The sequence below is a fragment of the Megascapheus bottae genome, chromosome 13, assembly GCF_031878675.1.
Source record: "Megascapheus bottae isolate mThoBot1 chromosome 13, mThoBot2.hap1, whole genome shotgun sequence".
Classification (NCBI taxonomy): Eukaryota; Metazoa; Chordata; class Mammalia; order Rodentia; family Geomyidae; genus Megascapheus; species Megascapheus bottae.
The window spans coordinates 46,561,081-46,622,028 of record NC_143521.1 but is presented as its reverse complement, the minus strand read 5'-3'; the positions used below and the strand labels follow the sequence as shown (position 1 = coordinate 46,622,028).

Here is a 60,948-nt window from a genome sequence, read left to right as displayed (position 1 = left end):
TCAAGTGGTAGAGTGCTAGCCTTGACCAAAAAATTGAAAGTACCACACACACAAAACAATAACAATCAAAGGCTGCTTCCCTGTGCCAAAAAATCACAAATGAGCATTTTGATAAAGCAATATTCCCACAAAGAGAACAAAGACACCATGAAGGCAAAACCCTCTTTTGGGGGCAGAGGGGAAAAGAAAGGAAAGGTTGGCAACACTGCTAAAAGCTCTTGTCTTATGACTACTTTGATCATCTCCAGTAACAGCCCTTGCCCTGCTCCCTAACACATGCAGGCACCTAAGACTGCTGTTTCCTGCTCATATCTGGCCCTCCACATCTGTGCTGTTTCCTATCCTGTACTGCCCCCTAGACATTCTTTCCCTCTACAGTTATCTCATCCTAGATAGCACCGTGTTAACTGGAAGCTACAGGAAGTCATTTTCCTGAGTTGTATGGAGGTTCCTATTTTTTTTAGGCTAAGGTCCAGGAAAAATGGTACTTTTATTAGAAAGCCAGGTGTGATGAACAGCTGTTAGCCCAGCACTCAGGAGGCTGAAGCAGAAACATGGAGAATTCCAGGTGTGGCTGGGCTACAAGCCAAGATTGTCACCAGATAGCCTGAGAAAGGATGGAATGTGTTGTCTGTAAAGGAGCGTCACGAGAATTCTGATGTATATGTCATCTGGCAGGCTGGAAGCCCGCGTCCATGGCACTCCTCCTTGCACAACGCACATCCTTTAACCCAGCTATAGGATTAATCCTGTGTGTCCACAGCCTACCTTCATTGTGGTTGTGAGGCACACGTTTGAATGGATGAGGAATCCAAGTATTATTTACCTATGTCAGGGAGCTTTCAAGCAACAACCTTCTCACCTCCTTGCTTTGGCTGGCAAACGAATTATTTAAATATTGTGTCCCATTCGGTGTTATTTCTCTAAATCTGCGATGCCACCACGAAGACAGAGGGGCTTTCAAAAAGTTCTATGCAACCAAGGCTGTTGAGGGGGGTTCAAGTTCACACTGAAGCCTCCCCCCTACCCTGACGGCCTCCTTCCCCACCGCACGATAAGGACCTGCAAGTACAGTCACCCGTAAGCACAGACGAGCATCTCCCCTAAAGGGCCGTACTGCCCACCCTGGTGCAGGGGTCAGCAGCTCCCTCCATCATCCCTCCCGCTCGGGGCTCCAGCTCTGCACACCTCACCTTCCCCACATCAATCAATTCTAGGCCTTGCCCCGCCCACCAACCTCAGCGCACGCCCCGCCCTCCCAGACCTCCCCGAACCTGCGTGCCGTCCCGCGCTCTCGCGAGGACACCGCGGCGCAGGCGCCACAAGTTCCCGGAGCGCGCGGCGCGGCGCGGCGGAGCTGGGCGGGGCCGAGGAGGGTGGGGTTGGGGCCGCGTCGCCTGCCTAGCGGTGCTCCCGTGGTTCCCGCCGCGGGCCGGGCTTTCCGTGGAAGGCCGGTGACCTGGGACGCGGGTGGCCTCCGGCAGAGTCTCCGCAGGGCCGCCCCCATGTTGCGTCTCCCGACCTGTTTCCCGTCCTTCCGGGTGGTGGGCGAGAAGCAGCTGCCGCAGGAGATCATCTTCCTGGCCTGGTCGCCCAAGCGGGACCTCATTGCATTGGCCAACACCGCGGGCGAGGTAAGTGAGCCGCGCGGCGGGGGCCACCCGGGCCTCAGTGTCCCCGCGTGCAGGCCTGGCCGACCGCCGTCCTCGTCCAGGGAGAATGCAGAGGGCCGCATCTGCAGAGGCGGCTTCGGTGCCTGTCCCCGGAATCACACGGTTCAACACGGTCCCACGGCCCCGCGGCGGGCAGGCGGGCATCCGGGCATCCGGGCAGGCGGGCAGGCGTCGCCCCAGCCAAGTAAACAAGAGTTCTTGTCAAGCCTGACTGGAATCGTGCAGGCCCAGAGCTTCCTAAGGGGAGGCCTGCCTGAGGGGTTCTGTGCAGGGATCCCACGTTGACATGCCCGGGTTGAAGTTAGCCAGCTGGGAGTGTAGCCTAGCCGCAGAGGGCTCGCCTGTCATGCTCGAAGCCCCGGGTTCGGTTCCTTGGTACCACACACTTAACGCACGGAAAAAGGCCACAGGTGGTGCTGTGGCGCAAGTGGTTGAGCCTTGAGAAAGCGCAAGGACAGTGCCCAGGTCCTGAGCGCAAGCCCTAGGACTGGGCATGACGTTCACCTGGAAGGAAAGAAAGAGGATCCTTCCCTGGATTCCTGAGAGAGTCTATGAATGTTGTCAATAAGCATTTTCAATTTACATGAGCCATGTGGAGATGATGCTTCACCGAGTTCAAGCTGCTAGTACTCAACCTTCAGCTGAGAGGTAATTCTACCTAGCAACCATCTTGTAAGGAAACCTTCATCAGTGCAGGTTTTCTGTTTAACACATTCGGGAAGTTTTCCAGTAGCGACCAGGTATCATGCGGGGGGCAGAGGTGGGGGGAAGCAAGCTGTGGAAAACGAGGTGATAAGGAAATATTAGCCTCCTGCAATACTTCATCACCATGTTGATAGCCTTGTCTGTCCCTGAACTCTTCAACTCAAAGCTACCACCACTTGAGCCACAGCGCCACTTCCTTAATGAGACTTTTATCTTGATAGTACTAAAATTCTTAGTGGAATTATTATAAATTTACTATATGAGTATATTTCCGTATTAGATCTAGAAAAGGTAATCAATAAAAAGATGCCATTTACAGTAGGAAACTTTTTTTTTTTGGCTAGTCCTGGGCCTTGAACTCAGGGCCCTACAGTAGGAAACTTTTTTTATTGTAATTAATAGAAGAGTTACATTATATTCACCAGATAGAAGGTGAATTAATTCACAAACATTGATACCCTTTCTCATGACATGGTCCCAATTTCCCCCTCCCCTTCTCCCCTCATCTTGATTTCTCCCCTTCCTTATCCAATTTCAAATAACCAAGTAAGCACATATAAAATATATCAGATAACAAGGTGAAATATTGTAACAATATGAGATAACCAAGGGATGGCAAAAGAGATGAGAGATAACATAGTACATTAAGGACAACAATCACTCATTATATGGCTTTTGTTTCCTTATCCTGGAAGGCCTTACATTTAGTGTCATACTATATGGCCTTATGTCTCTACATTTTGTTCTTATTGTAAATCTCTGCTAGGAGAGCCCAAGGTTCTTACAGTAGGAAACATTTAATAACCAGACCAAACTTCTGACCAAACCAAGCAACGTAAATATGTAAATTATACCCTCTCCAAAATATCTAGACAAGCAATAAAAGAACACAGAAGACATACATTTATAGATAAATATTATAAAATTGTACTATATACTCTTCAAGATAACTTTAAATAAAAAAGCAAGATGTTTTTAAATAAAAAGGAATTGTACTGAACATAGTATTAGGAGGTCTGCATTTTTCTTTTTTTGCCAGTCCTGGAGCCTAAACTCAAGGCCTGAGTACTGAGTAAGCAAGCGCTCTTACAAATTCCCAGCCCCAGGAAGTCTGCATTTTTATACGGAGAACATTGAAACTTTTTCCAAATCAAAGAATGATGTACTTTTTTGGGGAGCGGTGCGGAGGAGGGGGGGCGCAGATCATGGCTTGAGCTCTGGGCCTGGAAGCTGACCCTAAGCTCTGCAGTCAAGGTTAGTGCTCTACCACTTGAGCCACAGTGCAACTTCCTGTTGTCTGGTTTTTATCTGAGATAAGAGTCTCAAGGACTTCCCTGCCTGGGCTGGCTTTGAACTGAGATCTTTTGATCTCAGCCTGATGAGTAGCTAGGATTACAGGCATGAGCCACCAGCGCCCCGCTAGAATGATGGACTTTTGATTCTAACCTGATCAAGGTGGAAAATGAGGGAATGTATAGAGTAAGGGACAATGAATCCTGGTGTGGTGGCGACATACATAGGAGCAGGACATAGGAGCACTGGATGGAAAGTGGGAATCGAAGTTTGAAATGATTTTCTTTTTTTTTTTTTTTGCTAGTCACCAGGCTTAAACTCAGTGCCTGAGCACTGGCCTTGGGCTTTCTCAGGGCTAGAGCTCTACCACTTGAGCCACAGCACCACTTCCAGCTTTTTCTATGTATGTGGTTCCAAGGAATGGAACCCAGGTCTTTGTGCATGCTAGGCAAGCACTCTACCACTAGACCAAACTCCTAGCCCTTAAGCCTTGTAGTCTTGGATAGTTATCCGACCAAGGGGGGATGACTCTAGCTGGGCTGAGGATTAGAGAAGACATAATTGAGAACTGTCACCTTGAATAAACAAGAGTTGGGAAGTATGAGTGAGTCGAGAGTCCATATCTTCAAGGAGTGGGAGAATGGCCCAGATGACTGGGATTAAGAGAGGGTAGTATATTTGGAGAAGAGACGTCATCAGAAATATCAGGGAACATTAAAGAGGACATCTGCTTTATCTTTAGCTCAGTAGTAATAGTGCAGGGGGCTGTGGATTGCAAAATGGCCTCATTTCTCTCATCTTGGGGAAGTAGTGTTAAGTGAGAGACTCATTTCAGAGGAAACAATAAAGAAATAGGGCGTGATGGTGATCACCGGACTGAATTTCAGTGGCACAGAAGAAGGTTTCAGAAGTAATGAATGGTTCATTCTAGTGACTGATACCACCAGGAGTGTAGGATGTTCTGCACTGTAAAATAAGACAGAGGGTATGAGGCTGTGTTTGTAGGATTTGAGTTGAGTTAGTAGGGCAAGAAGTCTTTCAGGAACTTTTGCCTGCCTGCCTGCCTGCTTTCCTTCCTTCCTTCCTTCTTTCCTTCCTTCCTTCCTTCCTTCCTTCCTTCCTTCCTTCCTTCCTTCCTTCCTTTCCTCCTCCTCCTCCTCCTCCTCCTCCTCCTCCTCCTCCTCCTTCTTCTTCTTCTTCTTCTTCTTCTTCCTCTCTCTCTCTCTCTCTCTCTCTCTCTCTCTCTCTCTCTCTCTCTCTCTCTCTCTCTCTCCCTCTCTCTCTCTCTCCTCTCTCTCCTCTCTCTCTCTCTCTCTCTCTCTCTCTCTCTCTCTCTCTCTCTCTCTCTCTCTCTCTCTCTCTCTCTCTCTCCTCTCTCTCTCTTTGTGGGTCAAGGAGCTTGAACTCCACCTGGGTATAGAGAGTTTGACATTTAAGATATTTGATACATGAAAAGTAATAGATTGCTTATATCCTTTTGGGCACTTAAAAATAAGGTTATATGATAGCATAATTATGCAGAGATCTTTTTTGTTCATGAAATACAAAGGATCTTTAATTTTTATTTTATTTTATTTTTTGGTGGGTCATGGGGCTTGAGCTTAGCCTGAGTGCTGTCCCTGAGCTCTTCAGCTCAAGGCTACCTCCCTACCCTTGATTCAAGTCCCACTTCCTGTTTTCTAGAGGTTAATTGGAGATAAGAGTCTCAGGTCCTTTTGTGCCCGGGCTAGCTTTGAACCTTGATCCTCAGATCTCAGCCTCCTGAGTAGCTAGAATTATAGGCATGAGCCACTGGGCCCTGAAAGCTTTTTCCTTTCTGAGACTTTTTTTTCTTCCTTGACTAATTGCATAAAGGCTAGAAGTCAGGGCAGTCTTAGTTTTGTAGTACTAAGCGCCTGGGGCATCATTTTAACCTTCTAGTTTGGGCATTTACTACTGTGATAATGGAAGTTTGTGATCTGTGTAAGATCCTAAGAACTCAGGTGACATTAAATTGTCAGATGTCTCCTTGCAGATGATTTACAATTATTTGACTACATTACAGCTATACTTTTTGCTTTTTGATTTTTCAGTAAATTATGTGAACCTGGAGGATTTCTTTCAACTTAATAATTTCTTTGCTTGGGATGGTGAAGCCCTCCTTCCCCTGGGGACTCTGAGCTTTCCTTGATCCCTCCTTGTTCCTCTCATATTGGGGAAGTGAGCGTGATTGGGTTTGTGCCAGAAGGAAAGTTGCTGGCCTAAGGCTAAAGGACCCCTGAGGCACGATGAAAAATAGCACCTCTAACTCTGACACCTCTGTATGATAACCTTTATGATAACATGTTTATGATAACAGTTTTAGAGAACTGAAAAGCAAACAAATGAGGGCCCAATGCCCTCAGAACCTAGAATCTGAAAGGCATGTACTTTTTTTTAGTACTAAGGCTTGAACTCAGGGCATTGTGCTTTCACTCCAATTCTTTTTTCCTTTTTTTTTTTGGTCACAGCTGACACTCTACCACTTGAGCCATGCCTTCAGTTCAAACTCTTTGTGCAACTATACTTTTAATGTTGTATGTGTTCTCTTTTGTTGTCTCCTTCTTCTCTGAAAGGTAAGTCTCCCTTTGAAATGAAAGAGGAAAATGTTTAGAGTACAGAGTAAAAGTGGGCCCTTTCATTTTACCTATCTCATTGAAAATACCTATGTTCATTACTTTTCTGATAGGTAAATATTGTATCTAAGAGATGATTTTAAAATTTTTGACCAGAGATATAGGTTTGTTTGGTTTTTTAATTCTGAGGATGTGTTTTTAATATTCTGCTATTGTTACTTGTTTTATCCTAGGTTTTGCTTCATAGACTTGCAAGTTTTCATCGAGTTTGGAGTTTTCCACCAAATGAAAATACAGGAAAGGAAGTGACCTGTTTGGCTTGGAGACCAGATGGCAAACGTAATAATAATAATGATAATGATTTATAAATGTTTTCATTTTTTAAGGAGTATGCTGAATATAAAGCTTGTAATTATCCTTAGTATATATTAGAATTACAGATGGCATTTAGAGTTTTTAAAAATAATTGTTAGACAGAGGGGCTACCATTACATAAATCAGATGATTACATTTCTTTTATTGTTTTTAATGTTGGGGTGATGTATAGAGGGATTACAGTTAACATTCATCAGATAGTGGGTACATTACTTTTTTTTTTTTTGCCAGTCCTGAGACTTGAACTCAGGGCCTGAGCACTATCCTTGGGCTTTCTCAAAGCTAGAGCTCTACCACTTGAGCTGCTGTACCACTTTGGCTTTTTTTCTATGTGTGTGATACTGAGGAATTGAACCCAGGCCTTCATGAGTGCTAGGTGAGCACTCTACTACTAGGCTAAACTCCCAGCCCCACTACATGACTTCTTAAACATTGGTACCCCTTCCTATGTTTTTCTCCCACTTTCTTTCCCCCACCCCTCCCAATTGAGTACATTTCTTTTATTAAACAATGTCAGTCCTTTCTTTGGAGTTTTTTTTTTTAATGCTTTAACATTTTTCCATAGAACTCTAATTCTGACTATTGGAGATATCTCTTTGAAAAAATCTGGCTTCTTGGCAAAGATAACTGCAGTAAAATAAGTAGGACTGTATTTCTTTCATTTCTGAATGGTCTTTCCTCTTGCTCCCTCTTCTATTACAGCCCGTAGGACCATAGTGACTGAACTTCTCTGCTTGGTGTTTTCCAGTAACAGTTCTTTTCTGAACTGTTATACACATACAGTCAGCACTGTAAAGTATTGTAAATCCTAGTAGCAGCTTTTATTTGCATCATTAGCACTTGAAGAAAAAAGCAAATTGCATTTGTAAAATGAATGTATATTCTTCATTGCTTAGTTTTTTTTTTTCTAGGTAAATATAAGGACTTGAAATTCTTCGATGCCAGGCGTGGTGGCTGATGCCTGTAATACTAGCTACTCAGGAGGCCGAGATCTGAGGATCACGGTTCAAAGCCAGCCCGGGCCCTAAAGACTGTGAGACTCTTACATCCATTAATCACTAGAAAATGGGAAGTGGAGCTGTGGCTCAAGGGGTAGGGAGCTGTAGAGCTCAGGGACAGTGCTCAGGCCCAGAGTTCAAGTCCCATGACCTACAAAAAAAAAGAAAGAAATTTTTTGATACCTTGACAGCTTATCACTGAAAAGTAACAACTATCTTGGTGAACATTTTTCCAATATTGCCTGATAAGATATGTGCACATAAGATCTATGTGTGTACTTTTTTTTTTTAATAATTCCTCTATACATCATTTTTATAGTAACAAAAAAATTATTTAAGTCAATGGTGCTTGCTATTTTCCAACATGTTTTTTTTTTCCTTTTTGGCTCAATATGAATAGATTTATCACATTAATGTTAAATGACTACGTAGTGATTCACTATTTTCATATATTATAATTTACTTAATCTAACTCCTGTGGTGGTTTGAGATAATTGTCAGTTTGGGGCTTTTATGAGCAATGTTGTATAAACATCCTGATCACTTGAAATAACTGTGTAATTAGCTCCTTAGATTAATTCCTGGAAGTAAAATTTCAAAAAATGCTTTCAAAATACTATAGTCATTCTGTACTCATTTTGCTTAGAAAATGTATAGAATATATATAAAGCTAGAGGATGTTTGAAACTTCTTTCTTTCTTCCTGTGTTTGTGGATTGAACTCAGGGATTCCTGTATGGTAGTTGTGTTTTCTATTGATGATCTATAGCCTTAAAAACCTATGTCTCGTGGGCCTGGAGTTTAGCCTAGTGGGAGAGCGCTTGCCTAGCATGCACGAGGACCCTGGTTCAATTCCTTGGTACCACATACACAGAAAAAAGCCAGAAGTGGTACTGTGGCTCAAGTGGTAGAGCTCTAGCCTTGAGAAAGTCCAAGGACAGTGCTCAGGCCCTGAGTTCATGGCCCAGGACTGGCAAAAAAACAAAACAAAACAAAACAAAAAAAACCCTGTCTCATATTTTTTGACAGTAACATGTTTTTTGTTAGGTAATGATTATTTTAAAATTACTTTAACCTCTTAAGAAAGGAGATAGGGCTCCTACATCCAGAAAAGTTGCTTATAAGTTGTATGCAATGAAACTCCTTTCTCTATTTTGAAATCCGCAAGCTGGGGCTTTGTTAAAAAGATATTTGTGTTGGGCTCTGGTGGTTCACATCTGTAATCCTAGCTAGTTAGGAAACTGAGATCTGAGGATTGTAGTTTGAAGCCAGCCTGAGCAGGAAAGCCCATAAGACCTTTGACTCCAATAAACTACTCATAAAAATCCAGTAGTAGCACTTTGGCTCAAATGATGAAGCATTAGCCTTGAGTACAGAGAAGCACAGAAACAGCACACAGGGCCAGGGTTCAAGCCCCATGACTGGCAAAAAAAGAAGGTACTCATGACTGATGTAGAGAAACCATACTAAGTAATTCATCCCTAGTCAGATGAAGAGAATGCATGAATGTTTGCTGGTCTGATTTCTCATTGCAGGATAGAAACAGAAAAGAGGAATGAAAAACTTCCAAGAATACAAAAGATGGGATTGCTTCCTGTTTTTTTTTCTTTCTTTTTTTTTTTTTTTACTTTTTTTTATTAAAGAATTTATTAACATTGATTTTTATATCATATTTCAAATGAGGTGCTTAACAAACAAGTATTCAAGAAGGGAATCTCTATATACAATCACTGGCACTTAGTTTTTAGAACATAATCAAAATTAGGCTAAGGGTTTGTATATCATAGATACATATTAATCAATGTAATAAAATATTCTGTCTATAGAGTCATAAGTTTTTTGTTTTGTTTTGTTTTGTTTTTTTTGCCAGTCCTGGGCTTAAGCTCAGGGCCTGAGCACTGTCCTTGGATTTTTCTCAAGGCTAGAGCTCTACCACTGAGTCTCAGCACCACTTCTGGCTTTTTCTAAGTATGTGGTACCAAAGAATCGAACCCGGGTCTTCATGCATGCTAGGCAAGCACTCTACCACTAAGCCAAACTCCCGGCCCTGAGTCAGAAGTTTTTATGTCTATGTAGTTGTGTTTTATATATTTCCTGTACCATGGCCATATCATTGGGTATGCAAATATTGAGTCCTCTCTCCTGCACTGTTTGGATCTAATAGCCACATATTAAGGATACCATGTGCCTTTTCTTCCTTTGGTCTTGACTTGTCTCACTCAACATGATTCGCTCTAAATCCATCCACTTCCCTGCAAATTCTTTTTTTTTTTTTTTTGCATTTTTTATTGTAATTAGTAAAAGGGTTACATGATATTTGCCAGATAGAAGGTGCATTAATTCACGTACATTGACACCCTTTCACATGTCTTTGTACCCATTTCCCTCCCCCCCACACCCCCCACCCGTCTTGGTTTTCCCCCCTTCCCTATTTTTTTTTTTTAAACTAATGTTTGTAGAATAGTTTGATGATGCAGTAAATTGTGTGTTGAGACCTGGCTGTATTTTCTATTTGACAACAGGGTTCCAATATAGAGTTTGACATTTAAGTTATTTGATACATGAAAAGTAATAAATTGCTTATGTCCTTTTCGGTACTTAAAAATTAAGCTTATATGATAGCGTAACTATGCAGAGATCTTTTTTTTTGTTCATGAAATACAAAGGATCTTTAATTTTTATTTATTTATTTATTTATTTATTTATTTATTTATTTATTTTTTGGTGGGTCATGGGGCTTGAGCTCAGCCTGAGTGCTGTCGCTGAGCTCTTCAGCTCAAGGCTACCTACCCATGAGCCAAGCCCGACTTCCTGTTTTTCTAGAGGTTAATTGGAGATAAGAGTCTCTGGTCCTTTTGTGCCCAGGCTGGCTTTGAGTCTTGATCCTCAGATCTCAGCCTCCTGAGTAGCTAGGAGCCACCTCAGCCCTCGCCTGGCAAAGAAATCTTTAATTTTTATGTCAAGTAATTTTTATGATTAAAATGTTTCTAAAATAGCAAAACAATAAGTGAAATGGCTGTTTTTCCTAAATAGTACACTAATTTATTCTGACTATATGCTTATCTTGTTTTAGTTTTGGCCTTTGCTCTTGCTGACACCAAGAAAATCATCTTGTGTGATGTGGAAAAACCTGAAAGCTTGCATTCTTTTTCTGTGGAGACTCCAGTTTCCTGTATGCATTGGATGGAAGTGACTGTGGAAAGCAGGTAGCATGATCATAGAATCCCACTCATAAAATTGTCAGATCCTTGTTTGTATGTGTTTATGACCAGTCAGGCTAACTTGGAATATGTGATCCTCCTCCCTTAGCTGGAATTTCCATTTATTAGGGTGGAAATGAGTGTCTTAAATATTATGAGCATGTATACATTGCATTTCAATTTTGTTTTCTAAGTTTGATAAAATTTGATTTTAAATATGATTTTTATTGTGTTATATAGAGCAGTTGCCATTTTACAATTCATGTGTACATTTCTCTTCTGGAGAATGTTACCCCTTCCTTGGCTTATCCCAGTAGTCCCCTTTTGAATATAAAATGTTTTAATACTTTGTTTTTGTTGTTGTTTTTCCCCAAAAACATTGTTAGTGCGGTAATGATGCCTGAAAGGTCAAGATTTTTTTCCTCTTTTTAATTATTTTTAATTAGTTGATGTCAATGACATATACATTAAGTAAAATACCTAGCAGCGTGTGGTGGTGTACACCTGTAATCTCACCTATCAGGAGTTGTGAGTCCCAGGCCAGCCTGGCTACATAATGAGTGAGCAAGCATGAGACCCTGTTTTAAAAACAGAGCAGCAACAAATTTACTTAGTGGGAAACTGAAGTCTTTTCTGTTTTACGAGGTTATCTTAGTATTTGGTTTTCTGAGTCTTAGTAATTATTCTTAGAGTAAGAAAAGCACCAAATTGAGCATTCAGTTCTGATGCTAAATATATATCCAGTGTCCTAATCTTTTTGTTGTTTAATGAAAGCCCTTTGCCTTCATTTGTGTAACCACATACAGTAAAGAGAAACTGAGGTGCTAGTGAACCTGGATAATGTTGAAATTGTTTTTTTTGTTTTTCTTGTGGTTTTTTTTTTTGGGGGGGGGTGTTAAAAAAAAAAAAAGACTTAGCTGGTGGCTCATGATTGTAATACTAGCTACTCAGGAGGCTGAGATCCGAGGTTCTCAGTTCAAAGCCAGCCATTTGAGATTCATCTCCAATTAACCACCAGAAATGGTGTTGTGGCTCAATATGGTAGAATATTAAACTTGTGCTGAAGAGCTCAGGGACAGCACCAGGCCCAGAGTTCAAATCCCACAGCTGACCAAAAAAAAAAAAAGATACTTTCCATCTTTTCCTTACTGATTAAATTTCAATAACTTGATGTCAAATGAATTTATAAATCCTGAAAGTTAACTAACAGCTTGATAAAGAGCTTGAAAGAAATAGATAACAAAGGGGTATCTCGGCATTTGAAATTCAGTATAAATGAATCAACTGTAATCAATCAGTCCATCATCAGGTAATTGGTCTTCTAGAAGGGGAGGGAGAGAGAGCATGTGTGTACTTCCTATCCCCGCCCACTTATTTGCTAAATGTGTTCCTAACACTTTGTGCTAATGGTTTAGAAGTGTTTCATGTTAAGTCTAGGAACTCTCAGAACAGCTACTTTGTGTAAAAAATACTTCTACGTTCCTACTCTTTCATTTGCTAGCTCATCTGTGTCCAGTCTTAGTTGAGGCAGAATTGAAAGTGACAGGAGAAATAAACCTATTTATAAGCCAAGGGCAGTACTACATGCCTATAATCCCACATGTTGTAATCCCAGCTACTGAGACTGTTGCAAAGTTTATGATAGTCTCTTGTACCTGCTATGTTGTCAGTTGCAAATGTATGTAAGCCATAGAACCAGTAATTAAATAATGTAATTGCAGCGTTCATCACTCTTAGTAGTATAATTTCTTAGATCTGAGTTAAGAAATAACATATTTTCAGTATCTGAATATATACAAAAGGTGTTTTTGTTTGTTCATTTTTTTGTCTGTCATGGGGCTTGAACTCAGAGCCTGGGCTCTATTCCTGAGCTTTGAGCCACAGCTCCATTTCGTGTTTTCCAGTAGTTAATTGGAAACAAGAGTCTCAGACTTTCCTGCCTGTGCTGACTTTGAATCGTGGCTTTGAATCCTCGTCAGGAGGAACTAGGATTATAGGCACCTGGATAAAAGCGTTTTATATGCCAAGAAAACTGTTAAATTCTCAATCTTACTACAAAAGTAGGTTGAGGGCTGGGAGTTTGGCCTAGTGGTAGAGTGCTTGCCTAGCATGCACGAAGACCCGGGTTCGATTCCCTGGTACCACATACATAGAAAAAAGCCGGAAATGGTGCTGAGGCTCAAGTGGTAGAGCTCCAGCCTTGAGAAAGTCCAAGGACAGTGCTCAGGCCCTGAGCTCAAGCCAAGGACTGGCAAAAAAAAAAAAAAAAAGTAGGTTGATTTCTTTGTAGTAATATAAAAGAAATCTGTGTTTTATTCATTTCTTACTTGTAATTATTACAATGACTGTTTAAGACAGGAAAAAGATTTGTGGCCATCTCTTCATTTCTCAATGTTATGAAACGAGTCTTTAAAAATTGATTTTGGGCCTGGGAGTGTAGCTTAGTGGTAGAGTGCTTGCCTAGTATGCTTAAAGCCCTGGGTTAGATTGCTTAGTACCATATAAACAGAAAAAGTCAGAATTGCCGTGGCTCAAGTGGTAGGTAGAGTACTAACCTTGAACAAAAGAATTTGCTCAGGGGCAGTGCCTAGGCCCTGAGTTCAAGCCTCAGGTAGGACTGAAAAAAAAAAATTGACATTTTCTAATAGAAGAAAAAGTAACATGTTCTGTGTATAATACCTGGTTCTCCCTTTTAGTGTTCTAACATCCTTCTATAATGCTGAAGATGAGTCAAACCTTCTCTTACCTAAGCTGCCCACATTACCAAAAAAGTAAGTATCAAAGTTGTATGTCTTTGGAATTAATGTTGCAGGTTTATCTGCTTTAAATGCTGGTACGTACTTTTCTCATGAATATCATTCTACCTTTTCTCTTTTCTCTCAGTTACAACAACACCTCAAAAATATTTAGGTAAGAGATACCTTACTTTTTAGGTTGTTTTTAAATAAAATAATAAATTTTTTATTTGTAAGAACATGATTGAAAGATGACTCAATTTATTTTTATATTTTAGTGAAGAGAATTCTGATGAAATTATTAAACTCTTGGGAGATGTCAGGTAAATCAAATTTAAATAAGTATGATTTCTTTAAGTTGCTTTTCATATTGGTCAGGAACAAATCTTTTGTTCCATTATCTCATTGTGGACACTCAGTGTCTTTAAATAATAGATGTTACCATCTTGCTGTTTTATTGTATGCCCTTCTTTTTTTCATATGTTAGCAGTAATGTAGTGTACTTGTATTTAATAAGTAAAAGAAGATAGTACTAGGATTTCCAAATTTTTGGTTTTATGTTCATTATTGTGTCATTACCATGATAAAACTGTTTTGTTATTGGCTATATATGTAAATACGATTTTAGTATGTTAATTACTTACTGTATTATATAGTCTGTAAGGAATTTATATTGTTATTTCGAAACAAAAAAAATGGCGTGCTGTGATTGAATATTGAGGGTTGCTGTGTTTGCTTAGTGTATTGGTTCTCCCTGCAGAGGAATTTTAGCACTCAGATTAAATGAAAGCAGTAACAATTGATATTTTGGCTAAAAAACACAGTCATCTTAAAATAGGGACTTTTAGAGAAGGGGAATTAGCAGGAGGGAGAAAGGGAAAAGAGATGGTTTGGGAGGCTGAATATACATATGAAAATAGGATGAAATTCTCCAGAAACTGAAGGAGTAGATAGGAGAGAGGACAATTTAGAAAGAGTAGATCAGTGGTCAATTTGATCAAAGCATATTGTGTTCATGTTGTCACTATCACAGTGTAACATTTTTGTACTATTCGTTCATGCTAATTTGTATTAAGATAATGTAGAAATAAAAGCAACATATTAAAAACACCATTCATCTGTTTTGTTCACTGGTTCTCCGCTTGTCACATTATTTGTTTATTAGGTTAAATATTCTTGTCCTTGGAGGAAGTTCTGGATATATTGAGCTTTATGCTTACGGGATGTTCAAAATTGCTCGTGTTACAGGGGTAAGCTTTTCCTTTAAATTTCCTGGATTATATCTCTTAAAATAGAGTAGCTAATTTACTTATGAAATAAGAATAACATAGTAAGGTTTTTTATTTTCTCAGTTTGAATTTGTTCTTAAATATTTCGAGGATTGTTTTAAACTAAAACAATAGTGATATGTCTATAGAAATGAGGAGCTTTTGGTGGAATTAATTAAGCTTTTTCCTTAATGAAAAGATTGATCTGAGCCACTTGACCCTGATTTAACTGAATCAATCAGAAGCCACTGTATATTAAGTACTGAGTCTCCTCTACTGTTAAATCAGTTTTCTCCATAGCGTTTTCATCTTGTTTTCACAATTCCCCAAGGAGAAGACAATATAGCCTGTAGGGAATTTGTTCATCAACCCTTGATGTGTGACTGTTGATGGAATTGCAAGGGGTAGGGTGGTCCAGAAATTTTGTTGGTTATAGGTCTTTGTGAGTACCTGCTTTACCTACCTTTACCTGCTACATAGGTATGGCTGAAACCAGAAGTGTGTGTCACAGCTTTCTAAAGCTGTGCATAAAGTTTTGCTTCCAGTATTATAAGCAGATGCAACCTAGCAGAATGATAACTACATATATGAAGGTGTGTGATTATTTTGCAGATTGCTGGCACTTGTCTTGCATTGTGTCTCTCAAGTGATTTAAAGTCATTATCAGTGGTCACAGAAGTTTCTAATGGTGACGCTTCAGAGGTGTCATACTTTCAGGTGTGTATTGGAACTTCGTATTAGTAGAGAGTAAGAATGTGTTTTAGTTTTTCTGCTGTTTTTTTTTTTAAGGGGGAGGTAGGTATGGAGGATTGACAGGGCATACTAGCATACTGTCTGCTTCTGAGTGGGTCCCCACTGCCCTGGGTTTATCTCACTGTATTCTAATGATCAGCAAAATAAAACATCTACTTGGAGTTTCTAAATTGTGCATATTGAAGGCTGTTGAATAACTATTGTTTAATATGCTTAATTATAATATTTTTATAAAAACAAATGTTTTGACAATCATGGTTCTTATAACAGAATTGCTTGGTTTTTAGCATTTTCTTAGGACTTAAGGGCTGATATTTATTATGTGCCAAGTCCCAAGTGCCTTAAACACAGCAACACAGGTATAGGCACTGTTATTATTCCTGTAGAAAATAATGGACACATACAGAAACTGCAGCATTTGTTTGATATCATATAATTGAAAAGTGGTCCTAGGCAGTCTGCTTTTAGGTTCTATGCCTTTCTTCTCTGCTTTCTAATGAGACGAAGCCTTGCTCTGTAGTCCAGTCTGGCCTAGAACTTCAGGTCCTCATGCTTGAGTCTCCCAAGTGCTGGGATTATAGGTATGCAACAGTATACCGAGCTGCCTGCTAGAGTTAGCACATGCCTTTTGTGTAAAACATTTATGTACTGGTGAGGGCTCTTTTATTGTGTGTGGCATATATTATAAGATTAGGAAACTGACTGGACTTGTGTTACGTAGATTGTAGCTTTGCCTTGCCAAGAAAACTTCCCCACTTTTTCACCTGAAAATCCTACATGTTTATCATAGAATGTGTGAATTTTTCAAACAAAGTAGAGCAAAAGGATAGAAGATTTGAGAGCTACAGTGCCTTCAGTGGTGTACTATTTGAGAGTCCTAGACATGCAATTCATAAGCAATGGTAGTTCACTTTTGTGTCTTAAGGCTGATCACCAGACTGTATTTGTGCTTTCATATAGCAGTTTTTTTTCTGTGAAGTTAGTAATAGGTACTTTTAATGACCACTTCTGTGTGGTTATTAACCTTAACACGTATTGTTAGGGTTATTTTTCTTGTATTTGCTAGTAGGACTTAATGCCTTCTGGTGACCTCCCTTAATCTCCAACTTTGTTGTTGTTTTGTTTTTGTTGTTGTTTTTTTTGCCAGTTCTGGGCTTGAGCTCAGGGCAGGGCCTGAGTACTGTCCTTGGACTTTCTCAAGGCTAGAGCTCTACCAGTTGAGCCTCAGCACCACTTCTGTTTTTTTTCTATGTATGTAGTACTGAGGAACCCAATCCTTTGTGCATGCCAGGCAAGCCTTCTATCACTAGGCCAAACTCCCAGCCCACCTTTGTTATTCTTAAAAGAAGCAGAATTGGGAAGTAGGGCTGTGGCTCAGGGGTAGGGTGGTAGCCGTGAGCTGAAGAGCTCAGGGACAGCGCCCACGCCCAGTGTTCAAGCCTCAAGACTGACCAAAACAAAGAAAAAGAAAAACATCAACAAAAAAGCAGAATTCTGTTGAGTGAGACAAGTCAATACCTAAGGATCAAAAGGCGCATGGTATCCTTAATATGCGGCAATTAAATCCAAAGAGTACAAGAGCGAGGACTCAATAACTGCATACCCAAAGCTATGGACATGGTAATGGAAATATAAACATAACTATATAGACATAAAACCCTATGACTCTATAGACATAATGTTTTATTTCATAAATTAATGTTGCTATGACATAAAACCCTTAGCCTAATTGTGATTAAGTTCTAAATACTAAGTCCCAGTGATTGTAAATAGAGATTCCCTCCTTGAACACTTGTTTGTTAAACTTGTCATTTAAAATATGATGTAAAAATCAACGTTAATAAATTCTTCAATAAAAAAAAGCAGAATTCTGATGTGATCTTTCTGATACTTAGATTTTACTCCTTTTTAAGTTAGAGTATATACATGTGCATGCTCGTGTGTGTGTGTGTGCATGCGTGCATGTGCACATGTGTGTTTGTATTAAGGAACAATTTATCATGAAAAATAAACCCATCTGATTATGACTCTTTTTATTCTTTTTTTTTCAGCTTGAAACCAATCTGCTGTACTCCTTCTTACCTGAAGTAACTCGGATGGCCAGGAAGTTTACTCACATTTCAGCTCTGTTACAGGTATTAATTCATTGCTTGCTTTCTAGAAATATTTACTATAACCTTTGTACTTTTATTTTTTAAAAATCAAAATGCAATATGGGTGCCTGTTCTGCTAATTCTACAATATTTACTAACACAAGAAAAGGAAGTTTATTTGAAGATCTACTCAAACCAATCCTATTTATCACCTCCAAATGAAAGAAAAAAAGATAGTCTTAATCTTTTAAATTTTCCCATGAATAAAACACTACTTATTTTGCAAATAAGATAGTCTTTTTATGACTTAGCTTTTGCTCATAGGAAAGATACTCCAAATCAGTACATAGTTTTATAGGTCAGCAGTTTGGGCTAGACTCAGGAAGTTCTGATGATCTGTATCTGGTGTGACAGACTGATCATGCAAGTTGATATGTGTCCCTAAGCTGAAATGGCCCTGCATCTTTCCTTCATCCTGAGCCAGCCAGCCCTGGTTTGTTTCTGTGGTAGTGGCAACAAAGTTTTCAAGAGTCCAGGTTGAACTACGGTGGGTGGGACTCTTCTATAATCTAGCTATAGGAAGGCTCAGGTAAGAGCATTATAAGGTAGGAAGTTTGAGCTGTAACAAGATTCTGTCCCCCTTTGGCCTCAGCAGTGTTGTTTCTACTGCGTTCTGTTTGAGCAAGACATAGGGCAGCCAGATGCAATAGAATAGAATAGATCTGGATTGACGAATTGAGAAGAACGGTGGCCATTTTTATTATCCGTCTCCTACCATGACCATTAATTTACTTGATGATAAATATTACTAGGGGTTGGAATCTTTTAAGGGTCCCCTGACAGTTTGATAGCTGAACAAGCCAACATTTTGAAACTTAGTATAATAAAATACACCTTAAATAATAAAAGAAGATGTTTGTTTTACTAAATACAAAAGTGTTCTTTTGAAATGGGGGGTGGGGGTAACATTGTTCAAAAAGAAATGTACTTGAGCCAGGAGCGTAGCCTAGCGGTAAGAGTGCTTGCCTAGCATGCACGAATCCCTGAGTTCGATTCCTTGGTACCACATATACAGAAAAAAGCCAGAAGTGGTGCTATGGCTCAAGTGGTAGAGTGCTAGTCTTGAGAATGCCCAAGGAACAGTGCTCATGCCCTGAGTTCAAGTCTCAGAATGCACAAAAAAAAGGAAAGAAGAAAGAAATGTGCTCATTGCTCTACTTATGTAACTGTACAACACGTTTACAATAAAATTTAAATATAAAAAAATGTTCTTTTGGGCCGGGAATTTGGCCTAGTGGTAGAATGCTTGCTTAGCATGCATGAAGACCCAGGTTCGATTCCTCAGTACCATATACATAGAAAAAGCTGAAATGGGGCTGTGACTCAAGTGGTAGAGCTCTAGCCTTGAGAAAGTCCAAGAACAAGCCTCAGGTCCTGAGTTCACGCCCCAGGACTGGCCAGAAAAATAGTTCTTTTGTAAATGATTCTAAGAATCATTGATTCTTTGATAAAAATAGTTAAGAAGTTACCAAAGAGCTGGTGGCTCACACCTGTAATCCTAGCTAGTTAGTAGGCTAAGTTCTGAGATTTGTAATTAAGCCAGGCTGGACAAGAAAGTCTGTGAGACTCTTAGCCCCAGTTAACCATCAGAAAACTGGAAGTGGTGCTGTGGCTCAATGTGGTAGCTAGCCTTGAGCAAGAGAGCTTAGGGGCAGTCCTCAGGCCTCAAGTTCAAGCCCCACAACTGACAAAAAAAATAAAAAAATAAAAAACGTTACCAAAGGTTAGCTACAATCTTCTCTTTTTCTTGGGGTTAACTGAGTTAAATAGAGTGATTGACAGTAAGTTCTAGAATTCTTTGTGAACCAAAGAAGCACATATTAGATAGAATGTTGGTTTAAAACATTGTCATTTAAGCTGGCCCGGTGGCTCACGCCTGTAATCCTAGCTACTCAGGAAACTGAGATCTAAGGATCATGGTTCAAAGCCAGCTCATGCAGTACAAAGTCTACAATGCCAAGAGACTCTTATCTACAATTAATCGCTATAAAATGGGAAGTGGACCTGTGGCTCAAGGGTAGGGCGCAGTAGCTTTGAGCTGAAGAGCTCAGGGACAGCACCCATGACCCCACCCCACCCTCCAAAAAATAAATTGTCTTTTAAATTTTTTTTTTTTTTTTTTTTTTTTGGTGCCAGTCCTGGGCTTCAGCTCAGGGCCTGAGCACTGTCCTTGGACTTTCTCAAGGCTACAGTTCTACCACTTGAGCCTCAGCACCACTTCTGGCTTTTTTCTATGTATGTGGTACCGAGGAATCGAACCCGGGTCTTCATGCATGCTAGGCAAGTACTTTAACCACTAGGCCAAACTCCCAGCCCAATAAATTGTCTTTTAATATTTTCTTTTTTTTGCTAATAGTATATAAATTTGTCACTGACATGTATGTGTGAAGCATGGGAAGAAATACTGATGCAAATGGATTCTCGTCTCACTAAGTTTGTGCAGGTAATACAACTATCTCACACTTCCCATGGAAAGAGTTAAAAAGTCTGTATTTGCTTCATACAATATATGAGAAAAATCAGTTTAATTTATGAAAAGTTAAGATCATAATTTCTGCAGACAGCTTGGCCTAACCCCTATTTTCACAGTGTAAATATTTGCAGGAAGAGGGGTGGGGGTGGGAAATGGAGACAAAGACATGAGAAAGGGGTATCACTGTGTGAGAAGTAATGCACCTACTATCTGGCAAATGTAACTGTAACCCCTGTATACATTACAATAAAAAAAATTGTAGGAAGGACTCTCAATAAATTAGATCTTTTTACTATAGCAAAGTACCTGAGGTTGGGTAATACATAAAGAATAGAGGTTTATTTAACTTCCAATTTTCTAGACTAGAAATCTGAGATCATGTAGCTCTGTTATTTTCTTCTTCTGGGAGCAGGGCCTCATGACAGATGGCATCTTGGCAGAAGAATCACATCATGACCCAGGAACCAGAAAATAGAGATGGGCTGTCTTGCTTACTTTGCAGGATCTAACCAGGTTCCCTTGAGAACTACATTAGTTTCTTCACATCGCAGCACTACCAGTGGCCTAACCACCTCTCTCTATTCCCTGCCTCTTAAAGATTCCACTACTTCAACAGCATTACACAATGCATGAACTGTTAGACAAACCACATCAGATCCTTAGCTGACTCTTTTTTCCTTTGGAGCAACTTAGTGCAGCGGATGGGCTTTGGGAATGAGGAAGCTATTGAAACAGCTGACTGGTTTTCTCCCTGAGTTTCAGATGATCTCTTTACATAATATGGGAAGACAGAAGCAAAGAAGGGAATTGTGGTCCTGATATACTGAGTAGGTGTACTTTTATAAGCTATAAGACACATATACATTTCTTTTTATTTTTTTCTAGGAAAAGAACACAACTACATCAGTACAGGATGAATTTATGCACTTGCTGTTGTGGGGGAAGGCCAGGTAATAAACTCTTGCTTTTCACTTTCTTTTTGTTTTTAGTCAGTTGTGGTGCTTAAACTCAGGTCCTAGATGCTGTACCTGAGCTCTTTTTGCTTAAGGCTAATGCTTTGAGCCAGGGCTCTCCTTCCAGTTTTTTGAATAGTTAATTGAAGATAAGACTCTCACAGGGACTTTTCTGCCCCAGCTCTCTTCTGTCTTCAAACTGTAATTCTCAGATCTCAGCTACCTGAGTAACTTCCCTCTCCTGCCTTTCTTTTTTTAATGAATTATTTTATAAGTGAATAAAAATGAGTGTAATTCATTTGTACAAACAAAATAAAAAATTCCGGTACATAGAAGTTTCAAAAATATATATATCTCTAGGTTTTTAGATATACCCTTTTGGGTATGTGTGGTAGTTTTTATACTGAAGTTTGAGTTTTTACTTAGCCAAACAAAACCTTTTCTTTCTGGTACCTTAGAAAGAACTTTCCCATCTTAAGAACATTAAAAGATTGCTCTGTACTTATTTCTAGAGTTTATTTTATGGTTTACATTTATTGCTTTCTGTATTTCAGATGTGATTTCTGATTGTGCATTTTGTTAAGCTGTCACCCTTTTCCTGAATGTTTAGATAACTGCAGTGTGGCTTAGTGCACATTGCCCTTTGCCTTGCTAAGTCAAGTGCCTTTTTACTATGCATCGTGTGCACCTAAGAGTGCATGGGGTGTCTTATTTCCTGTTTTTGTCCTTTTTTTGTGTACAAAAAGAAAGTTGTATTTTTGTTAGGCTATTTGTAGTTTGTTCCAGAATCTTGTTTTTTCCTTGAAACCTAAGCTGTTAAGCAGATACGGATTTTGGATGGAGAAATGACTAAAACATCCTTTTTCATTGTAGTGCTGAACTTCAGACCCTTTTGATGAACCAGCTCACAGTAAAGGTGCTGTTAAAAATATTTGTGTATTCAAGTAGCTATGAATGCAGTCTTAAATTTTTTCTTTTAGAGTGATATATGTTCTCCTAGTTGAATGCTAATGTATTTTCTTCTTTTAATTAGGGGTTAAAAAAGCTTGGCCAATCTATAGAGTCATCATATTCCAGTATACAGAAATTGGTTATAAGTCATTTGCAGAGGTATGAAGGTGGCGGGCATGGCTTTGGTTTTTCTGTAAACCTACCTTCATTGTCTGGCATTTTCTTCTGGAATCTTGTCTAGCTGAAATTTTTGCATTGGCGTTTGAAGGGGAATCTTGGCACACCCAAGTGTAAAAATTAATTCTGCTTCATGAAATAATTTTCCACTATCTTTTCACCAGACTAGTCTCCTATCTGGATTTTTTCCCTCACTAAACTGACTGTAAAGTATATTTTGAAATAGGGTGTATATTCCCTTTTTTTTCCACAATGAAAATTGAATATCTTGTAAAGCATAATTTTTATTCAACATCCTAGAATTTTGTTCTGAGTCTCATTATACCAGGATGAAACTGAATTAGTTATAATATTGGCTGGCCCAGGGGCTGGGAGTTTGGCCTAGTGGTAGAGTTGCTTGCCTAGCATGCACGAAGACCCGGGTTCAATTCCTCAGTACTCCACATACATAGCAAAAAGCCAGAAGTGGTGCTGAGGCTCAAGTGGTAGAGCTCTAGCCTTAAGAAAGTCCAAGGACAGTGCTCAAGCCCTGAGCCCAAGCCCAGGACTGGCAAAAAAAAAAAAAAAAAAAAAATATTGGCTGGCCCAATGCTAGTATGTGGCAGAGCCAGAATTCCTTTTAGTCTTCTTCAGATCTCGTGCTGTTTCTATCATAGAAGCTTGGGTGACCATTTTATAAGTGGATGCTGAATATTCGGTTTAAGTTTGGATAAAGTCCATTATGTCATGCCTTCTGCACTGGTCTTTCTATATTTTGTCCCTCAAATGTCTATTCTTTCTACTCTTCTCTACTTTTCTTGCATTGTTCTGGGTCAAAACCAGGGCCTTACATATGCTGGGCAAGCACTGTACTGGTGAGCTATATTCTAGCCCTGCACAATGTATATTCCTCAATAAATCCACTGGACTGACTCTTACGGAAGCTCCCAGTGCCCTCTCTTTGATCTTAGAATCAACATGTTTCATAACCCTTACTATACTTGCCTCTCCGCGCTGCCTTTTGTTTTTAGAAGAGGTCTTGGACTTTTCCACACTTGACTTTTCCACGTTTGACATCTCGCACCCAGGGATTTGGTGGGGGGAGCTCCTTTTTGCTTCCTGAACACCTGGTCTACTCTTGTATCTTCAGCTCTCAGCTCAGTTTACTTCCTCTGAGCAGCTTTTGCCAGTCTCCATATTAACTCAAATTCTACTTAGACCCTTGCCCTATGCATTTCCCTCATGGCATTTATGGTCATCAGGAAGATACACTGTGTGATTGTGTAGTTGTGACCTGTCTCCCCCGCCCCCTTACACTGTAAGTTCCATGGTCACGAGGACCCGATTCTTGTCACCATTATTTCCCTAACATCTAGCCCAGTGCCTGACAGTCGGATCTTAAAAACTATTTGTTTAATGTTGGATAAATATAGATGCACAAAATGGCCTACTGGCTATCTTTAGAGTATCTTTAAAGTACCAAGATTGGGGCTAAGAGGTAGCTTAGTGGTCGAGCACTTGCTAGCATGTGCAAGGCCCTGGCTTTGTCCCTAGCACTTTCCCTCCCCGCAAATAGTGCCAAGACTGAAACATAATTTAATCTTGTGGTCATGTATGTTCCTCTCAGTAGGTGATAACTGGATGCTTTTGCTTGTTTTTCAAAAAGTTTAGAGATGTAATTCTTTTTGATACAGAAAGACAAAGTTACCTTCATATTTTATTTCTGAAAACTTCAAACTGTTCAGGAAAGGTAGTGATTGCCCACCACCTTGACAAAGTAATGACACTATTTTTTCTGTTTTGCTAGTGGTTCTGAGTCTTTACTGTATCATTTGAGTGAACTGAAAGGAATGGCTTCATGGAAGCAAAAATACAAACCTCTTGGACTAGATGCTGTAGGAATTGAAGGTAGTGATTTCTCAGTGGAATATGCTAAACATAGTTTACTTATTTAACCAGTACTGTTTGTTTGTTTGTTTATTTATTTATTTATTTATTTTCCTTTAGATGCGATTTCTGCGGTGGGTTCTTTTATACTCAAGGCAAATGAACTTCTTCAGTAAGTAATGGGTTACCCTAGAATCGCTGATTATGAATATTCACTTTTTTTTTCTTTTGTTGGTCATGAGGCTTGAATTCTGGGCCTGGTCATTGTCCCTGGTCTTTAGCTCAAGGCTAGCACTCTACCCATGAGCCACAGAGCCACTTATGGTTTTCTGGTGGTTAATTGGAGATAAGAGTGATAATAGTCTCATGGACTTTAGTGTCCCAGTGGCTTTGAACTGTGATCTTCAGATCTTAGCTTCCTGAGTAGCTAGGATTACAGGTGTGAGCCACTGGTATCTGGCTGAATATTCACTTTTGAAATTAAGTAAGAACCTCACACACATACTTGAATTCTAGTGCTTGAGATGCTATGGCAAAAGGATTCTAAGTTTATTTCCTTATATAATCATATAAGAGTTTCAAGTCTAACAAATTTAACTTTGACTTAGTTTTTAATCTCTACATCTATTAAAGTTTGGCTAGTTGTCCCATACGGTAAGATACAGTTCAGGAGCTCATGTTTTTGTTTCATTTTGTTTTGTTTTATAGTCAGCACATGTGTTTAGTTCTTTTGAACTTGGGGCCTGAGCTTTTTTTCTCAGGGCTAGTGCTTTACCATTTGCTTCATTTTTGGTGTTTTGGTGCTTAATTGGAGTTAATGAATCTCCTGGATTTTCCTGTCCAGGTTGTCTTTGAACTGCAGTCCTCAGATTCCAGCCTCCTGAGTAGCTAGGGAGAGGTGTGGACAACCAGCACTGAGTGTCTCAGGTTGTTGTCATTCCTGATACTGCCTCTTCTTGGCGCTGTCTGTGCTAGGGAGCTTTGTCGCCTACCAGTGTATTCAGCATTGCTGACACTGGTTTTAATATGTACTGTATTTTTCTAAGTGTACTGTCTATTTTTCTAAGTGGACAATACATATGCTTCCTCCTGTTCACTGTCATTTTAACGGGGATCTAGAAAGTGAAAGCTCCAGCATTTGCTAGAAGACAAAGGGAGAGAAGAAATAACATTGTTTTCCTGTGTTTTGGAATATTTGCAGGATTTATCACATTTGCTGAGAGCAAATATGAAATACTAAGTGTTCTGTGATTACTGTTCACTATGAGTAGAAAGTGCTTAACTTCTTGATCCTCTCAAGTAGAAAAATGTTAGTATGGGGCCGGGAGTTTGGCCTAGTGGTAGAGTGCTTTGCATAGCATGCACGAAGACCCGGTTCGATTCCTCAGTACCACATACATAGATAAAAGCCAGAAGTGGTGCTGAGGCTCAAGTGGTAGAGCTGTAGCCTTGAGAAAGTCCAAGGACAGTGCTCAGGCCCTGAGCTCAAGCCCAGGACTGGCCAAAAAAAAAAAAAAGAAAAATGTTAATATGAAGAGTTACAGATGGAGTAACAGGAGCTGTGTGGAAAGGCTTGGGTGTGGCCTGGTTTCCTAGGTAGAGGTGAGGGTGTTAGTTAGGGAGAACACAGAGAAACTTTGTTTTTCACTGGTGCTTCGAGAGAATTTTAGTCACCCTGCTTGGCAACATAGGGTTGCTGCAGACTTTGATTTTCTACTAGTGTGAGTGATACCCACCTTTCAATGGTATTATGAAACTTATAAAAAGTACTAGCACTGCTGAGAATATAGCTCACTGGCACACTGGTGCCTACCATGCACAGGTCCTTGGTTCAGGTCCTAGGACCTCAAGGAATATCAGTACAGTTATTATTTGTATACTGTAATTATCACGTAGATGTAAACTTAAAGAGATTGTAATATTGAACTCATTTCTGTATTCAGTAAGACATCAAAATGAAGGTATTTATTTATTTGTTTATTTTTGTCATTTCTTACAAGTCCAGGGCAGTTCCTTTTTTTTTTTTTTTTTTTTTTGCTAGTTCTGTGTCTGTACTCAGGGCCTGAGCACTGTCCTTGGACTTTCCTCAAGGTTAGAGCTCTTCCACTTGTGCCATAGCACCGCTTCCAGCTGTGTGTGTGTGTGTGTGTGTGTGTGTGTGTGCGCGTGCGTGCGTGCGTGCCAGTTGTGGGCTTGGGCTCAGGGCTTGAGCACTGTACTTGTGTTTTCTCAAGGCTAGAGCTCTTCCACTTGAGCCACAGCATGACTTAATGGCTTTTTTCTATGTATGTGGTACCGAGGAATCAAATCCTGGTCTTCAAGCATGCTAGGGAAGCACTTTATCATTAGGCCAAACTCCCAGCCCCAGGAATTCAATTTTTGAGCCCTTGTTGATTGGAAAATCAGCTTCATGAAATGATATCCAGTAGTATCAGACACCATGACAATACAAATTTATAGTAGTAACTTCCTATTGGAGTCAATGTTTTTCTTATTGACTAATGTAAGTAAATTTTTTTAACAAAAAATGTTGGAAATTTTTTTCCTAGCTTACTTGTGAAATTAGAAAAAGATTTCATACTTCACAGAATGCTGGGAAATACTCAGTTTTTGGAAAGGCAGTTATAACCACATAGTTATTTGCTTTACTTTTTGAAAGAATCGGGATGTGTTTTGTTTTTGTTTGCTTTAATTTTAGGAATTTAAAAATGTTTGATTTGTAAAATCTGTTCTTGTAAGGGCCTAAGTCCTGATAAGAAAGGTTTATCTTATTCCATGACAGTTGAATAATACTGTGTGAACCACATATCATGATCTTTTTTTTCCTTCTGATTTCTGTTTATCTTTTTAGAGTTATAGACAGTAGTATGAAAAACTTCAAAGCATTTTTTCGGTGGCTTTATGTGGGTAAGTTAACATTAACGTTGTTTTAACATTTTTGAAAATTGTGGAACTACATCCTAGATTTGAATAATTCTGTTAAAAACTTGAATACAGTATAGTACGCCACCTTGTTTCTGTCTCTTACCCAGCTTCAGCTGTTGTCCATCTGCAGCAAATTTCTTCACCCTACCCCACGCTTCCCCTGTAGATGTATGGAAGCTAATTTGTCACATCTGTGTCCCTTTCACTCACTTGTACAATGATCCCTCATCTCTCATGGGAGTCATTTTCCAGAGAACCCCACAAAGTAGCATTCCTTAGTTATCCCTCACAATTCTGCAGTTCACTTACTGCTCTGGAACGTAACTCCTTGATAGGTGAGGGATCGCTATATGTTTTTGCTTTTTTTTTTTTTTTTTTTTAACCTGCAGTACAGTGAAGCCACAATAAGTGAACCACAATATAAGGAGGGACAGCTATTTTTCTAAGATTAAAGTGGAGTGTGTGAGCCCTTGCTGTGTACTGGGCTCTGGTGTTAAGACTTCAGGTTCTGGATCTGTGTGGTCCATGGAGGTAACCACTAGCCATGTGGCTGTTGAATTGATTGAAATCATCTAAAATCACATGTTCAGTTGTGTAATCAGGCTGGCCTCTTTGAAGTTCCAAGGAGTCACAGCTGGTCAGTGATAGTACAGAACTGGAATATTGCCGTTACATTTTCTTTTCTTTTCCTTTTTTTTTTTTTTTGCCAGTCCTGGGGCTTGACCTCAGGGCCTGAGCACTGTTCTTGGTCTTTCTCAAGGTTATATCTCTACCACTTGAACCATGGCACCACTTCCAGGTTGTTGGTTTTTTTTTTTTTTTTCTATGTATGTGGTACTGAGAAATTGAACCCGGGTCTTTGTGTATGCTAGGCAAGCACTCTACCACTAGGCCAAACTACTGGCCCTGCTGTTACATTTTCTTTTCTTTTTTTTTTTTTTTTTTGCTCTCAAATTTTCATGGGCAATTGTGCTCTTGCTAAGCAGGGCATAGACTACTTTAGTACTTTCTTTGTAGCACCCCTACATCTTTGCTGTTAGGTAGGCAGTTTAATTAACAAATACCTGTTGATTTCACATAAGGTGGTTTAATGGTCACTCTGAAGTGCATACTTTTTTTTGTAGGCCTATTTATACAGCTGTTTTTGTGACATAATAATTTTCAAATGAAGTAGCAGACTTTTCCCTTCAGTATATCCAACATTTAGTTGTATCTCTCATATTTGTTAAAATTTAGAGTGAAATGCAAGATAAATTGCCTCTGATGTTCTGATACCTCTAAAATAAGTCCACATCTTTGGTTCTGAAATTACAAAAGCAGACTTCATGCTTGTCACTGTACTATAGTTTGTTTAAAAACTGAATGTGATCTGAGGTTACTTGGAATTCGTAGTTGGTTGGGTTGTTTGTTTTGTTTTCAACTGTATGATTAATAATTGGAATCGGGAGCAGGAGTTCTTTTGTTGTTGTTGTTTTGTTTTGTATTTTTGCCAGTCCTGGAGCTTGAACTCAGGACCTGAGCACTGTCTTTGGGCTTTATCAAGGATAGCATTCTACTACTTGAGCTACAGCACCACTTCTGCCTTTTTCTACGTATGTGGTACTGAGGAATCAAACCGGGGTCTTTGTGCATACTAGGCCAAACTCCTGCCCCCATCATTCTTTACCCTTTAATTGTTCAAAGAAATGGGTTGTTTGTTTGTTGTTTTGTTTTTTTTAGTGAAAAACTATTCAACTGGAAGATTTAGTTTGGTAATATACATTTGATCTTTGAGATATGTCTGTTAGAAAAATTGTATTTCTAATTTCCTTTAAAGATAGTTTTTAACTTTGCATTTCCAGCCATGTTGAGAATGACAGAAGACCATGTGCTTCCTGAGCTGAATAAGGTATGCACAGAAGTACGTATGGCCAGCTCTGCGTGTCACCGGGTTCCACCTCCATAGATTCAACCAGCCACGAACGGAAAATGTTCTGAAAATAATGCATCTGTTCTGAACATATGTAGTTGTTTTTCCTGTCACTATTCCTTACACAACACGGTAACAGCTATTTACATTGTATTAGGTGTAAAGGGGATTTAAACTGTACAGGAGAATGTGGTATCTGCGAGGGTCTCAGAACCAATCTCTCAGATTCCAAGGGACACCTGTATAATTTCATAACGTATTGTCCTGCTTGAGCTCAGCTTGCCTGTGTTTTTGGTACTCTTACACAGTTAGATAACAAGATATTAGACTGTCTTTTTATCTAAAGAAATTTGAATATTTTGCAGAATGCTGTTATGGATATCTAAATTAATAGTTTTTATGTTTGAATGAGGTTTTATAATCCATATAACGAAGCATCCGTGTACTCTTTATCTTAATGATCTTAAGTCTTAAATGCGTTTTTATTTTTCCTTGAAATGTAAGTACTTAAACATTGTTGCTAAGTTGAAGCCTGTGGAAATCATCGGTTTCTTTCTGTCAGGATGTGGCAAGAGCTATGGACTCTCGCTGCAGGGCTAGCCCAGCAGGAACAGCCAGGCTCCCTCTTGCTCCCTGCAGCTCACTCACCTGCACCCAGCCCCAAACTGTCTGTTCAGGTTGGTTATTGGGAAGCTTACATTTTATCTTGATTTGTTGTCTTTTTGCCCCTTTTTGTTAATAGATGACTCAGAAAGATATCACATTTGTTGCTGAATTTCTTACTGAACATTTCAATGAGGTAAGAAAGCTGTTTTTACAATTTAGCTGCTCTGAGTATAATAACAGCAAACCTACTTGATGGTAAGAAATAATTATTGATTACGTAAACAAAACAAAAATCTAATTTGCTGGGCATGGTGGTTCATGCCTGTAATCCTAGCTACTCAGGAGGCTGAGCTCTGAGGATTGTGGTTCAAAGCCAGCCTAGGCACTAAAGTCTGTGAGAGACACTTTTCTTTCCTTTTCTTTTTTCTTTCTTTTTTTTTTTGCCAGTCCTAGGGCTTGAACTCAAGGGCCTGAGCATTGTCCTTGTACACTTTTTGCTAAAGGCTAGCACTCTGCCACTTGAGCCACAGTACCACGTCTGGCTTTTTCCATGTATGTAGTACCAGGAAATCAAATCCAGGACTTCATGCATGCTAGACGAGAGCACTTTACCATTTGGCCACACTCCTGGCCCAAAGTCTGTGAGACTCTTACTTCCATTTAACCACCAGAAAACTGGAAGTGGCACTGTGGGTAACCTAACAACAAAGATCTAATTGGCTAGTAGTTTAGCCTAGTGGTAGAGTGCTTTCCTAGCATGTAGGAAGACCTGGGTCTGATTCCTTGGTACCATAAACATAGAAAAAGCCAGAATTGGTGCTGTGGCTCAAGTGGTAGAGCCCAAGGACAAGCTGGGCATGGTGGCTCATGCCTATAATCCTGGCTACTCAGGAGGCTGAGATCATCGGATCTTCGGTTTAAAGCCAACCCAGGCAATTCAAAGCTGAGAGACTCTTGTCTCCAGTTTATCACTATAAAACGAGAAGTGGGCCTGTGAAGAACTCGGGACAGCGCCCAGGGCAGAGTTCAAGCCCCATGACATGCCCCCCCCCCGCCACACCCCCTCCCCCCAAAAGAGCCGAGTGCAGGGTCAGGCTGGCCCATGAATCTACATCACTGAGTAGGATAAACCACACAAAGAAATGAGCTGTCATGTATGAACACCATGTCTAACTTTGAGCTATATCGTTGGTATTGTGAATCACTTTCTCCTGAGAGTCAAGGCAACATGCAAGAGGCAAGGGGCAAGAGACAAGGCAAGGCACAAGAGGCAAGGCACAAGACTTGATTACCATTGGTTACAAATGTGTTATTGCTTTATCACTCTCTGCTGAGACCTATAGTGAGAGTAAACCCGAGGACCTCCCTGGCCTGCCCACCTTTGTGCTGATAGGCTCGGGCACCCGATATTAGCTGGAGGGACTTCCTGAATAAGGGAGTTCCTGCCCTAACCTGTCTCCCCGAGGCGTCTAATCGCCCTCCGGCAAGGGAAGGCTGGGTGCGGTCGCTCAATGGGCCCTCTCTTTTCTCGGCTCCTCCTGGCTGGGCGTGTTCTCCCTATCCCTCCTGTGGGTCTGGAGGGACAGAGGACTAAAAACCCTGAGGGGGGGACCTATTTAAACATAAAAGCCATAAGTAGACTTTTGTTTATATGTCTTACAGTCTGCAAAAGACTAATAAATTTAATGGATAAGTATTTTATTTTTGCCAGTCCTGGGCTTGAGCTCAGGGCCTGAGCACTGTCCTTGGACTTTCTCAAGGCTAGAGCTCTACCACTTGAGCCTGAGCACCACTTCTGGCTTTTTTCTATGTATGTGGTACCGAGGAATCGAACCCGGGTCTTCATGCATGCTAGGCAAGCACTTTAACCAGTAGGCCAAACTCCTGGCCCAGATAAGTATTTTATAAAACACATATTGGGGATTCAGTTTAAGATTGTTTTGTTTGTGTTTTGAAATGACTTCAGAACTAAACTATGTTTGTTCTTTCTAGGCACCAGACCTTTATAATCGAAAAGGAAAATACTTCAATGTTGAAAAAGTTGGTCAGGTATGGGCTTTTTATTGAACTTAGTTTGAGTTTTAAGAACTAATTTTAAGACTTTGTTACCTAAAGCTTGTGGAAAATTGTAAATTTTTTTTTCAGATCTCTTTGATATCTAGCTTAATAGAAGGCAACTGATTTTAATGTCTACTTCTCTGTTCATTCTGTTTTAATATGTTAATTTGCTTAGCAAAGATAAGGAAAATCTGACTTTAAGCAGGTGTGTCCTTGGAAAGGAGAAAGTACCAAACTAGTTTTGTCCTGAAACTAAGGATATTACTTAATATTACGTAAGGTCCTGCCATGTGATGGTCTTTTAGAAGCAAGTTTTTAATGTGGAATCTAAAATTGGGTCAATAAATATTTCATACTCAGTTTCATTAAAGATCTGTCCATCTTCCTTGCACTTTGAATGGGTCTTTAACTCATGCATGTTTTTGTAGCATCATAACTTGGTCTTTAAAGAAATATTGGTTATACAGATCTCTCAAGTACTGATGCCTTCCATTGTAGAGTATCTAATCATCAGGTGATCTCATCCTGATCTAACCAGAGTCCAGTCTTTAGATGCTGTGAAACTGCCAGGCACTCATTAGCAGATGTGGGTGCCAACATTTTAAGTTTTGCTTAGAAGTTGATTTTTTTTTTTTTCCTTTTTTGAGACAGGGTCTTGCTGTATAGTCCAGGCTGGTCTTAAACCTTCTGTCATTCCTGCTTTCTAAGTGCTAGAATTACAGGCCTTGACAACCATGGTTAGCTAAGAGTTGTTTTGATTTTATCATTTTATCATTTACAATAAAAGTTGTTTTGATTTTATCATTTGCAATAAGTTGTTTTGCTCAAAGTGGCAAGCTCACTTTTAAAATACCTGCCAGACACTCAACGTACAAAGTTTGTCCCCTGATATTTTTTTTTCTCCAAGTGAAAAATGAAATCTTTTTTTTTTTTAAACAAAATGTCTGCCTTTACCTACTACTGAAACAAGACAGTTTCAGCCCTTCTTCAAAGCCGTTTTGTCTTGCATGCTTTGGTGTATTGTGGTCCACCAGCTGAGGGGTGTAGGCACTGGCAGATCTTCGTACCACACCATCAGTGCAAATGTGGACACAGTGAAATGGCAGGTGATACTTTGGCACTATTGTAAAGCTGGCATTGACCTTGTGCGTGAGTAGAGGCATGTTCAGCAGTGTGGCCATGGGGCTACACTGTGAAAACTCCTCTTAAAGAGCATGCTCTTGGTGCTTGTAAGACCAAACGGTAACCCAGATACATAATGTTGAAGTATTTCCTGAAAATGAACCTCAGAATGTAAACTCATGAGTGGTTTCTATACCTGCTGCATTCTAGGTCACTTGCATGTTGTCTTGATTTGGGTCACCTTATTTAGGAAAACAATGTACCTTCAGAGAACCTGGCAGTGAAATTAAATAACTTACAAAATGGAAAAATGCTAAATACAGGTTAGGGCCCGACTCTTTGCTTTATTGAAAACCATATTAACTGTATTTTTAGTATTTGAAAGATGAAGATGATGACCTTGTGTCACCCCCTAACACAGAAGGAAACCAGTGGTATGACTTCCTCCAGAACAGCAACCATCTCAAAGGTACTTCAGGAACCTAGCCTGACCTTGGCCATATTTATATTTATTTGAGACTTAAAGAGTAGCCTCAACATTTGTCTAATTTCTTCACTTACTTGATATGTCCATTTATTTGATTGGAGAACAGCATATTAACAAATAGAGTATGATGTCACCATGACAGATAGAAAACACCCTGAAATTAACTCTGCTGTGGTACATTAACTGTGTTGACACCAAAATTACTTTTTCCTCTCTTGAAACCAACCTGTTGGGTGATTCAATCCGTAGATCCTGCAGTCATTTCAGTTATGACACTGTGTCCACTGCGAGTGTCAGCCCCCAGAGGGATGAAGGCTCAGTCCGCTAGACATTCCTCACATGGCATCAGTCTCAAGTCTCATACCTCTGTGGGCCTTGACTGTGGGCCACATTTCTACAGCCTTCTCTCTTAAGTTTGCATAGCTTTCTAGAGTGGTGTACAATGCTCAGGGATATATATATATTCAGCTTTCCCAGGTTGTTTGTTACAAAAACTCCAGCATATGTAATTCCAGCATAACCCAGTTCCTCAGGGTTAGGCATGGAGGAAGAGGCCATGGCTTTTAGACCTTCCCAGCGCTCAAAATGTTCACCAACCAGGCAGTAGCCGTCCAGACCTCCCCAGTGTCTTTTTTTTTTATTATTATTGTTATTGTAAATGCGGTATATAGAGGGGTTATAGTTACCTAAGTCAGATAAAGAGTACATTTCTTTTTGGACAATATTAACCCTTCCCTCACTCCCTCCCAGTTTGTCTTTTCTTTTTTTTGCTTGTCGTGGGGCTTGAACTCAAGGCCTGAGCACTGTCTTTGGACTTTTCTCAAAGCTAGAGCTATACCACTTGAGCCATAATACCACTTCCAGCTTTTTGCCGAGGAATCGAGTCCAGGTCTTTGTGCATGCTTGGCAAGCACTCTACCACTAGGCCAAACTCCCAGCCTGTCTTGGGTTTTTATTGGAGGCTTCATTACAGTGATTAAATCACTGAGGTTGGAATTCAACCCCAACCCCCTATCTCTTTCCTGCAGTCTGGCAGATGGAGCCAAAAGTTTAAGCTTCAAGGCAGGGTCTTTCCAAGTAACTCACCCCACCCGACTCTGAGACTTTACAGGAGCCTACCAGAGTGAACATATTAAAATACAAGATTGGGCATCATATTTACTACTCAGGAAGGAAATCTCACAGGATTCAGGAGTTGTGTTTTAGGAACTGGGTACAAAGGCCGCATGTTTTTCTTTAATTAACCAATATATATCACCTAAAATGATGAAGATTTGTTCCACCTAACACACCTAGGAAAAGGAGGTACTGAAAGAGAGGAACCAGTCTCAGAGCCATTGAGATGGGTAGGCCTCAGAGTGACAGCTTGATTCACAACTCTGGATACTTAGTTCTTTTCATCCTGGACAGTTCCAAAGCCCAGTAAGCTTCTTTGGTGGAGAACATGATGAGTTCTTATGGTTATTGTAATAACCTATAAAAAGAACCTAAAAAAAAAAAGCAACAACAGAAAAGAAACAAAGCTAGCAGAGACAGAGTAGCACTGAACTGTTGTTGCCATTGCACTGTGGCAGAGTCAGAAGAAAGAATGGATTTGTTTCAGTGCATAGCTCCCTCCATTTTTCTAATAGCCCATGGTGATTTCCTATTGGGCTTTGCTAGTAGTATAGTTTTTAGTGGGCTGGTAGTGGGTTGAAGGGAAACTCTGGTCTTGTTTTTAATGTGGTATGTCAAAAGTATGAGAATTCTACCATGAAAAACTATGGACTGCCTCTAACAGTTGAATATTTTCTCCTAATCACTAGTTTCTTACAGTTTTTTTTTTTTGCTTTGTTTTATTTCTGTTTTTGTCTGAAACCAGAAAGCCCTTTACTGTTTCCTTATTATCCTCGAAAATCATTGCATTTTGTGAAAAGGCGGATGGAGAACCTTATTCATCAGTGTTTGCAAAAGCCTGCAGTAAGTTGGAAAGAAATGCATGTTTGTATGGTAGGGTATAGTATATCTCACCTATGTAAATGAACATAGATATTATGATGAATTGTAAAGATGCTGATATTCAACTGTTTTGTTGTTTTTTTTGTTTTTTTTTTTTTTTATCAAGGTAATGTATGAGGGGTTACAGTTATATTCACCAGATAGTAGGTGCTTTACTTCTCACACATTGATATTCCTTCTTATGTTTTTGTCCCCATTTCCCTTCCCTCACCCTCTCCCAATCATCTTGTTTTCCCCCCTTCCCTTTCCTATTTCAAATAAGCCAATAAATGTATATACAATATACCAGGTAACAAAGTCACATATAGTAATAATATGAGATTAACGAAAGGGCAAAAAAGAGAAGTAACATTAAAAACAACAATCACTCAAAATAAAGCTGTTGCTTCCATATCCTAGAGACCCTTTCATTTAGTCTCTTCCTATATGACCCTAGGTTTTGCACTATTGTAATCCTCTGCTAGGAGAGTCCTAGATGTATACTAATTATTGCAAATGAGAGAAACCATTGAGCCTATGTTTCTTTGGGTCTGGTTTACTTCACTTAATATGATTTTTTTCCAAGTCTTTCCATTTCCTTACAAATGGGGTGATGCCATTCTTTCCGATGGCTGCATAGAATTAAAATGGGCAGTTTCTTCTAGTGTTGTCTTGTCCAGCTAGTTAATTCCTTACATAAATTTATTTGATTTATTTACCTTCTTGTTTTTAAAAAGGTTATTGTAAAGTTGATGTACAGAGGGGTTACAGTTAATGTAAGTTAGGTACTGAGTACTGTACATTGCTTTTTTTTATTTGTCATTCATGGGGCTTGAACTCTGGGCTTGGGCACTGTGCCTGAGCTCTTCAGCTCAAGGCTAGCACTCTACCACTTGAGCCACAGCACCACTTACGGTTTTTTGGTGATTAACTAGAAATAAGAATCTCAGAGACTTTGATGCCTGGGCTGGCTTTGAACCGCAATCTTCAGATCTCAGCCTCCAGAGTAGCTAGGATTACAGACTTGAGCACAGGTGCCCAGCTGTACATTGCTTTTTGAACAGTGTGATCCCCTCCTTCATTTTCTCCTCACATAAAATTTAAAATTATCATCTTCAGTAAAATATTGTTAGTGTTTTATTTGCTCTCAGAACAAGCTCATTATAAGGCTGGTATGTCTCATGGTTATTATGGAAGTGACTGACATTATGAGACCAGAGGGAGGGAGAGAACAGTCCTTTAGCACAGGCCAGGCAGGTGCCCCATCACTAGCTGTATCCTTGTCTCTCTAATGGTATTTTTAAATCTTGTTTTTCTATAGGATGAAATTGGAAAATCAATGAATCAAGTAATCTGTATTCCATTATACAGAGATACTAGAAGGTAAATCTTGTTTTTGTGTAGGATGAAATTGGAAAATCAATGAATCAAGTAATCTGTATTCCATTATTAAAATAGAGATACTAGAAGGTAATCTTCTTTACCTATTAGGTAGTATAATTTAGCAGCCAGTTTAAGTTTTTCTCACTTTTTTTCCCTTCTGTTTTAGTGAAGACTCTGGACGCAGATTGCTCAAATTTCCTTTCCTGTAAGTATATCTCGTCCTCTTGTGTAAACTATACTTTTGGTTCTAAGCTTAAATAGCTAAATACATTACTCTTCTTTCCTTAGGTGGAATAATAAAAGTTCAAATCTACAGTATCTTCTTTTTACTATTTTAGAAGACTCACTGTATAAAATGTGTATCTTAAGGAGGCATACTGATATTTCCCAGTAAGTATTTCTTTGAAGGTTGATCCGAAGAAATAAGACCTTAATATTTGTAATAATAAGCCATTTGGCTTCCCTTCCAGCGTTTCAGGTTTGGTGAAACTGCCTTGTGACTTCAGGTTAGCATTCAGTATTCTCAGTTCTCATGTAGGGTGATGGTAATGCTAGATTTAAAAGTTATTTGATCCTTTCTTGTTCTGGAACTTTAACCTTAATATGTAGCCTTGTATATAGGATTTTTTTTTTAAATAGAGTTAGGAAAAATGATAGCAGAACTGGATTGTATCTTAGGAACATTCAGAGATTTAAAAAAAACTGTGTAACTATAGGAACACTTTTTAAATCTCAGGTTAATTATATCTCATTAAAAGATCTTGCCCACAGAATTTTTGGGGGGGATAGGAGGCCAGGGGGAGGCAGTCCTGGGGCTTGAACTCAGTGTCTGGGCACTGTTCTTGGACACTTTTTGCTCTAGGCTAGCACAATGCTAGCCACTTGAGCCACAGCACCACATCCAGCTTTTTCTGTGTATATGGTACCGTGGAATTGAACCCAGGGCTTTGTGCATGCTAGGTGAGCATGCTACCACTGGGCTACACTCCCCCAGATTCCAAGGTAAACATCCTGAAAATCTAAATGAAATTCGGGGTTTCGTTAGCATGGTTAGCCTTTCTAGGTGTTTAAGTTATAAATTCTGAGGTAAAAGTAGTGGTGTTGGTCTGGGATTTGGGAATTAGATACATGTGCTAACGTTGCCAGTTGTGTTTTTTCAGTCGTGTTCCACAGGATCTCATCCTCCTCTCCCATTTTTTCTCTTCAAGATCTGTAAGTAATGGACTCATTGCTGTTAAATTTGGGAGCTTCACCTATGCCACAACTGAAAAAGTCAGAAAAAGGTAAGTCCTAAGTCTGGTTTGGACCCTTTGTAGGGTGTGGGTAGCCAGTGCCATTTTACATGTGCTGGGAGCAGAGGGACTCTGTCACTTGTAGCAGGAATGCAGGTTCTTGGGATGTTCTATGCATGGAGACTGATCAGACTAATACAGCTCCACTACCCTGAGGGAATTTGTATGCTGTCTTTCCTGCTTAATTCTCCTAATTGACTGTCAGTCTCTTAAGAAAGTGGCATGACTTTAGGAAGCAAATAACATACTGGGCCAAGGTTCTTGTTATCATTAACCTAAAACCAAATCCTCTACTGTACATTGGTACTCTGGTATAGAACAGTGCAGTACTGAAGACATGCCTGATACTTTATAAGTGATATTAATTAATCATGGGCTGATTTTTCTCTCTTTTTCCTTATACACAGATAGTTTTTGTTGTATTGTTTTAAATAATAAAGTCTTTGGGGTTATATCTTTTTCATATGTAAAATCTTTTACTTTGATTCTGATTAGTTCTGTTCACTCAGTTATGTATAAGGTGTCACTCATGAAATTTTCACAGGACTGTGAAAAATCACAGATCATTCTGTTTAGTCTCAATGATTTATAAGTTATAAATGGTTATATTTGTGAAAATTGATTAAAAAAGTATAAATGGATAGGGTTTTTGTCACTGCAGAGAATATCACTTAAGGTTTTAAATTATTTTTTTACTTGGTGTCATAATGTTATGCATACAATATTTCTCAGTGGTTATGATCATTTCTGATGTAGCAAATCACATCTCACTTCTAGCACCTACACCTGTTTGGATGCCCAGTTTTATGATGATGAAACTGTAACAGTCATTCTTAAAGACACCATGGGACGGGAAGGAAGAGACAGGCTCTTGGTCCAGTTGCCATTGTCATTAGTGTATAACAGTGAAGATGCCGCAGAGTATCAGTTCACTGGGACTTACTCTACAAGGTAACTGCCTCAACGGTAGAGGGTCTGCGTGATGGAACAATTAACTTTGTTTCTGTTGTTGTTGTTTGGGGGGGTTTGTTTGTTTGGTTGTCAGTCAGTCCTGGGGCTTGGACTCAACGCCTGATCACTGTCCTTGGACTTTCTCAAGGCTAGAGCTCCACCACTTGAGCTCAGCACCACTTTCCGCTTTTTTTTTTTTTTCTATGTATGTGGTACTGAGGAGTCAAACCCAGGTCTTCATGCATGGTAGGCAAGCACTCTACCCATAGGCCAAACTACCAGCCTTAGCTTTGCTTTCTTAAAGATAGGATCTGAAAAAGAGCTGGAGGTGTGGCTCAACTGGTAGAGCACAGGGCTCTGAGTTCAAACTCTAGTACCACCAAATGTTTTTTTAAAAAGATAGTATCCCAGCCAGGAGATGGTTTTAGTTGTCTGAGGATTTGAAGGAACTAGATCCCTTCTCTAATTTAAAAATGTGGACATCTGTTCTCGTTGAAAGGGAATTGAGGACTGAGTATACGGCTCAGTTGTTCAAGACCTGAGTTTAATCTCTGGTACTGTGTTATCCATCACCCAAAAACAACGGTCATCAAAGCCCTACCAAAGTGAAGCAAAGCTCCTGTGGAACGTAGTGTTTGTGTGGAGTGTCTTGTCATCTGGGAGTGGAGCGTGGGTGGGTAGGCCCTAGTGCCCCCAATCTCTCCTTGAGTGAAGGTGGAGATCCTGTTTTAATTCGTGGGCTGATTTTACCTCCAGGCTAGATGAACAACGCAGTGTTATTCCCACACGCACCCTGCACTTTGAGAAGCACTGGCGGCTACTGGAGAGCATGAAAGCGCAGTACGTTGCTGGGAATGGTTTTCGCAAAGTATCCTGCGTGGTGAGTCTTGCCATTGACCCCTCAGTTAGAGCAGGGCCTGGCCTTGTTTCTGTGCAGCGCCCAAGAAGCATGTCATCTCCAAAGCTCATTTTCGCTTGTCATTCTGTCTTTTGGTTTCTGTTAACTGACTGAGCAGCAAGCTGGCTGTTTTGATTTCTTGTTTAGAGAAAGTAGTTTTGGATCCTATGGAAATCTTCCTGTGTAAAAGAAGGCAGAGTTGAGTGGTTCATAGTAAATGGATACAAAGTTAACTTTCCTGTAAAACTATCCTTTGCTTCAACCTTCTGATTTCTACTTCCTTTTATAAAGTTTATTTTCAAAGCTGTTAGTTATAAAATTGTTAATGTGACCAGGCACGTGGCTCACACCTGTAGTCCTAGCTGCTCAGGATCTGTGGCTCTACTAGTAGAGCACTAGCCTTGAGCAAAAGATGTCAAGTCCCAAGTTCAAGGCCTAGGACACACACACACACACACACACACACACACACACACACACACACACACACACATTAATGTCACTTTTTCCTTCTTTAGTTAAGTTCAAATCTTCGTCACGTGAGAGTCTTTGAAATGGACATTGATGACGAGTGGGAGCTAGATGACTCTTCAGACGAAGAGGAGGAGGCCAGCGGTAAGCCTGTGAAGATCAAGGAGGAAGTACTGTCTGAGTCAGAGGCAGAGGCTCAACACTCCTCTGCTGATGCCCCGGCCCCAGAGGTAGTCATCAAAGTGGAGAAGCTTGACCCTGAGCTGGACTCGTGATCCAGCCTGCCATTATTATATGTTACTGTGGCAGAAAGGACTTAGAAGATGGACTGAGAGGTCTTGGGCTGTGCTTAATGTTCTTTGTATAACAAAGAAATAAACAATAACCTTTTTTCATATTTTGTGTCCCTTTCTCTTAATAGGATGGCCATTGTATTAATGCTCTCTCTTTGTTAGAAGTCTTTACTACTATGTAAAAACAAAAATTACACAAATGGAGAGGCTAAGTGTGGTGGCTCATGCCAGTAATTGTAGATCTCAGAAGGTAGAGACTTGAAAGATCGTGGTTCAGCCAGGGCACAGTTTTCAAGATCACATCTCAGTCAATAAAGCTGAGCACCGTGGGTCTCCTGTCATCCCACCTAGGCAAGAAGTATAAATTGGATGTTGACCTGGGCATGCACACATGACTCTTCTTGAAAAATGAAGCCAAAAGGGTTCATGCTAGGGTTGTGGCTCACATAGTGCATCACCTGCCTAGAAAGTGTAAGTCGCTGAGCTCAAAACCTAGTATCACTAAAACAACAATAAGAGATGCTGCAAATTGACTGAGTTGAAATATTGCTCTCTTAAAAAGTTGCTCAGAACTCCTGCATGAGAAAAAAATTCAGTAGTCCTTTATCACTTGGAAAATTCAGTGCATTTAGTGTTTTTAAAACATAGACATGGGGCCGGGAGTTTGGCCTAGTGGTTGACTGGGTTTGATTCCTTGGTACCACATACATAGAAAAAAGCCAGAAGTGGTGCTGAGGCTCAAGTGGTAGAGCTCTAGCCTTGACAAAGGCCAAGGAGAGTGCTCAAGCCCTGAGCTCAAGCCCAGGATTGGCAAAAAAAAAAAAAAAAAAAAAAAAAAAAAAAAAAAATATATATATATATATATATATATATATATATATATAACATAGACAGTAATTATTCCGGGTTTTTGTTTGTAGTTCATGTTAGGTGTCTAGAATACTTTTAATGTTGTGTTTCCCCCTCTTCTCCCTCCCCCACAATCCTGGGGCTTGACCTCAGGGCCTGAGCACTGTCCTTGGGCTTTCTCAAGGCTAAAGCTCTACCACTTGAGCTACAGCACCGTTTCTGGCTTTTTTCTATGTATGTGGATTCAAGGAATGGAACCTGGGTCTTTGTGCATGTTAGGCAAGCACTCTACCACTAGGCCAAACTCCCAACCCTAATGTTGTGCTTTAAAATGAGTCATCTGATATCCAAAAGATGAATCTTGCCTCAAATTCTTTAAAGGGCAAAAACACAGTTTGTGTCCATGTCATTAGCTTTTCTCATCATGTTTCTATATGCATATCTGAGCTCTTTGAAACAGCAATGTTTAGATATATTTTCTCCCGTGAGTATACTTGGTCAAGGACCTGGGTGATGAGAAGAATGGCTGGACTGAACACAGCCCCAAGTCAATACAAATGAACTCCTGTTGTCTTCTCGGTGTTTTAGGAGCCATTCCAAGAGCTTCCAAGGAGCATGAATTCTAGTACCAGTTCACTGATAAATGAAAGGACCACTTCTTGAGCAGGCTGGGCACTGGTGGCTTACACCTATAATTCTAGCTACCCAGGAGGCTGAGATCTAAGGATGGTAGTTCAAGGTCAGCCTGGGCACTAAAATCCGTGAGACTCATCTCCAATTAACCACCAGAAAACAGAAATGGCACTGTGGCTCAAGTGGTAGAGTGCTTGCCTTGAGCTGAAGAGCTCAGGGTCAGCACCCAAGCCCAGAGTTCAAGCCCCACAACCAATAACAACAACAACAACAAAAAAGTAATATCTATGAACAGGAAATCTTTTTTTTCATATATTTTTATTGTAATTGTAATTAATAGAAGGGTTACATTATATTCACCAGATAGAAGATGCATTACTTCATATACATTGATACCCTTTTTCATGTCCCTTCCCCCACCCCCATCCCTCATCTTATTTTCCTCCCTTCTCTATCCAGCTCAAAATAACCAAATACACATATATACAATATATCAGATAACCAGATGAAATACTGTAACTATGAGATAACCAAGGGACAGCAAAAGAGATAAAAGATAACAGTACATTAAGGACAACAATCACTCATCAAATGGCTTTTGTTTCTATATCCTGGAGGAGCTTTCATTAAGCATCATTCTATATGGCCTTATGTATCTAGATTTTGTTCTATTGTAAATCTCTGCTAGGAGAGCCCAAGGTTTCTACTGATTATGACAAATGAGGGAAACCATTGAGCCTATGTTCGAGTCTGGCTTACTTCACTTAATACGATTTTTTTCTAAGTCTTTCCATTTCCTTACAAATGGGGCGATGTCATTCTTTCTGACAGCAGCATAGAACTCCATTGTGTATAAATAACACATCTTGTTGATCCACTCATCAACTGAGGGGCATCTGGGTTGGTTCCATATCTTTGCTATGGTAAATAGGGCTGCAATGAACATCATTGTGCTAGTGGATTTAGTATGTCCTTGTTTCTGGACCATTGGGTAAATGCCAAGTAGTGGAATTGCTGGGTCATAGGGGAGTTCTATGTTTAGTCTTTTGAGGAACTGCCATAGTGCTTTTTCCATAGTGTTGGAAGAGTTTGCACTCCCACCAACAGTGTAGTAGTGATCGCTCCTGGCCACATCCCCTCCAGCATCTGTTGTTATTAGATTTCTTGATCCTGGCCCTTCTAACTGGAGGGAGGTGAAATCTTAGAGTTGTTTTGATTTGCATTTCTTTTATGGCCAGAGATGTCAAGCATTTCTTCATATATCGGCCATTCTTATTTCTTCTTCAGAGAAGACTCTAAGTCGTTGGCCCATGTTTTTTTTTTTTCTTCTTTTTTTTATTAAAGAAATAGGCCCATCTTTTAATGGGATGGTTGTTTCTTTGGAGATTAGTTTTGGAATGATTCAATTTTTTTGAGCTGTTGATATATTTTAGATATGAGGCCTTTGTCTGTTGTATGGTTGGTGAAGATCTTCTCCCACTCTGTAGGCTTTCTAGTTAGTTTGCTAGCTATGTCCTTTGCCATACAGAAACTCTGCAGTTTAATGCAGTCCCACTTATCCAGACTTTCATGAGCAGGAAGTCTTATAATCACCTGGTGGGTGGGTAGCTACAGGGTGGTCATGGTGTTTGTCAGTTTAACAGGTTGGTAGATAGCACTTGGGTTTTGGGTCTGCTCAGTAAAAAGTCAGAGGAGGTGGGCTAGGAGTTTGACCTAGTGGTAGAGTAGCATGCATGAAGCCTCAGGTTCAATTCCTCGGTATCACATATATATATATACATATACATATAGTGGTGCCATGGCTCAAATGGTAGAGTTCTAGCCTTGAGAAAGCATAAGGACAGTGCTCAGTCCCTGAGCTCAAGGCTCAGGACTGGCAAAAAAAAAAAAAAAAAAAAAGTCAGAGGAGGCCATTGTTTTTCTTGCGGCATCTGCACTGGATCCTGGAAGACCACACTAAAAGTCAAAGCGAAGTTACCATGTCACCAAAATGAAACAGATTCTTTTCTGACTTCCTAAGTAAGTGAAAGATCTAACAACTAAAATTCTTAAACAAGGCCAATGGCTCATTCCTGTAATCCTAGCTACTCAAGAGGCTGAAGTCTTAAGATTCTGGTTCAATATCAGCCCAGGGAGGGAAGTCTTACCTTCAGTTAGCCACTCAAAAAAGCAGAAGTGGAGCTGTGGCTTGGGCAAAAAGCTTTGGGACAGCATCCAAGCCTTGAGTTCAAGCCCTAGTACTGGCACATAAAAATTAAATAAAATTTCCAAACAGGCCGGCTTGAGAGTTGGCAGGACAATGCCGTTCTCTCTGCTTTAATCTTAGAATAAACCTGACACGAACAAATTCATTATTTTTCTATTCTATCTCCTTGTAAGTTTGAAATGATCTGTCTACTTTTTGTTCTTTGTTTTTATATCTTTTAGATTTTCTATAGAAAACTAATGTCTCCTATTCAGTCCATCAAAACATTTACGCTAGCCCGGTGCTAGTAGCTCACACCTGTAATCCTAGCTACTCGAGAGGCTGAGATTTAAGATCACGATTCAAAGCCAGCTGGGGCACAAAAGTCTATGAGACTTTATCTCCAATTAACTACCAGAGAACCAGAAATAATGCTGTGACTCAAGTGGTAGAGTGCTTTCCTTGAGCTGAAGAGCTCAGGGACAGTGCTGAGGCCCAGAGTTTATGTCCCATGACTGATCCCTGCCCCCCCCCCAATTACTCATTTGTAAAAGGAAATGTTGAAATTTAGAATCTCCGAGCCAATTGTCGTGAAACTAAGTTTTCCCTTTTCCTTTGACATGACTTTTCAGATGCTCAGGATACCTCCCATGATCTTCCTAAGTTCTGAAGAAATAGAAACCACTATGGGTGGCAGGGTGTTTTGGGCTGTGTTGTTTGGGAGATGAGTTCATGATAGAATTGATCTTGTTCCGTATGCCATTATCATTCTGTAGTTTACAAAATGACCAGTGCTCAAGGTAGAGAGCAGAATGTCTTCAATTAGCTTTTAGTGAGCAGGAAAGATCAACTGTCAGACTCCATGGACAAATGATAGGTTGGCGGGATGTAGGACACTTTAAAATAATGCATTGCAGATTCACCACACGGATCTTCAGTGATTTTAGGGACAAATAATGTCAGCTTGTACTTAGAGTGAATTACGGTGTCACAGTTTGTAGCCAGTTCTTTATTAGTTGGGTAATCTGCCCCATGGGCTTCAATTTTTGATAAATACACATTTGTGGTTTTGGCAAAGGCATAAATTGGAAATGGCCAGCCTTAAGCCAAGGATCAATCATACTCTTATTGATGTGCCAGCTGTCACCTCAAATTCTTAATTTCACCCACTTCTAACTATTGGTGAGTAGTTTTTTCCCCACTAATGCTTTTCCAATCTATAAAAAAGGAGGAACCAATGTTTAAATCTAAGTGAAAAAGTTCATACTCTTAACTAAAGCTCTTTAACTTTCAGTGAGAAGCCTAGAATAAATGTGTTCCTACTTGTCATTGAATGCTGTAACTTTTTTTACCTCACTGGTGACTGCTTTTTAACATGTATCACCAATCTGGTAATGCTTCATTGCCATGTTAGTATATGTAGCTGTGGCTACTGCTGTTGCATTATTTCACTCAATGGCAAGGGAAGTGCAAGTGGGGAGGAAGCTGAGAGGTAGACCCTCATGGTCCCAGCCCTGAGGCAGTGGTGCTGGATGCCTGGCCTCTCACAGTGGGCCACTAAGTGTCCATCTCTGGGGTTGAGGCGTTGCTGCAAGCATCATGATTGGCCACATGTGCAGGACCCAAGCAGCATGTGTGCTTACTTCATACTATATGTTGTCCTGTGCCAAGCTGTATGGTATTGATGCTTTTAAAACACTCCCTGAGCCTCCCCCCCCCTTTTTTTTTACACTAGACTTAAACTATGATAAGATTATTTCTTTGGCTTTATAGTTTCTGTTGTGATTGTTGTCGGGTTTTTGATCTTTTTCCAAAATAAAAATTTTACATTTAGCAAAATGCTATAATATTCTGCCTTTTTTTTTTCCTGGTTGTGGGGCTTACACTCAGGGCCTGAGTGTTGTTCTTGAGCTCTTTTGCTCAAGGCTACTGCTCTACCACTTTGACCTACAGCTCTACTTCCAGTTTGTGAGTGGTTAGTTGGAGATAAGAGTCAGGGGAACTTTCCTGCCCAGGCTGGCTTTGAACCTCAGTCCTCATATCTCAGCCTCCTGATAACTAGGATTACAGGTGAGTTATTGGTGCCCAGCTCATTCTGCCTTCTTAATTCAGGACATTTTAATGTAGTCTTTCATTTATAGCAACACAACTAGAGAGTTTATATGGGTCTTAGTTTATCTGAATATGTTTGCACTTTTAAGGAAAGTCAGCAAGCATACACGCACCATTCTGTCATTCTGAAGGATGCTGTAACTGAAATCAGGATGTCTGATTCCATAGGGGCTAGTCATTTCCTTGGCACCATTTGAAGTGGTGATGATTATCTGCCTGTAAATAATTTATGCCAGTACTTACTTTTGCCTGTCCATCATAGTCTTAGTTGTCATAGACCAAAGGGAGCTAGGACTTAGGACTATACTGTCAAGGTCATCCAATCCTAGGCAGTATGTGAGAGCAGAATGATAATTATGAGGAACATTTTGTTCACAAACACACCTCTATTTGTTTACAGACGGGAACTCATTGTGTAGCCCAGTTAGAACTCCAATTTGTGATCCTCCTGCCTCAGCCTCCCTAATGCTGGAATTAATGGGTGTGCCATCATTCCCAGCCAGAACTTAATTTTTTGAGTGGTAAGTTCTAGGAAATAAATTGATCATATAGTAATTGATACCTGAGCAAAGTAGAATATTGAAAACAGGATTTCCCATGAAACAGACTGCGGCGAGCTCCTCGACCAGCGAGGAAGAACGACCACCACGCGAGGATTCTTCTCAAATCATACTTTAATGGAGAGCCTTTTGATTGAAGGGGGAGCAGGAAGCGAAAAAGACCGAGGCATCAAAAGCAGCAGCTTATATAGGGAACAGGAACACGGATCGCTCCACCATTGGCTGCCGCCCTACAGCCACAACGAGGTGCCGCGGGATTGGCCAGGGATCATCATGTGACTCACGCATGCGCATAACTTAGGACACGTAGTCGAGCACTGCATTGCCTTATGTGAAGTCGTTTACCTCTAAGGAGTCAGGAAACGGGCGCCATCTAATGGCGTTTGTCCCGGCTCCCTACACAGACTACTTAAGCCAGATTTGTATAGACTAGTGAGTAAAAATACCCACTCACTTAGAATATGAAGATAGCACCCAGGGCTACTCATTATTATTATTATTATTATATATTCTGTGGGGTAGGTTTCATTGTGACATTTCCACTCATTATACAGTATATTCCAGTCAATCTTACTCCTCTGTTGTTCTGACCCACTTTCTAAAACGATTTCAAAGGCTTCAGCATTTTATTTACATACATGCAAATAATGTACTTCCAGTATATTCCTCATTCATCCTTATTAGCCCAGCCCCCTCCTGCTACTTCACTACCCACTACCCACCCCCAAGAGAGCCTTTCCCAGGCTGCATTTTAAACCTATTTTAGTCCTGGTAAGTCAGGAACTGCTTATTTTTAGAAATTAACCATTTTTTTTAGTTGTAAAATCACTAACTTCCCTTATATATGTTGAAAATTGTTGGTTTTTTTCCCTTGAAATATGACCTTTACAGATGGCTAATAATACTTGCAAGATGCTCACACTTGTATAAATCTGCTTTAATGATGGTGGGCAGAATTGTACCCCAAGTCTCTTTATGCACTACATTATGTGGAAACGAGTCCCTTAGGGCCACGTTTCAGCCCTAAGAAGATTATGTTCTGCTGAGTAGTAGTTGCTTAGTTGGGTATGTATGGGCCATGCTGGCAGTAACCATTACTATTCATAAATGTCACCTTTTCTCTCTTTGTGCCCCAGGACACAAAGTGTAAAGTGTAGTTACTGCTGTAAGGATGATGGATCTGTCCTGCAACAAAAGTGTAAATGAAAACTATGTTTACCAGTGCATAATGCTTTAAATGTTAAAAATGAGACAGGCTTGTTCCTGCCATTTGCAATGTTCTCCTCCTCCAGCAAGACTGAAGATTTCTGCATTTGAGGTTCCTGTTACTGAGTGAACATTATTGTTACTTTAAATTACCTTTTAGGTTCTCATTAGATGAGCAGCTAGCTGTTAGGAACTGTGCTCATAAGTGTCAACATTTTAGTAACTATAACTTGTAACTGAAAATGTGCATCCTCTGTCTGTACTAGGGCTTGAACTTAGGGCCTTGTATTTGCTTGGTTTACTTGCTTACAGCTGGTGCTTTGGCAGTTGAACCATGCATCTAACTTGATTTTTTTGCTGATAAATTGGAGTGGGAGTCTTGAGGATTTCCTGCCCAAGATGGCTTTGAACTGCCATCCTCCAGATCTGTTACCTAAATAGCTAGGGTTACATATATACGCTATTAGCACTGAACTCCTTTTTATCCTGCTTATTTCTTGCAGAAAGAGCTGTGAGATGACAGTAAAATAGGTATTCTGAGGTGGCTTCTTTTGGGTATATAGTTAGGTTTCCTGTTGTCAGTGTGGGTAGTTAAAGAGATTGTGACAATTGTTCTGGGCCATACAAAGAATAGGAGCACTTCTTCCAGAGCAGGAGGAATCATCAAACAGATCCAAACAACGGATTAATGGAGGGCCAGCAGGCTGATCAACTGGTTTTTATTACTAAAGTTATGAGCTGTAGATTAGATTGAGGGAGTGAAGACCAAGCACAGGTAACTCTTGGTGTGGGAGGCAGAGAAATACAGCAGTGGCTGTAGAAAGACACAGTATTGGGGAGCCGCCTTCTTCTTCTCCTTCTCCTTCTCCTTCTCCTTCTCTTTCTCTTTCTTCTTCTTCTCCTCCTCCTCCTCCTCCTCCTCCTCCTCCTCCTCCTCCTCCTCTTCTTTTTCAAAGGTGGATGATACACAGATGTAGTAGTGGCATTCACTAGACACTGCTGAAAATGAACTCTACAGCTTGTGGGTGGGAACAAAGAGAAAAACAGTGTGAAGGAAGGGGTGATGTTATCCAAATAGAAATGTACTCTGCCTCTTTACCTGACTTATGTAACGGTCACCCCTCTGTACATCACCTTTATAATGACAAAAAAAGTGGATATTATGCATACTGATATTGCACATCAGTTGAAGCAATTCACCAATGGAGAAAAATGGATGATTCTAGTGACACCTTGTCTCTTGTCAGAAAAGGTAAGAGTGTGACAGTAGAGGGGCCAGGGTAGGGTAGGACATGGGGTCTCTTCGTAATGTGATACATGGGGACAGATGCTGGCCAGTTCTGATGTGCTGATAGGTACAGTTTTTCTATAAAATGGTGTGAAGATATCTAAGAGGAATACAGAACAAAGTGTGAAATTGTTTCGTGGAATGGAAAAGCTAGTTCACTTAGGAATGATTTCTGCAGTTGCTTAGATGTGGAGCTGGCTGGGGTGACACAATAGAGGGGGGTTTTGTCAAGCTACTTTAAGACAACAGCAAGGGAGGAGGGGAGTAGTAGCAACAGGACTCGTGGGTTAGAAGACAGAACTCGGTGTTGTAGAATTCGAGGGATGGTCAGACGGAGGCTCTGGGCCAAGCCGTGGGACAGGATTACAGTGGTAAGACAAGTGTATACTAAGCCTAGGTGGCTCCCATTTGGGTGAAGGACAGAACAAAAGCTAAGTAGGTTGCTATAGCTTGGATCTGAGCTTTTTCCAGCTCAAGTACTATAGAGAGGGGGTAGAACATCAGGAGACTTGGCCTAGGGACTTAACTAAGTCATTGATGGTCCTTCAAGAGGATATCGGGACTCCAACCCATTCCTATCTCTGCTTCCAGAGGCGAACTAGCCACCCTGATGTACTATGTCACCAGAGGCCCAGAGCCACAGGGCCAGAAGACCATGGACTGAAACCTCTGCAATGTGAGCCCAAACCCAAATCTTTCCTCCTCTAATTATCTTAGGATTGTGTCACAAGAAAGGAACTGTGACTATCACCAAATCAAGAACTGATGACACCGATTTCAGGTAGTTAGGCCCCATGATTGTTCAAAGAATGATGTGAGTTGGGTGCTAAGGACCCTGAAGAATGAGGAGAACTGGCCAGGACAAGACGTGTGGACTTCCAAGGCTCCTAGGCCTTACAAAGCCAACAGAAATCCAAGTGACTTAAGATCACTCAGTAGATAGTCTGGGAAGAGGTGGCAGGGAAGGGTGGATAGTGCTGCTGACATTGGAAGAAAGCCAGCAATAGTGGCATAACTAGTTAGGATCTGATGCTAACCCCCCAAACAGCAGGTGTTCCTAGTGGCTGTCCTTCACATCTTGTATTCAGTATATCACTGATCACAAGAACAATTCTGTGTGGCCCAGAGAGGAGGAACCCTGAGCCAAGTTCTGTGAGACAGGAATCTCATCTACTTTCAGGTTCCCAGACCTGTGACCAGCTCAACAGGTGGAAAGAGCAATAGGTGGTGGGTTTCAATAGCCCATTCCTCATCATCTTGGCTAGTTTGCATTTTGTGCTCCCAGCGTCTCTAGGGTAGGCTGGGAATCTGGGGGGAGGAGGAGGTGTGGTCTTGGGGATGAACATATAAAGCAGAAGGCAGACTTGTAGTGCAACACAGAACCATTTGAAACTCGCTGAACACCAAGTGCTGAGCACTGTAAGGAAGCCTGGGCAGCTCAGGGGAACAGAGAAGAGAGGTGCTGCTTCGCCAAGAGAGGACTAGCAAGTCTGTTATATAAGTAACATGTAAAAGCTGGACAGATTCTGAGAAGATGCAAACAAGCAGCTGATGAAATAAAAATAGTACAGGAAATAAAAATTTCAACAAAGATACAGAAGTCTGGAAGAAGAAACAACTTCTGGAATTTTAAAGCTTGTTAAGCCAAATAAAAATAAAATGGGAAAATCTCTCTAGTAGAGTGGGCAAAATTAAAGGGAAGAAGGAGGAGGAGGACGAGGAAGAGGAGGAGGAGGAGGAGGAGGAGGAGGAGGAGGAGGAGGAGGAGAAGAAGAAGAAGAAGAAGAAGAAGAAGAAGAAGAAGAAGAATTCCAAAACAAGCTTACTTCAAGACTTGAAATAAGTTAGCTATAGAAGATGATTCTAATTAACAAAGTCACTGGTGAGAAAAGGAATAGCACAAGCCCAGCGGTGGCTCACACCTGTGATCCTAGCTACTCAGGAGGTTGAGATCTGAGGATCGCAGTTCAAAGCCGGCCTGGGCACTGAAGTCCTTGAGACTTTTATCTCGAATTAACCACCAGCAGTAGCCTTGAGCTGAAGGGCTCCAGGACAACACCCAGGCCCAGAGTTCAAGTCCCATGAATGACAAAAGAAAGGAAGAAAGGAAGGAAGGAAGCAAAAGAAAAGAAAGAGAAAAGGAATAGCACAACAAATATCAATGAAAGTCAAGTGATCACACAGGAACATGTACGTTCTACTAAAGTGGAAATGAATGAATGGATATATTTCTGGACTCCATGTGCCTGAATTGACCCATGCAGACATCATCCATATGAAGAGACCTCTAATGAACAATGAGATTGGAACCAAAGACAATCCAAGACTAGATGGATTCACTCTACCAGGCTTTTAAAGCCCTCAAACTATTCTACAACATGGAAAAGAAAGAAATTTTACTACATTCACTCATTGAGACCAGTGTTACTCTGATATTCAAACCAGGTTAAGGATGGAACAATACTTTATTTGGGGCTTGTCTTTATTTTTTCTGTTCTATTCTGATATTTTTATAAATGGATTCTCCTACTTTTTGTCCTTTTATTCCTTTTTGTTGTTGGTGGTGGTGGTAGGGCTTGAATTCTGGGCACTGTCCCCCCAAGCTCTTCAGCTCAGACTGCTGCTCTACCACTTTGAGCCACAGCACCACTTCCTGTTTTCTGGTGATTAATTGGTGATGAGAGTCTCACTTTCTTTAGTGCCAGGGCTGGCTTTGAACCACGATCCTCAGATCTCAGCCTCCTGAGTAGCTAGGATTACAGGCATGAGCCACCATGCCCAGCTGAAGTTTGTCATTTTAAAAAAGAGAAAACTTTTGATCCTCAAAGTCAGACTTTTGTGTTACTGGTACGTTATTCTGAGATGTCAGTAGCTAGAGAATTCCTCTCTAGAAATAGGGGAATGTAGAAGGCTGTCCATCTCTCCAGAAAGGCAAAAGGAGTACACTGAGGAATGTGTGCCAGCCTGACAAGCAGGAAGGGGACTGTTTGTCCTAGACCATTTTAATTACACTCCAGCCAAGTGTCTGACACAGCCTCACTTTACAATAGTCTAGTATATTATACTGAGTCTCAATTAAATCCATTTCTCCTCTATGTGATATGTTAAATGGGGCCAAAATTTAACCCCTCTTTCACTTGTCTATTTCTCATTAGCACATAATCTGTGCTTTTCAGTGTCTGTGGCAGTGTGAATGGAAATGACATGGATGAGGTACGCATTTGAAGTCTCAGTTCTATATTTAACTTATCTGTGTGGTTTTGATAAGCAATTTTACCCTTTTGAAATTCAGTCTGGTTGACTGTAAAAGAGTCTACCTACTTTGCAAGGAATTGGTCAGATAACTGATGCAAAAGCAAATATCTAAGACTACTGCATAAAGAGGAATTATCATCTACTGTCTGAAGTTGGGACTTGATATAGTTGGTCATAAAAAAGTATGGGAGGAAATCCTGGTAAAATGAAGAAATCGGAGTTAGTTAGAAGTCAGAGAAGAAAGGTTAGTGAGGTCATAGTGAGGAAAAAGAAATTCCAGAAGCCCAGTTAGGTCTTCATTCCTGTATCCTTTAGTAAAGTGACCAATGCAGAAATTCACCTGACCACTAGAGGGAGTCATACACTAGGTTGAAAATCAGAAGGGCATCCCATCATGTTTATTTATAGTAAAGCCTGTCCAGATGATTGGAGATTTAATATTTATAGGTCTGGGGGAAAAAAAACCCACTAAGTCTGAAATTACTTCTTTTGCCAGTCCTTGGCTTGAGCTCAGGGCCTGAGCACTATCCTTGGACTTTCTCAAAGCTAGAGCTCCACCACTTGAGCCTCAGCACCATTCCCAGCTTTTTTCTATGCATGTGGTACCAAGGAATTGAACCCGGGTCTTTGTGCATGCGAGGCAAGCACTCTACCACTAGGCCAAACTCCTGACCCCTAAAAAATCATCTTTTTATTACCATGGTCATCTTAGGCCTAGTATTTTCTTTCTTTTATTCCACCTTTTCCTCCTCCTCCTCCTCCTCCTCTTCCTCCTCCTCCTCCTCCTCCTCCTTTTCCTCCTCCTCCTCCTCCTCCTCCTTCTTCTTCCTCTTCATGGGGCATAAACTCCACCTGGGTACTGTCCCTGTGCTCTTCAGCTCAAGGCTACTGCCCTTACCCTTGAGCCAAGCCCCACTTCCCATTTTTTCTAGAGGTTAATTGGAGATAAGAGTCTCAGGCCCTTTGTGCAGGGGTTGCCTTGATCCTCAGATCTCAGCCTCCTGAGTAGCTAGGATTACAGATGTGAGCCACTGCACCTTTTCTCCTTCCCTCCTTCCTTTTTTTCTTTTTCCTTCTTTCTGCTTACCTTTCCCTCCTTCCTCTCCTTTCATTCCCTTGATCCCTGCCTCTCTTTCTGTACTGAATGTCCAGTACTCTGAGTCTCCAGTACTCTTCTTTACTAGGTAATGCTCTACCATTTGAGCCACAGTCCTAGCCCTCATTGCTTTAAAAGCAAACCAAATTGCTTTTAGAACCACAATTTACACAGAGAAAGATCATTTTCTTTTATTTTACCACTCCTATGATTCTTATACCCTTTTATACCTTTTTGCTTTACAATTTTTTGGGATTTCATTATTCTGTTTTCATGCATACATATATATTTCAATCCAGTTCACTACCACTGCCACCAACCCATCATCCTCTCCAAGAAAAATGATTTCCTAAAATTTAAAGCCTGTGTCTGCCACCAAGGGCGTCATTTCTCAGTAGTGAAATTATATATCAATTTTTAAACCGCAAGTTGTCTAGTTCACCCACATCTTCTGGCAAGACAGACCTGCCTTAGACTGAGTGTGGTGACAGGCCTTGGAAGGAGCTTTCATTGTAGCAAGTGGTTATTATTTTTTTTTCAGAAGCACAACACAAACACCAAGGTGATGGGGAGGCTCAGAAGGAAGGCCTGGCTGCAGAACTAATCTATTTGTAGAGTTTCTGATAAAGCCAAAAATAAGAGGGGAAAAAATAAGAGGCTGAGTTGTCAACGAATTCATTTTCTGATATTTCCAATGTTACTAGGAAAATCTATCTTAGGCAATACTGCAATGATTTAAACTCACACACACACACACACACACACACACACACACACACACACACGATATTCCCCATATTTCTCCATTCTTGGAAGAAGAAGCAGAAGTTGGTGTGAGCTGGGCCCTCGGGCTGGGTAGCATTTCATCCCCAGGCTTTGCCTGGGGATGGGGGTTGGGGAGTAGAGGGGTAGGACAGGTCTTGATGGGAAGCTGATGAAGCCTCAGCCCAACTTCTCTCTGAAATTCAACTCACTGTCTGAGAGAAAGCAACAAATGTCAAGAATAGCTTCCGAGAAGCTGGGCACTGGTGGCTCATGCCTGTAATTCTAGCTACTCAGGAGGCTGAGATCTGAAGATCATGGTTCAAAGCCACCCTGGCAAAGAAAATCCGTAAGACTCTAGCTCCAATAAAGGCCAGAAGTGGTACTGTGACTCAAGTGGTAGAGTACTAGTCTTGAGCCAAAGAAACTCAGGGACAGTGCCCAGGTCCAAGGACTGGTACACAAACAAACAAACAAAAAGAGCCAGGTACCAGTGGCTCACACCTGTCATCCTAGCTACTCAGGAGACTCTGAGAATCTCAGTTCAAAGCCAGCCCGGGCAGGAAAGTCCATGAGATTCTTATCTCCAATTAACCACCACAAAGAAAGAGAGAGAGAGAAAAGAAAGAAAGAGAGAGATAGAGGGGGGGAAGGAAGGGAAGGGAAAAGAGAGTAGCTTCAGAATCCTGCAAAAAGAAATGTGAGAAATTTTAGTTTTTTCACCTCTGTGTGATCATTGTTAAAAATTACTGGCATGTATTTCATGTAACATTAACAGAAATAAAACAAGTCCCTTGCTAAATGCGGTGGCTCACACCTGTAATCCTCGCTACTCAGGAGGCTGAGATCTGAGGATTGTGGTTCAAAGCCAGCCTGGGCACTAAAAAGTCAGGTAAGAGGCTCTGATAGGAGTCTTTCAATAACCACCAGAAAACCTGAAGTGGTGCTGTGGATTAAGGGGTAGGGCAGTAGCTCAGGCCCAGAGTTCAAATCCCACAACTGACCAAAACCAAACCAAACCAAAACAGAACATGTCCCCTGTCTCTTCTCTTTATAGTCACAACTTGTTCCAGATCATGCTGACTTCCCCAGAGGCAGGATGCAGACCTGGGCCTTGCCCTTGAGTGACTCTAAATGACACGGGAGAAGGAGCCAGCATGGAGGGTGTATCAGTCTGCCTGTGGGATCCTGGATGGGCTTTGCAGACTGTTGGCCTTGCAAGCTGAATTTTGAAGTATGGGGAAGTCATGTCCAAAGTCTCATATTGTTTGTGTCACTTCCTCCAACCTACAGGTTGAATGTGGCTTGTTCTCAGGGACAGGGACGAGAGAAAAGATGGAGAAGTGGACAGAAATCAGATTCTGAAGATGCCATGCGCCATACCCTGGGAAGGATGGGGAGCAATCGAGTAAGCGAATATTTGAGCAAGCTAAGAGAAGGGGCTGGGGGGCTTCTCTGCCGCCCGCGATCGTGGTGGGAGAGAGACGAGGTGCTGGCCCGGTCTGCCTCCAGGGCCCGCGCCCGCGTGCGCTCCGACGCACACGCGGAACCTGGGGTGGGCGCGTGGAGCCGCACCTGTTGGTAAGGCAGCGTTGGTGCCAGGACCCAGGCCGTCCTTTCCCAGGTGCCGTGCAGGGGCCCCACGGTCTGGTCCACGGAGTCCTGGGCTTGACTTTGGCCGTTGGCAAGGCTGGAGAGGAGGGGCTTGGTGGGGGGGAAGAAGCCCGCGGCTCCATGGCTTTGATTCTGGTCCAGGGCTCTCTGGCTTCCCGGTGCCTGTCGTGGAGGAGAGCCACCCGGTGAGGACACGGTGTGTTCTCAGGCCCTTCTGAGGCCCGCGCTCGGGGGTTCTGGAGTGGCTTCGGGTCAGATGATTCTTAACAGGGCTGAGTGGGGACTGGGAAGGGGATGGAGCAGCGCAGCCCCAGGCCACGGGAGGTCAGGGGGCTGAATTCCTGGAGGGGTCCTGGAAGAGGAAACTGAAGACAGTGAACCTTCAGGTCCTCACAGTGAAACTCATAAAATTAATATTAGACACCTTGACATTTTTTTTGCCTGACTTTAGCAAGCAGGTAGCAAGTGATTATATATATATATTATTCATGTGTGTGTGTGTGTGTGTGTGTGTGTGTTGGATTTGAACTCTGGGCCTCAATCTCTTGCCTAGTTCTTTTTGCTCATGCCTAGTGCTGCACCACTTGAGCAGGACCAGTTTTTTGTTGGTAAGTAAGACTCTCACATTTGTCTGTCTAGGATGCCTTCAAATCAAGGTTCTCAGATCTCAGGCTCCTGAGTGGCTAGGATTCCAGACAGGAGCTCTGGTCATAGAAAATCATAGAAGGAGCAGCCATTTGCCTCTGCCCAGACTTAGGATCAGTTTTCAAGTGGCAGAGTGCTAGCCTTCAGCAAAACTGTACAAGGACAGTGTCCAAGCTCTGAGTTAAAGCTCCAGGATTAGCAAACAAACAAAACAAAACCCCAAACCAAGAAACAAAAACAACAAACAAAAAATACAGGGTAGAATTAAAATCAGGAAGTGTAAAAAAAAAAAAGTTGGCAGGCACAGTGGCTCACACCTGTAATCCCAGCTACTCAGGAGGCTGAGAGCTGAGGATTGCAGTTCAAAGCCAGCCCCAGCACTAAAAAGTCCGAGAGACTCTTATCTCCAATTAACCACCAGAAAACCAGAAGTGTCTCTGTGGCTCGAGGGATAGAGCACTAACCTTGAGAAAGCCCAAGGATAGTGCCCAGGCCCTGAGTTCAAGCCCTAGGACTGGCAAAAAAAAATAGTTTGCATAAGTTATGGGGGAAGTGTCATTGTTAAATTTTTACACGTTTACAACACATTCCAATCAATCCTACACACCTAGGCTTAGACATTTTTGTTTTACTCTATTTTCTTCCAATCTTTGAAGACGAAACAAACCCTTATAAACACAATTGGTGTTTCTTCAACTCTACTGTGAACATTTCTCAGACTTTCCTTTTTTTTAATATATATTTTTACATGATATTTGCCAGATAAATGGTGCATTAATTCCCATACATTGATACCCTTTCACATATCTTAGTCCCCATTTCCCTTCCCTCCTCCCCCACCCCTCATCTTGTTTTCCCCCGTTCCCTATCCAATTTCAGACTTTCCTTTTTAATTATTTTTTTTTTTTTGGACAGGTCTGAGGCACACTTGCCAGATATTTCGTAGAATAGCTTGTCTGATCCATTTCTTATGATTAGCCTTGGTTTGGTTAAGGGCTTTGGTGAAGAAGACTATGGAGGAAATGTACGCTTCGTGTTTTACTGTGTTTTGTGAACCTGCTCGTGTCAATGTTTTGTTGTCCAGATGTTAGTAGTTTGGATCATCCAGATGAGGCAGGGCTGTCAGGTCTGTCTGTTCACTGTAAATCTGTGCCTCCCTCCCTGTACTGTGATTTTGGAGGGAAGTCACAGAGCTAGTCAGCTTCTTGCTGCCACAGAAAACAACTGAGGTAATCAACTGAGAAGGAGAAAGGGGCTTTGAGCATTAGGCCGGCAGTTGGAAGTTGCTCTGGGGCTTGTGATGAGGCTGCATCATGGCAGACAGCGTGGGCTGAGCAGAACTGCTCATGTCATGGTCAGAAAGGGGAAGTGGGGAAAGAGTAAGAGGCTGTACCCCAATGACCTCAAGACCTCCCAGGAGGCCCTGCCTCTGAAAGGGACTTCTCTGCAGATCTTGCTCTGGCCTATTCATGCGTATCTCCTTCCTGTAGATGACACTCAAGGCAACGTCCACTCCCCTTTCACTATCTTGCTGGCTGCCTCCACTTCCCTTCTCCTCTTCCCATTCTTTCCTCCCTCCTCTTATGTCTCTTTCCTCCGTCCCTTTCATACCTCTCACTCCCCTAACAGCCTGTGAGACACAATGCTAGTAGGGTGAAGGCGGACAAAGCTCTAGGTCATCACAGATGGAGCAGAGGGGTCAGCCCATATCCAGAGGAGAAGCAACTGTCAGGACCGCTGGTCCCACTGTGACCTTTGTCCTCCTGTGTGGACATAACCCACTTATCCCCCTAATATAGCCTTGCAGTCTTTCTGCAAGGCATCTTCATTGGAGGAAGTTTGATGAAGGAAGAATAGATAAGGAGTGAGCGCAGCACCCACCAATCAGTATTCCCCACAAGGTCCCCAGAAGAAGAGAGAAAGTGTCAAGCAGAAAGCACAGGAGCCTATCAGCCTGTCCAACCTATCAGCCTGTCCCCAGTTGGGCAGCTGGCTTACCTCAGCAGGCCTCCAGAGCCAGGTACAGACCTTGACCTCGTGCACCTTAGCATGAACTTGTGTGATCAAACAGATGGCCTGACTCTGCTTCTTGATAAAGGCTCTCTCAGGAGGACGAGGGGGTCAGTGGTTTGGTGAAGAACAAGAATGATTTTCACCACCAGCTTTGTGACCCCCTCTAGTGGCTATCCTTGAAAAAGCGTTAATCCCAGCTCCAGTTGGGAAAGAAATTAAGAGACATCAGAAAGACAGCTTCGGGGATTATATTGTATACAGGAGCTTCTTTCACTTCTCAGAAGCCTGATCATCTCTCACCCGGGCTTCCTTGACAAACAGGGCTCCCCCTGTTTGTCTCCCTGACAAACAGGTCGTCTGCCTAAGTATCTTTAAGTACTGGCCATTCATTATAACCTAAATCCATTAATGATAAGAGTCCACTTGACTCATACAACCACCTTATGAAGGAGGAGCTGTGGTTATCCTCATTTTGCAGGAGAAGAAACTAAGGCATGGAGAGGATTAAAAAATGTTCTGGGATACCTGTGGCCCAGTATGAGCCTAGCAAATGCATGGCTGTGGGTTCTAACCCATCACAGCAATAACAAACGAAGAAAGTTGCCTAAGCAATTAAGCCTGTGGGCATGCCAGAAGCAATAGCTCATTCCTGTAATCCTAGCTACTTGGGAGGTTGAGATCTGAGGATCACGGTTCAAAGCCAGCCCAGGGACTAAAGTCTGTGAGACTCTTATCTCCAATTAACCACTAGAAAACTGGAAGTGGCGCTGTGGCTCAGGGGTAGGGCGGTAGCCTTGAGCTGAAGAGCTCAGGGACAGCTCACAGGCCCAGAGTTCCAGCCCAATGGCAGATAAAATAAAACAAAACAAAACAAAAAGCAAAACCAAACTGCCTGTGGTGGCTCATGCCTATAATCCTAGCTACCCTGGAGGCTGAGATCTGAGGATGTGGTTCAAAGCCAGCCCGGGCACTAAAGACTATGAGACTCTTATCTCCAATTGACCACTAGAAAACTAGAAGTGGTGCACTGTGGCTCAAGGGATAGGGTGTTAGCCTTAAGCTGATGAGCTCAGGGATAACACCCAGGCCCAGGGGTAGGGCAGTAGCCTTGAGCTAAAGAATTCAGGGACAGAGTTCAGTCCAGACCCCAGAGTTCAAGCCCCACAACCCACAAAACAAACAAACAAAAAACACCTGTGGGCAGCGAAGCCTGGTAGAACTGGCCTCAGTCCAGGCTCCAGAGCACCCTCTGATGGTCTCCATGCCTCCATTCCAGGCCTGTGGCTGGTCATGACATTCCATTATCTCCCCCATTATCCTTAGCCTTTCAGCAACCCAAGCCTCTTTGTAATTTGAGGCCCTTCATCTTAGCTAGAACTCTGCCCCCAGTGGGACACCGAGGCCAATTAAGAGCTGGCGCTGAAGGCAGATGTCTCTCGGTTCTCTCAGTCTCCTTCTATGCCATCAGCCTCTATCTCTTCCTTTTCTTCTCTGACCCTTCATTACCATGTGCCCTCTGTCCCCTAGCTGTGTTCTCCTTTCTAGAGCTCTCTGCACACATGGTGACATCTTCCCTCTTCCTGCCTAGTCACACAGATGTTCTTGGGGGGCCATACATGGGGGAGAGGGAAAAATGCCACCTTCAGAGAATATCTTGCCCATCCTTTCTCAAACTTCTCTGCACAGAAATAGGGTCTTTTGTGAACTGAGAACTGTTGGGGCCATGGGCCGTGGGCTAACCCCTGAACCAGAGCCCTGAGAATCTCTCTCAGAACCAGTGATATGGTAGGAGATGGCTGGTTAGCCAGAGGGAGCTTGGAGGATGGCTACAGCTGTGGGCTGGCAGCTGTGTGGATCCTGGATAGGTGGTGTGTCAGCTTACCAAACTACTCAGGAGCAGGCCCTGGCCTTACCTTTCTCTACTGATTTGCAAGACCGAGTTCCCAGGTAATGTTGAGAAACAATCAGTTATTAATCCAAGGTGACCTTGGAGTGTAGGTCAGGAGGAAGCATGCTTGCCCAGTGCAGTTGACTCCGTGGGTTCAAGCTCTGGAGAGTGATCTCATATAAGGTTGGCTTGTAAGTTCTGTGGGGCAGGACATGCCTGCTTGCCTTTTGGCCTCTCTGTTCTTTGGGAAGCTTTCCCAAAATCACTGGGAACAACTTTCATCCTAATCATTGCCTTCAATTCC

General features: G+C 41.2%; 1 protein-coding gene across 2 annotated transcripts; it reads left to right on the top strand.

The window, feature by feature from the left end:
* Positions 1-1,447: 1,447 nt before the first annotated feature.
* Positions 1,448-40,642, top strand: Anapc4 (anaphase promoting complex subunit 4). Of its 2 annotated transcripts, none has more exons than XM_090343748.1 (28): positions 1,448-1,634; positions 6,499-6,604; positions 10,711-10,843; positions 13,534-13,608; positions 13,721-13,747; positions 13,851-13,895; positions 14,738-14,822; positions 15,453-15,557; positions 17,645-17,728; positions 20,103-20,189; positions 21,105-21,169; positions 22,046-22,088; positions 22,206-22,282; positions 24,087-24,187; positions 24,287-24,338; positions 27,018-27,073; positions 28,933-28,979; positions 29,743-29,799; positions 31,599-31,655; positions 33,162-33,255; positions 35,135-35,232; positions 36,572-36,633; positions 36,800-36,838; positions 36,922-37,023; positions 37,842-37,916; positions 38,703-38,876; positions 39,633-39,756; positions 40,293-40,642. In XM_090343748.1, exons 1-28 carry the CDS (start codon positions 1,506-1,508, stop codon positions 40,518-40,520), a joined length of 2,427 nt encoding a protein of 808 aa, XP_090199874.1. In that variant the 5' UTR covers positions 1,448-1,505; the 3' UTR covers positions 40,521-40,642. The 2 variants fall into 2 exon arrangements, with proteins under 2 accessions (XP_090199874.1, XP_090199873.1); XM_090343747.1 differs by having other exon boundaries at positions 28,933-28,991.
* Positions 40,643-60,948: the final 20,306 nt, after the last annotated feature.

Excerpts from the sequence above, each read along its gene's own strand:
- Anapc4 (XM_090343747.1), top strand. The coding sequence starts at position 1,506 with ATGTTGCGTCTCCCGACCTGTTTCCCGTCCTTCCGGGTGGTGGGCGAG. Across the intron at positions 1,635-6,498 it reads TGGCCAACACCGCGGGCGAG|GTTTTGCTTCATAGACTTGC; the intron begins GTAAGTGAGCCG and ends GTTTTATCCTAG. Across the intron at positions 33,256-35,134 it reads GAACAGCAACCATCTCAAAG|AAAGCCCTTTACTGTTTCCT; the intron begins GTACTTCAGGAA and ends GTCTGAAACCAG.